At 50.2% G+C, this 71372-nt stretch overlaps 1 protein-coding gene across 1 annotated transcript; it reads right to left on the reverse strand.

The window, feature by feature from the left end:
- Positions 1-9791: 9791 nt before the first annotated feature.
- On the reverse strand, positions 9792-32930 carry LRFN2 (leucine rich repeat and fibronectin type III domain containing 2). The gene is made up of 2 exons (XM_040982967.1): positions 31540-32930; positions 9792-10779 (listed from the first exon to the last, which is right to left on the reverse strand). Exons 1-2 carry the CDS (start codon positions 32928-32930, stop codon positions 9792-9794), a joined length of 2379 nt encoding a protein of 792 aa, XP_040838901.1.
- Positions 32931-71372: the final 38442 nt, after the last annotated feature.

The following is a 71372-nucleotide window of genomic DNA, read 5'->3' on the forward strand; positions in this document are numbered from 1 at the left end:
TGTCATTTGTAACCAGCATAGTACCACCTGGCAGGGATATTGATGAAGAGGCGGGCTTATTTAGAGTCTTCTGATCTTTTCCAGCCCCCAGGCACTGGGCCTAATACGCATGTAATGATCATTAATGTCTTGTAATTTATAACAGTGTTATCATTGATCCATTACATTAATCATCATAAGCTGGTGACTTCTCAAATCCTAGGCTTATTTGTGGAACCATGTAGAGTCCTGTGATTTATAGCACACTAATGTTGAAGGTAGGTGAATAACCATAGTCTTTTTTGCATTTGGAGATCCTGAAGTTGGGACACAGCTTCCTGTCAAGAGAGGGGCATGCATTCACAGAGGGGCATAGGGCTCAGCTGTTCTCTGCATCCGTACCTCCTGCGCCCCTCCTACCCAATCTCCACACCTGAGAAACAGACCAGCAGTACCCTGGAATTATTTAACGCTTTAATCGTCCTGGCAAATGTTAAGGATCTTAAAGGAAGGAAGCAGCCGATGGACACAGAGGAATTGCTAAATATTTGCTCAATGCATTTCTTCATGGCTTGTCTTTTAAAACATTACACTCATTCTTTGGACTTCATTACTTACCTAATTGCTTCAATAAATTTTGCTAAAATTCTTAACGTCCTTTATGTTCCTCAGGTAGCAGAAGCCACTGTAGTTATTGAGTGCATATCCAGCCGTTCTTCTTGGTAACTATATGACCTTTAGCAAAGCTACATAACCGCTGTGCCTCAGCCTTCTTAGCTGCAAAATGGAGGACCGAATCCCTATGTCACAGGTTGAGAGAGGCTTAGAAGGAACAGATCCAGTGTTCAGCAAATCATTGAAATTCCCTCTTTTCTGTTTGGCCAGTTGCCTGCATCGTGTTGAGAACTTTCCTATTCATGCTGTCTCACAAGCAAGAGGTGAGAAGTCGTGAGTCCTGCATTGAGATTTCCCCTTCCCAGGCTGTTTCAAGGCCAGTCCAGATCCCATGGCAAATTCTAATATACTCCCACCTTGTTGCACAACAGTTGGACTGAATATGATGGGATGTAATTGATGAATGTACCCTGGCACAATCTGGAAGGCCTAGGGCTGATCATCCACACCCATACGCCCCCATCCACTCTCAGACCATGAAGGCTTAGACATCTAAGTGGACTGGATGAGGGCTAGGCCCTGGAACCGCCAGCATTTGTGAGAAGCCAGTCCTTTGTGCTGTCACTGAGCCTGGAGGCACAGGTTTAGAGAGACTGGATTCCCCAATGGGCCTGTACTCCTACAGGAATAAACCTGCTGTCTACTTTCTCATGGGGAGAGTTGAGAGCTTTGAAGTACACAGAACAAACACTCAACTCTGAAATGACAACAAGCCCCAAATGGGCCCTACTTGCCTCCTGCCTTCACTACACAGGGAGCCCATAAGAACGCTTCAGCTGCAGCTGCACCCCAGTACTCAGCTCCTTTCCTGCCTCCTCTAATTGCATGTGACAGGTGATTGGAGCCCATTCTCTGCATCTAGACATCTGTGTCCTCCCAGGCAGATTCCCCTGCCCCTTCCTCTTTCACTACTTAACCTCACCTGAAACCCCTCACCTCTTCTTCACTGCTTAATTCACAATGGATGCAATATTGTTTCTAATGCCCTGTCCATGACACAGACAGTGGAGAGAGCCTCAGGTCCATGAAGGATTCTTGCAAGATCTCCCTTCTCAGTCACATCCCAGCTTTCCAAACCCCCATGCCCTTTGTTGACCTCCCATTCCCCTGAGCCCTACTCTTCCCTCCCTCTGAGCAGACATTTTCTTCCTAGGTTTGGGTTGCCTTCTCAACCTTGCCCCTTGCCATCTCTCCTGCAATGAAAGCTTTCCTATCACTGCAAGGTCATAGTGAACGTGCGTCATTCTGGGCACTCCCATTTTGGGATCAGACTCACTGATGCCTTCTAAGCTGCATAAGAACTTGGGAAAAAAGACCCATCGATAACAATGGTTGTCAATTTTAAAAATGCATAAAGTGGAGAAGGCAATAATGTGCAAGCCAGCGACTGAGATCAGGAGTGACAGGAGTGATGAATCGCCTGAAAGGATGCTTTGGAACACTGCACTGCTTGAAATCTCTGCCCCGTTGCAGATTTTGTGTGTGTCTCTGCATAGGAGGCCACGGCTGTTTGCATGATTCTTCGCAAGATGGAATCTCACCAAGGGGGTTTGAACTGTGCAAAGTCTCTGGAGGAACTGAGCTCCTCCACTTTATTGTGCTTGAGGTCTTCCCTACCTCCTCTCAGACCTCTGTGTTGGCCCACAGTCTTCTCCGTTTACATTCAACATGGAAACCAAGCCCTTCGTGTGTATTAATTACCCCATCCCCAGGAACATACCTGGTCATACCCCACCTCTTCTTAACAAGCAAATGGTGAAGTATCAGTTCCACCCATGGGACCTACCCACTCATGCACACTTCAGTCAGCCCAGCCCCCTCTGACCTTGAGGTGGGATGGAATGACTTCTCCAACATTCTTGCTTCATGCTGATTGGGATTAGTGTAATGATCCCAAAGTAAAGAACACATTGGGAACCAATTTTAATTTCCCACATGACGTAGGTGAATAGTGTTTGTGCCAGAGGGACCCTAGGTATCAATGGAGGGTGAGAGGGTTGGTTGGTTGGTTGGTTGGTTGGTCACTGGGTTTCCAGGTGTCAACCTCTCACCTCTTCAGAAGTGCTCAGCTCTTTTCTCAAGTGAGGAGCCTCTGGAGCCACAGTTCTTTAAACAGAACCAGTCCCTGACCGAGAGACTTCCCATCCCAGAAGGGAACAATTGTTAAGTTGAAAGATGGAGGAAAGTCATTGGGAAGTTTTAGATGGCAGTGTTTATCATCCAAAGACCCTGATTGTTACATGTGGCTGTTAGATTTGTTCTTGAACACAGATAAGGGTTGAATAAGTTGGGAGGAGGGAAGGGAGGCAGAATGACCACCCTCATCCCAGGAGTAAGGTATGGAAACCTCTAGGCTTTCTAGATGCTAAGGTGAGTCTCTTTTATAAAAAGTATCAGTGCTATCATCCAGATACATGGTGTCTGAGCTCTCTCTGCTCTTTTTTTTCATTGTCACAGATATTTGCTGATTTGTGAAAGGGATCACAAATCCCTGAAGATTTTCCCAGGTAGGGCCCTGGCCCTGTTCATAGCTTTTTAATACTGTTTTAACCACAGCCATCTTTGGAATTTCCCATGAAGGATGGAACGATGGATAGGCAAGCACCCACTAGGAATATGGAGGCCATAGTCACCAGGCCTTAGTGTGGCTGGAGCATAGGGAGCCACTTCCTGCCTCAGATGAGTTCTGAAATTCTTCTTGACTGATGGTGCTTGTGATAAGATTAATACAAATTTTCGTAGATATTGAACAGAGAGATTCCTATAGCCATCAAGGGATGGCCTGGCCCTGTGTTTGGTGTGAGCCTGATACATTTAATATCATCATCCCTATGCTATATTTTATGATAATGCTTTGATGATGCATATCATTAATAATGACAGTGACCATCCTGCCATCAGTCTGACATGTAATCTATGGAATCACAGATGTATTGATTAGTGTCAACACTTACCACTGAGTCATCACCAAAAAGGAAGCAAGCCAAGAAACAAGCTTTCCATCTAGCAATGCCCACTGCACAGTACCCACCACCACACTGTGCCTGCATGGGTATGAGCACCTTCTGGGTCTCTGCAGTTGCCTCACCACTAGGCTTGCTTTACTCTCCCAACCTCCCTCCCCTTCAAAAACTCCTGGGATAGTCACTTTTTTTAGCTTCTGATTGTCCATGGTAAGAGTCTAGTCCTGACAAGGTCTCTGTATTTCCTTAAGCCAGTCACTTCCCAATGCACATTGAATGTTCCACTTTGTATGATGAATCAAGATTGTAGAACCTCAAAATTGACCAAATTCTTTCAGGTAGGAGCTACTGTCTTTGGGCTCTGTGGCCCTAGCCAATCCATCTGTCCCTCTTGTCTTAGAAAATAGCTTCTAAGTTACCCTGAACTGAGAGATAACAGGCCCTGTGTGCAGTCAGGGATCTAGATATCAACTTGCATCTTCCCCCACAAGAAACCATGTAAGGCCTTCAAGGAATGTCCCTTATCCCCGCCCCCATCCACTTTTATTTTTCTGTCCTAAGCACTAGACCTGACAGATTGAGTGACTGTAGGTAACGTTCTCTACCTCTCTCACGTGTGTGTGTGTGTGTGTGTGTGTGTGTGTGTGTGTGTATGTGTGTGTGCATTCCCATGTACTGAATGCAGTCTTCTGCAAGACTGAGTTCATGTGCTGGAGTTTATATAGAACCCAGACAGCTTTGACTTTTGAAAATCCTCAACAGCTCTGTAGGTAAACTACAGATCAAATTCATTTACAAGTATTCATCCAGCTCTACCATACACTAGTTGGTAACCTTGGGTAAGTTACTTAGCTTTCTTCCTCCTTGGCCTCCCTGATAGCAATGACAATTATTACATTGACTTCATTGTGTTGTTCTGATGATAGATGTGAGAAAATCCATATACAACTCTCAAAAGAGTGAATGGCACATTGAAAACTTGAAATCTATGTCAGCTATGACGATCAATTGCATTTGTAGTTCAACAGTCACCTGAAAAATGCCAGCCTTATAGCATATTAATGAAGGAATGAGAAATTTCCCATTATTTTTTCTGGGTAGGTAAGACAACCAGCCCATCTTTGGCAGACAGGCAGAACCATGTTTCTAAGAAAGCACCACAGTAATAATAGGAAGAGCTTGACAGGGACCCCAGGAGAGACTTCAGGATTGACAGATATAACTGGAGACTAGAGTTCCTTCTTCTTGATCACCTTTTCTTTTCAAATGATGAGCATCACACCTGCTTACTAGCAGCAGCATGAGCTGGATCTGTGATGTAGGGGATAGGTATAGCATTCTGAGGTTTTACCTCATGAGAAAGTGGAAGCAGTGTTGGGCAGGCCAGCCAACAGAGATAACAACTCTGGCTTAAGGGACAGAAGACATCTTGGGCATGGTGTAGGGCAGTCAAACAAAAGAAAACCACCCTTGCAAATTATGTTGATATCAGTGCTCAGTGTGCTAGGGCACACTAAGGAACACTTGTAACACAGGAAGTGCAGAGCTTGGACTCTTCATCACCAGCTCGCCAGATGGGCAGCCTGGACAGAGGGACCCAGGCAGAAGCGGCCGGTCAGTGGGATGCTTGTTGTGGGCCAGACAAGTTTGGGCAGAAGAAAGATGCCAGATGTTACCAAAATGATCCTTGTGAACAAGATAATCATGACCTGTCAGAAGATCCTAAATGGCTTTCTTGGGAAAGACCAGCTCCTTGCTGGTGTGGGGGAAGCATGTGATTTTCCCTGTATTAGAAGCTGTGAAGAAGAGAAACTTAAAAGCCTTCCTTGTAAGTGTTGACTTGTGAGCTATGATGTGGAGAACCTTAACTGAGATGGCAGAAACTGAGAAACCATATTTGTTGATTTAAAGGCTGATAGCATGAATAGGTATTTATAAACTGAAAATGGGGGCAATGTTCTCAGGAGGTGAGTGTGGGGCGATTTCTGTAGATGTTGGTAGAACAACCTGAATCGGTCTGATTATACTGTACCATAATAGAACCTTCCAGTATTTACCTGCGAGAAGCCATCTTGTCACAACCCACTTCTCTCGTGCCAAGTGCGTCAGACATCATGGCAGGGTTTGGGGATTGAGATGTGATATTTACAAGTGCACAGTGAGGTTTTGACTGCTGCCTGCTGGCAGTCTCTTTCTTTGAACAAGTGTGCCTCTTTTTCCCCGCCACAGTTTGCAAAAAAACCCCAAAGGCTACCAGAACAGAGGAAGCCCCACCCAGACTGCTGGGGCCCTCAGACCTTCACTGCAGACACACGGAGATCAGAGCACATGAAAGTGCTCAGGCTGTGCTTATGAAAAATCAATACCAGCAGACTTTGGAAGAAAAGTCACTTTCGGCTTTGGAACAGGCAAATGAGACAGTGACCTTCCTCTTGCTTGCCTGAAAATATAGCCCTTAAAAATGTGTCCAAAGTCTTTTGGATTTTCAACATTGTAATGATGGAAGAATTGAAGCTATTTCCTTAGATGGGAATTCAACAAATGTGTCACTATCAAGACTATGGCAAAGAAGGTCGACATTTGATGAAAAGTTAATAGTGAACTGGGCTCTACAAGGACACTTTTGAAAGTTCATGGAAGATGGAAATGCAAGTTTGCTTTGGTTGAAAACCCACTTTTAAATTTGTGCATAGTTTTTTTCCATAAATTTTGTGAAAACCCCTTGTGTTGCATCAGCCATCACTCCTCTGCCAAGGATCAGAGTTGAGGGGTACCCTCTTTCAGGACCTTGGAGAGTGCCGAATAGGCCAAGGCAAAAAGCTGGGTTGGGTCACCATGCATAGTCAGAAGGAGGCCACTTACAATGGGCTTTACCTGGTGTTAACATGCTGAGGATTCTACCTGACCTTGAGGTCAAATAAAGGGCTTCCAAATTTTAGGTCTTATCAAGTCAGGCAGTGCAAAATACAATCTATCATAAGTTGAAGGAAGGCAGCAAGGAGAAGGGAGGTCTTGTGATGTTGTCAAAAGAGCATCGGTTTTACAGTTATGACCTGGGGCTAGTTACTTAACCCTCTGACCTGCAGTACTCTTTTACCCAGGGGGCAGAACAATAACATGTACCTAGGACGTCTGGAGTGAGATTCAGTGAGGTATGCACCTGAAGATCCAGACACAATACTGGGCAGCTGCAGTGGTATAACAAGCTAATCCTCCACCTATAAGGGTGCTAGTTTGAGGCTTTATTGCTCCACTTCCCATTCAGCTTCCAGCTTATGACCTGGTAAATCAGCAGAGAATGGCCCAAAGCCTTGGGATGCTGCACTCATGTGGGAGACTGGAAAGAAGCTCCTGGATCCTGGATCCTGACTTTGGATAGGCTCAGATTCAGCCATTGAGTGATCTAGCAGATGAAGATCTCCCTCTGTCTCTCCTTCTCTCTCTGTAAAAAAAAAATCTGATTTTCAGGTAAAAATAAATGAAAAATATTTTTAAAAATTAATTTCGCCTGTCTCTTTGTGTTTGCTTTAATGCAGTTACCTGACCATTTAAAATGGTGGTATACTTCCCATCACATTTTGTTTTCTTCTATTGGGAGGTGCTGATGTTGTCATCAGGAAAGATTGGGAACCTGTGAATCAAAAGTTCATTTATTCCCATGCCTTGGTTTTCTATGTATTCCCTTTGTTGCCCAGTAAAAGACACTTTAAAAAATGATACCCAGGGCAAAACCAAAATGGATGGAAGATCTCCAGGCACCCCTCATATCAGGTGCAAAGGCAGCAACAACCCAGCACAAAGCAGGTGATCTGGTATGCCAGAGCACAGAGGTCAGTGAGGGATGCTGGCCTCCCTGCCTTCTTAGACTAGAGTTTCCCTACCATGCCCTGTCCCTCTTTTCACCATGAGAGGACGTCCTCACAATCTCATTTCAGAAGACTTTCCCACCTCATACGTGAACTTGGCAGGGAGCACTGGCTCCCACCAGGCAGTCCTAGACACAGGTGCAGCAGAATATGTCGCTTTGAAGTCATTTTGGAAAACCCCAGGTTCCAGAGAAACAAACAGCAGACATTCATGGGTCTCCCTCCTGAGAAAGAGGGGTTGCTGGTGGATTTTGAAACTGTGTATTTGACCTTTCTTCTTGCACTTTAATGAAGGAGGTCAGAATTGATCAGCTCATCATGGGGATGCTGTTCTCCAAAGCTCCCGAGTCAGAAACATGATCAGATCATGTGACCACCAAGCTCAGAACCACTGGTGAGAACGGCGAGCTGTGTTCCCTACCCTTTCTGCACCTTCTTCTGTGTGCCTGAGTCCAAAGACCAAAGCAACAGCTGCATCCAGAAAGGGCGACAGGAAAGATGAAGAGAAGGACAACAAGATGGTAAGTAAGAAGAGGGACCTTCTGTGTGGCCCTGACTGGGGAAGGGGTATGCTCCAACCCTAGTACCAGCCTGGGAAATCCACTTGTCTCAGGAGAGGCTGACCTGGTCTATTAATGACCTTGCCAGGGCCAGCAACCATCTGGGCTGGATGGGTCATGTTGGGAGGAGCGGAAGGCAGAGAGTAACAGAAAAAGGGTGAGATCAGGAGAGAGGAGGAAAGGAGAGATGAAAACAGGGGTGAAGAGGAGAGGGCAGAGCAGGATGCCAGGGGAAGGCCTGGCAGTCCCCAAACCTGGCTCCCAGTGCTGGAGGGGAGATACAGCTGCCATCCAGGTCTGATCTGAGGGCTTTTAAGCCTCCTGAAAAAATGGCTTCACTAGGATGCTGGTATCTGTGTGGTTGGAAAGTGGGAGAGAGAGAGAGAGAGAAAGAGAAAGACAAAAAATATAGAGGAGGGAGAGGATGAACTGGGGACACAGACGGAGAGGTAGTGTGTTAGAAAGGAGGGGGTCCTGCAAGCAGAGACCAGGAGGAATACAGGTGCAGGACACAGTGGCTGAGATTCATCCAAAGCCGATTCTCCCTGGCTGGCTGTGAGCTTGGAGTTAGCTCCCATGTGTGCCTCCGTTCTCCACCTGTCATTTCAGTGGTTGAACCCTCCCTTCTCAGAGGGCACCACCCTCCCCAAAGGCTCATTTGGAGCTGCTTCCTTCTGGAACAAACATGGGGTATGCTTGGGGCCCACAACAGACCAAGCCATGGGTCCCAAACCTCATCCCTGGGAGGCAGGTGCCAGGACCCTCCCCTGGCTCTATCATAGACTCACATCAGGATCATGAGCAAGTCCTTGTGCTCTGGGGAGACAGCAGCAAAGGCAGGATGACCGCAGACTCCTCGCTGAGGTTGGGAACTACAACTGCAGACTCTCCTTGCAATGCTTCTAGAATTCTCCCTCAGAGATGTGCTTGTGCAATCCCTGCATCTCTAGCCACTTAGAAAACAGAGGTCCAAAGACAGAAAGGGCCTTCCTCAGTTCTCCAGCTGGCTCTTCAGTAGCTCTGCAGCCCCACACAGCTCTCCTTAGGAAAAGCCCCCTGAGCCTTATGAACCTGTTTCCCGAGTAAGAGAAAAAAATTCCCAGAGATCCCTGGATGCCCTTCTCCTCATCATTGACGTTTGGTCTAAGCCACTGTGATGGGTGTGGGGTGTTGTATTTGCAAAGCACAGGAATCGGGGCCACCCAACCCTCCCAGGCCATCACAGGAAGATGGCAGGGGCCTCAAAGTGTTCCTCATGCAAGTGTGGAAACAGGGCCCTTTCCCCTTCTCACGTCAGATGGCAATACCTGCCCCACCCCAGGGTTGCAAGGAACATGTCTTCAAGCGGATAGCATGCTCCCAGGTGTCTGTGCAAATGAAGAAGAGGAGTCTGGGAAATGGAAAACGTAAATTCAGAAATAAAAACCACACTTGGACCCACAGCAATCCAAAGCCGCTTGCCGGCACGCTACATCTGTGATGAAGAAAGGCAGAGTCTCGCCTTTCCAGCCACTCGGGGCTCAGTCCGCACGCGAGTGAGTCCACATTCCCTGAGCACCCCGGCTGGGTCAGGGCCGGGCCTGGGAAAGGGAGACAGGTGAGGGTGGAGGATAATGTGGTGGTTGGGGACAAAAGGCCCTGGATGTAAACATCACCATAGAAACCCCACAAAGACTTGCCAGGAACATTTCTGCCCAGCTTCTTCTCCCACCCTGCAGGGGTCTAAGGGGGAGGGAGCCCCCCTCACCCTACACGGTACTCTCCATCACCCACTCAGAGCTGCCAAATGTGCCGCGGGCCCCCAGCAGGTCACTCTCCTCAAAGGGCAACAACATGCCATTGACAGAGAGGCTGCGCTTGGTCCAGATGTTGGAGACCCTCCGAGGGGGGCTGTACCCACTGGGGGCACCTCCTCCTGCAGCTACTGCAGCAGCTGCAAAGTCCCCCATGTCAAAGGAGTGGCTTCGTTTGGTCTTGCCCTCCAAGGGCAGTGGGAGCAGGCTCCTGGCCCGGGCTGCTGGGGGTCCCAGCAGTGGCTCTCGGTCCGAGTGGTAGCCCCTGGCCGGTGTCCCAGACCCTCTCCCGGCTGGAGTCCTGGAGTCCAGCAGCTCCTCCTTTCTCTGACTTTTGAGGTCCAGGGAGGCAAAAGCCCCCATTAGCCGATCCAGATTGGGCTTGGGGCGGGTGGCAGGGGGCGGGAGCCTCCAGGGACCCCGTCCCAGCCCCGCTGCCTCCCCACTGGCCAGAGAGCTGGAGGAAGACGAGTCACTGCCTCGAACCAGGGTGGCACTGAAGTCCACAAGCTCATTCCGCACCACCACCCTTGGTGGCACTTGTGATGGCTGCCCAGCAGGTGCAACGCCCAGAGGCGGTGGCGGTGGCGGCTGGGCCCCGTTGGTCTGTGCGTACACGTTGCTCACAGCAGCTGTGTTCATCTTGCCAGGTCCTTCCTGGCTGCAGACCTTGTAACGCACCATGAGGATGACAATGAAGACCAGCAGTGTGGCCACAATGATGCCCCCGATTACAAGAATCATGGTACCGCCCAGGATCTGGCTGTGCATGGACTGGCACTGTGTGTAGTCCGCCTTGGTGAAGAACTGGGCGCAGCCCACGATGTTGGTGGCTGTGAGCGTTGTGGCCGTGTCGTCCCACATGGCCAGCACACACAGGTCGTAGCCAGTCCCCGACACCAGGTTGTTGACCACGAAGGCCTTGTTGGAGGCTGGGATCATCCTGGGGTGGGATGGGGGGTTGAGGGAGCATAGATAACAAGAGATGGTGGGGAGGGGACGGGGCCGAAATGGAGTGACAGGGAAGAAGGGGCGGGGAGTGGACGGCAGGTGTGGATAGCACACAGGAAACAGGGGAAAGGAAAGAGGCAGACCACACCCACCCAGGAAAAGGAGCAGGCAGGCAGGTTGGGTGACAAGCAAAGTGGGCAATTGAAGGGAGGAGTGTGAGGAAGTAAGAGAGAATGTCAAGGGGAGTGGTTGGGGGGACATGGGGATGCAAAGGCAGCAGGAGTGAAGAAAGGACAGGGAGGAGAGACCGGGCCGGGAAGGGAGAGGTGGAGGCAGAGGAGGAGGTAGAGAGGCGAAAGGGGAACACTCAAGCGGAGTTGAAAGAGAACGCACAGGGAGGGGAGGGAAGGACAGAGGCAGAGAAATTAAAGAAGTAATGAGGCAGACATTACATACAGGGACCCCTGCTCCTCCCCACAGCGGCTGCAGCTCTTCCCCAGGGCCTCTGGGCAGCAGGGGTGAGGATGAGGCCCACCCCTGTCCTCCAAGATGAATCAGGGTCACCTGTGACATGAAGCCCCCTCTAAGGACCCTGTCCTGAACAGTGAACACCACCTCCACTCCAAAATGGGCTCCCCCATGATTCGGGGTTGGCTCCAAGCAGAAGGAACCTGGAGTCAGGGGAGGGGGTTGCACTCAGCCAAGCTGAAGGCTAGGGTGTACTCTGTACCCCACAGGAAGGGTTGACACAGGGGTAGTGGGCCAGGCTGATGCAGGACACCCAGGGGAGGGGTCTTCCCACCAGGAGGACATAGGCTGGATCTTTTGGCTTAGGAAGGGTCAAGTGGGGCACTGTCTCCCGACTCTGGGGCTCATCCTGGGCATCCTGCTTGGATAGAAGCCTGGACGCAAGCCCTTATCACCACGTTCCTTATCATGCCTGCCAGCTGTCTCAGCACCCTCACAGACACACTCCCAGAAACGCCTGCCTGGGTCTGGAGGTGCCACTAAGCCGCTCTCCTGGAAGCCCCTCCACTCGTTTCTCCAGCTCCATGTCACTTGAGAACATCCTTTCCCATCCACCTCTGCTCTCTCCAAACCTGAGCCAGGCAACTTAATTGAGATCTCAGATTAAAAAATACCAAAGCCTGAAGGCTGAATGATACCTTCTGTCTGAGACACACCCACCCCTGCCGCGTGCAGGATGAGAGCTGACAGGCAGATATTGATGCCCCGTCATGCTCAGCCCCAGGGGGTGCCTGCTGGAGGAAACCCAGCCCCTGCACGCCCCACCCCCTCCCTGGCCCATGCTGGTAGCAGGCAAAGTTACAGGGGAGGCAAAGCCGGCCAGAGAGTGCCATCCAGCAAGGACCCCGTGAGCCAGACCTTTGGGCCGTCCACAACCTCTCTAGTGACCATGTAATGTGGACCTCATGGCAATCCTGGGAAAGCATTGTTCAGTGCTCACATTTCAGAGGAGAAATGGCTACAGCTCAGACACTGACATCACACAGCTGCAACTACTAGTACCAGGCAGCTGGCATTTTAGCTTCTGGGCCCTCAGGCTGGGCCTGATCCCCACGGTGTGACAGGTACAGGGGCAGTTTTCTCTGTCCTAGTAAAAACTCTGCCTTGGCCCATCACTGGTCAATAACTCCATCTTACGCAGCAGCTTCAGGAGCTTGTCACAGCCTTGGGCCACCTGCTGGGCAGAGCCCTGGGAGCCTTGTGTGGCCAGTGTTTCTGGGAAACACTTGTTCCCTAAAGCCTGGCTCCTTCTTCCTCAGGCCAAGAGGACAAGCAGGAGCTAAGCCTACCAAGAGCAGTGACCATCCAAGACCAACCCTCCAGGGGCCATTGTGTGTTAAGCTGCGTCTGTAGCCCCTTGTGTCAGTCAGCTTGGGCCTCAGCAGTTCCCTGAGGCAGCACCTGTAAGGTCACCATTTCACAGGTGACACAGCAGAGGCATTGGGCAAAGGCCAGCCAAGCCAACTAGACTCCTATCTTTTATGAGCATGGTGGCCCCTTCTCCCTCGAGTCATGGGCAGTTGAGAGTACTTGCCTCATCTGAGGTGTGAGCCTGCCTGTGCAATGACACCTGCTCGGTGCCAGGGGTTCTGCCTTTCTTCCTGCAGTTAACCCTCCCAACAGCACCATGGCATGCATAGTGCATCTGAGTCCAGAAGTCATCTTGGTGGTTAGACACCTTCTCCTGGGCAGCAGACCCTGCTGCTAACAAAGAGCAAAGAGGCCAGTAAGGTGGTACTGTGGGTAAAGCTCACGGCCTTTGATACCAGCAACCCATGTGGGCACCGGTTCATGTCTCAACAGGTCCCTCTGAACCAGCCCGCTGATAACACTCCTGGGAAAAGCAAGAAGAGACCCAAGTGCCTGTGCCCCTGTACCCATGGGAGACCCGGAAGAAGCTCCTGGCTTGTCCCAGTTCTAGCTGTGGTAGCCATCAGGTAAGTGAATCAGTGGAGGGAAGATCTTGTTCTTTCTCAGTAACTCTGTTTCAAGTGAATAAATCTTAGGAGGAAAAAAAAAAGAAAGAGCAGTTAACACGAGAATTTCCCCTGTGCTGAACACCACGCTGATGACTTTGAGGAGATGAACACTCATTTAATCATCAATGAGTATTACTACTGCCTTCTCTACATTGTGGCTAGGAAACTAGTGCACAGGAAGTTCAAGCCACCAGCCAAAGGATGCTCAGCCAGTAAGTGATAGAGGTGGGATCCAAGCCTAGTATCTGGCTCAGGGCCACGTTGCCATCTTCCTGCCCTCCTGGGTGACTTCGCACAGGACCCTGCTTTCCTTGCTCTCTGGATCAGGAGATATTGTGATAGAGCTGCTGGTGAGCTGTGCTAACATAGGTGTCCCAGCATCAAGAAGACTGGGATGGCAATTCCTGAGTCCCCTGTCCCAGGACTGTGTGTGTGTGTGTGTGTGTGTGTGTGTGTGTGTGTGTGTGTGTGTTGGGGCAGGGGGTGCACTGAGGAGACATGAGGACAGTCAGTCAATTGTCTCCAAGCTGCCCCTGACATTCACAGCCATTATCTCATTGAGCCTCCTGACAACACTCTCATTTATAGAAGAAGAGAACCCATTTACACTTTCCCTCGGGGTGAGGACAGAACTGAGAGCTGACTGACTCCACTGGGATCCAGAATGCATACTCATCTAAGGCAAGTACACAGGCTGGGCACTGGGCACAGAGGTCAAGGCTCCACTGGAATGTCTAACCTCAAAGCAGAGTGCCTAGGTTCCAGTCCCAGCTGCACGCCGCATCCAAATTCCCTGCCAGTGTGCAACCTGGGAGGCAGCAGGTGAAAGCTCATGTAGTGGGGTCCCTGCTACCCATAGGGGAGGCCCAGATGGAGCTCCTGGCACATGGCTTTGGTCTGGTTTTAACCCTGAATGTTGAGGGCATATGGAGAGTGATCCAGTGGATTGAAAGTTTCCCTCCCACCTTCTCTCTCTCTCTCTCTCTTCATCTCTACTTTTCAAATGAATAAAATGAAAAAAAAAATTTAAATATCTTTTATGTAAAAAAATCAAGACACACCTACCTCCACATAGCCAATAGACAACCTGCATGAAAGTCACATGAAAGGTGTTACTCAGACACTACTGACTGAGATGGCACTCCAGTCACATCAGTGCACCCCTGTACACAGCATCACTCCCCACACACTGACTACTGATGCTCCAGGCTAGCTTCTGGGAGCCTTGGCTCACCCATCATTCCTGCCCACAGCCCATCTCTCTGAATTAGACATTCCAAGCTTCAAACGCAGGTTGTGGCATGTGCCTCCCTATTTCTGACTCTGAGCACTCTGAGCACTGCCCCCACCACTGCTGAACTAATAACACCCAGCTCTGGTCAGGCCCTTTGGCTCACCAAGATGGTCTCCAGGCAGCATGAGTTCCTGAACTGGGCTCCCAAACCGGACTGCCTGTCCCATTCTTCTCCTAGCACCTGCACACCCTCTTAACTTTGCCCATTTTTGAAAACCGTGTTCTAGGTCAGTCCTGAGCTAGATTCCTGGCTCTGGGAATCCAGAGCTCCTTCAGAGTCTCCACATGGGTGCCAATGGCCCAGATACTTGGAGCATCTTTGGCTGCTTTCACAAGGGCAGAGGGATGGACTAGAAGCACAGTGTCTTGGATTCCAATCTTGAGCCATTGTTGTGGTATATGATGCTGGCACTGCAGGCATTGACTTAACCCAATGCGTCACAGCACCAGCTCCTTTTATTATATTCTTACAAAGCATTAGTCTACCAGAGATTAGGGTAAATGTGAAGATGTTAAGAAGCACCTGTGAAGAGAGACATTTCCCAACCCTGGCACGCGATCTTTTGGATTGGACTGAGTCTTGAATGTAAGGGGCTGCCTCCTCACTATAGGGTATTTAGCAGCCTCCTGGCTCTAGCCTTGATGTCAGCATACATCCCAGTCTCCAAACCTTGCTGACTGTCCAGGGGGCTAAAAAATGTGTCCCCTTCTCCCTTGAGAGCCACTGGGTATGAGGATTTAAGAAACTGCCAGGGTTGGGCCCTGCTTGTGGTCTAGCGGCTAAAGTCCTCACCTTGAATGTGCCGAGATCCCGTAGGGGCGCCTGTTCTAATCCCGGCAGCTCCACTTCTCATCCAGCTCCCTGCTTGTGGCCTAGGAAAGCAGTCGAGGATGACCCAAATGCCTTGGTACCCTGTGCCCACAGGGAGACCCAGAAGAGGATCTGGATTCCTGGGTTTGGATCAGTACAGCACTGGCCGTTGCAGTCACTTGGGAGTGAATCATTGGATGGAAGATATTTCTGTCTCTCCTCCTCTCTGTATATCTGACTTTTCAATAAAAATAAATAAATCTTTTTTAAAAAGGAAAGAAACTGCCAGGGTCAACCTCAAAGGGTGGGTGCCAAATACACCTCACAACTTCTTCTCTCCTCTGCCCAATACTTCTGCAGCTACTTATCGTGGTTTAACTCAACCACTGGCAAAGAGGCATGTGGATCCTGGCCAGAGAGCCAGGGGTAACAGGGGGAGAGTACATTGGAAAGGTAGAAAGAAGGTAGCTACCCAACCAGCAGGCACCAGCCCTCCATGAGAAACATACTCCCCAATGCCTGAGCCACTGCTTTCCACAATATAAACCATCAACATCCCTGTTAGCAGAAAACACGAATTGCTATTTTAAGTTAAGTTGCTCCAACGCATTAAATTTAATTAAACTCATATGCTCCAAAACACAATGTGAAATTGCAACCCCAAGTCCTTACCCTAGAAAGAAACAACACAAGCCTCCTTTCTTGTGCTCGCTGCTTCTGAGTTTGCTTCCTTGTTGCCTTCATTAATATTCAGGAGGCATTTTTCTGCTTCATTTCAACAAATCTACAGCTGATGGCAGAGATGGGAAGGAGCGGCCCTGTCATTCTACTGTTGCTTCCAGTCTGGTTCCCACTTGTCACCCACTCTATTCTGTGTGGCTGGAAACGACATTTTTCAGGATCCTTTGTCTGTTGGCAGGTTCCCATACCCTCGGGAGGTGGCTGGTGGGAGCCCTGCAAGATGTCAAGATGGGAAGCTTCTGGGTTTCTAACTTCTACCAGACACACCTGGGCTTGCCCTACTCTGTGTCCCTTCCTACCTTGGTGGAAGGTAGCAGGGGACAGGTAGTGGTTTCCTGCTGCTAACTTCCAAGTCCTCATGAGGTGACCCCGACAGCAGCTCCACCCTCCACCATAACCCAAGCCCTTGGCTAAAATGTTCTCTTTCATTGCCGTTTTAGTGTATGTGTTGCCGATTGAGCGCTGAAGTGTTCTCTTTCACCTTCTGCCTCCACCTTGAGTGACATAGGTGGTAACCTTGGCATTGATAACAATACCCAACCTCTGGACTTGTCACATGTGCTTTACACTTGGGAGAAAGATGGTCCTGCCTTCAGGCAAGCTGTGCTGAGCACGGCTCCAGGTTAAAGATGTGCTCGGCCCCCTCCCTGTCCCAGCCCTGGCTCCCCGCCGAGCCCTTCTGACCCAGTGCATGTAGGGACTCCTCTTCTAGGAGCACTCTTTCCCCTACTCATCCTCAGCACAGCACTTGCATCCCATATGGGCGTGGGGACGTCCTGTGCTGTCCCCACCGCTGCCCTGCACTCACAGTGCCCCACTCTGTTCTCCCTCTCAGGGCTGAGCTGACCTAGGCAGGTTTCATCACCTCCTACAACCTCTGTCTGCCTGTCTGGTTTGCTTCCTTCATGTCTTCCCAAATAAACCCCAATTATGGTTAGCTTTTCCTCAGAGGAAAGGATATGGGCTTTGGGATCGGGCAGGAGTCCCTCTCTGAAGGTCAGTCCTGCCTCCAAGGAGCTAGCTAATGAGTGAGGCTTGGCTGTGTCTCTCCTCTCTTGGAACCTCAGTTTGCCTTCTTGAGAAATGGGACAGCAAGGCCACCCTTCAACAGAGAAGGAGAGGAATTTAGTGCAGTGGCAGGGAGGGGAAAGGGGATAGGCCATTGCTCTCTGTCTCACAGTGGAGATGAGAAGAGCTTGCTCAGCCACAGTTCCCCACTCGTGGAAAACCACAAAGGCCATCTCTTCAAGTCTCCCTTGCCGCGAACATGGGAGTGGGCATGGGGAAGAATCCTGGCTGGCCTTTATCTAAGACACAGCAGAACAACTGGCCACAGCCTCAAAGGCTTCACAGGGCAACTTGCCGCCATTGGCTGGTCCATAGCTCCTGAGGGCACCAGCCAGGGACATAAATAGCACCCACAGCCTCAAGAATGTCAACACTGTGCCAAGAAGACTGGCGTGGGGGCCCTGTCCAAGGATGACACACTGTGTCCTCAGATAGGTGAAGTACCAAAATGAACAGCAACCCAAGTGTGTCTTGAAGCCACAAGGCACGAATGGTTAAATAGCTTGGGTTTGCCCACATGAAGGCCCTAGTGCAGTCAGCATCACAAAGCAAGTGGAGGCACCAGGGTTGGTGCCAGGGCATCTGGTGTTTCAGTTTGGAGATGAAAGGTTGTGATATTTGCATAGGAGTATGAATGTACTTACTATTGCCTTCAGTCATAGGGAATGTTGCAACAGGTGAAGCCACCTGTCACGCTGACATCCCATATGGGCACCAGTTCGAGTCCTGGCTGCAGCACTTCTGATCCAGCTCCCTGCTTATGGCTTGGGAAAGCAGTGGAGGATGGCTCTAGTGCTTGGGCTCCTGTAACCTTGCCTTACCCCCAGCCACAGCCATTGGCTGTGAATCAGCCAATGAATCATTGGGGAGTGAATCAGCAGATAGGAGATCTCTGTGTGTGTTTCTAATTCTGCTTTTCAGAAAGAATAACTTGAGAAGAAACAACGTAAGCATGTCCTAAGTGCTATTGTACTTGCGTTTAATAGCAGTTCTAATGATAATCTAGGGACCTTTCAGCATACTGAAGAAAATGGCAAAAGCAATGTTAGCATGGAATAGCTTCTGCCAGGTGGACAGGAGGAGGACTAGGGGTGGTAGAAGCAGCCAGCACTCCAGCAAGGCTGGCGACCCTGGGGCTTCACGGCCAGGGGCTGCCAGTTGTGTTGCGGGCTTTGCAGCCACTGGCGCTTGGGGCTCTCTAGAAGGGCTCTGTCCACTAGAATGCTCTCCTCATTTTCCTGCAGGGTGAGGAAAGGGGCGGCTCCAGGGCAGTCCCTGGCAGGAATCAAGGACCTGGAAAGGGATCTGAGCGCCAAAAATGGAGGTTTTTCAGCCATTGGCCTAGGTTCTAATGCTGACCAGGCACTGAGCTGCCATGTGGCCCTCCCTCTATGCCTTAGCCAACAGGTGCATCAGGCTTATGCCAAGGTTAAGTAGGGTAGAGGGCCCTGAGACCTCCGCACAGGGCCTGGCAACAAAGGCATGAAACCCTGTGGCTTATTTCAGTGACAGCAGTAACAGTCAGTGGCTTAGCCTCATTGTGCTACTGTAACAGAATACCACAGACTGGACCATTTATCCAGAAATCTCCACACAAGTTTCTTTTCTCACAGAGATCAGGGCATTGAGGCTGAAGGTGCTGGGCTTTGGCCTGGAGTGTGTCGCCTGCTCCCTGGAAGACAGCAATCAGAATGCGAGAGTTCCTTTGTCAACCTGTAATCTTTCTTTCTTCCTTTAATTTTTTATTTCTTTGAGACTCATTTTAGGTATTTGAAAGGCATAGTTACAAAGAGATTTGGGGACAGAGAGATCCCCAAATAGTCACAAAGTCTGCTGGGGCTGTGCCAGGTCAAAGCCAGGAGTCAGGAGCTTCTTCCAGGTCTTCCATGTGGGCCTGAGCCACAGGGGCTGCTTGGTCACCTGTGAGGCCAAGACCCCTCCTTCGCTCTCTTCTTCTCCTGGACCCACTAGGAGGAGGAGGAGTTGCTGCCAGGCTTTGAATCCTGGCTCTCACGTTCAGCAAGGGGAACTCAGGCAGCTGACCGACCTGCTCTGATTCCTGGGATTCCTACATGATGGAGTAGACATGACAGTAACAGCTGCCTCCCTGCGTGGCCGCCCGAGTAGGGAGCACACAGCCAGCATCCAAGCCACAAACCCTGGAGCCAGTGGCCCTGGGGACAAGGCCCAGCTCTGAGACCCTGGGCAAGTTCTGCAAGCCACATGTGCTGCTGTTTTCCCATTCGTAAGGTGTGGACCAGGGCGGTGCCTTCTTTCAAGAGGTGGGAAAAACTAAATAAGTGAATAAGCCCAACGTGCTAATGCCAGTGCCTGGCATGATGGATTTGTGACATAGGGAGGCTGGCTTGGACTGTCCCCACCGCGCCACAAGAGCTACCTGCCCTTTCCTCCCAGGCATCTCTGACCTCACCTCCATCCTTCTTTGTGATTCTAATCCCTGTCTTTCCAACAACTGCCCCATGGAGACACAAAGAAGGTGCTTTGATACTTCAGTACACTGTGGAAACCAGTACAAGGGCTTGAGGCATGCACCTGGTCCCCAAGCTGCCATACAGCCTGGGCCACTTGGTCTGGAGGGGAATGGCCATGCAAGGGCTTCCCTATCTGGGCAGACTGAGGTTGCCCTCAAGTTTGGGGATGTCACTGGATGGGAGAGTTTGCTGCCATCCAGTGTTCTCTGGCCAGGCAGCATCCAGCCTACCCTCCACTGTTAGACCCCACACACATAGAAAGACATCACATACCCAGCTCACACCTGCGATGAGTGACCAGGAGATACTCTAGGCCCCTTTCTGCTCCACAGAGAGACAAATACAGTAGCTTTCATTTGTACTGCTTCCTCCCGGAAGCCCTCCTTGACTTCTCTAGGCTAGATCAGATCCCCATAACCTGATGTCATTCATGCCTCTTAAATGGTTAAAGGTAAAGACCTATTTACAGGGAAGGAAGACAGCATGCATGGAAAATTAACCTTGGGTAAGTCGGGCGGTTCTCTGCAAGAGTTAAGGGGATGCACTACGGAAGAGTTGTGTGCCCCAGTGAAGACTAAGATGGAATCCAAGGTAGGAGGGGGAGGGCAGGAATGAGACTGGGAATGGGGGAGGTGGTGGTGGTGGTGGTGGTAAGGGGCTGAAATGAAGAAGGACCTGGCAAGGGAGGGTGGTCTTGAAAAATGGTCTGGAAACCAGGGGACACTTGTCTCTGTCCTGACTGGGGATGGTCAGCTCTACGCCAGGGTGGTGGGGATAGAAGAGTTGGGTGAAACACGAGGAAAGAAGGCCCCAAGGATTCACAAAGAAAGGTTTGGATGGCCTAGACCTGGGCCTTCTCACCCAGGGTTGCTTCCAGTCTGCAGAGGCAGCAAGAAGGTGGGCCAGCCCTCAGCCCCATTTTAAACACGGAAGAACTGACCCAAGATGGTCGTGATGAATGAGTCAGCACAGGATCTCCAGGAATTTGGCTGTCCCCCTCCCACTCTGCAAGCTCTCTGCAACCTGCCCACGCAGGGCAATGGGGCTCTGAAGTACAACCTGTGGACCCTCCCTCTTTTTGCTGCCAGGTGCCCTCCACCAGATCAGCAATCCTGCTAGTGGGTTTTAGAGGAAAAGTATTTTTGCATCTCCCAGGTTTCAGCTCCTTGTAGAGCCAAAGAAACGCATCTCTCACTGGGAAATTTCAGGCTTTCTGATGGGTGAAGGAAGCATTTAGGGAGAGGGCCACGTCTCTAGGCCCGTTCCAGACAGAGTGGCTGACAGCAGGACTAGGCACATGGAGGCAGCCCACCTCCCAGCCCCCTGCTTGGACTGCAGGATAGCCATTTCAACTCCTGACCTGGAGGGGACAGAACTGCTGAGGACTCATAAGCAGCCCTGGACATTTGCAAAGCCTCCCTGGAGAAAATGAAAGCTTGAAGGAGGAAGCCTTGGGAAGCAGTCCTTGGCACGGGCTCTCTAGGCTGGCATTTTGACGGGTGGTAAAAATATCTCCCTTGTGTTCAGAGCTGGCTGCCACCACTGTCACCAGCCCAACTTCCTAGAGCCTGTCTCCAAGCCTAGTGTGCTGCAGGGGCAGCCCCAGGACAAAGAGCCCCAGGTGGCCAAGCCGATCCCCCCAGCCTCAGCCTCCATCCTCACAGTCGGGCACTAGCAAAAATGCAATCACACACCATGAGAGTGAATGGGCAACCAGGAATCCTGTAGCACATGCATGCCTCAAGCCAACCAACTAGGGCCAGACATGACCACCTCTGTGAGTCAGGGATGGTTGGGAGAACACAGGATCTGGGTCTGGGACAACATGGGGCAGGAGCAGGGTCGGGGGAGAGGTACCCTGCACAGGGAGACCAGAAACTCCTCTATGCCCCAGGGCTAAGAGCCAGGCCCCTTCAGCAACACTCCTGGGCCAAGCAGATGCAGACTGGAGAGTTCTACCAAAATCCTCTCTAGGTACTTCCTGTTCCCTGTGGGAGGAGGATTTTATGCTTAGTCAGGCTCCCATTCCCTGAGCTGCTGTCCTGAGGTGCCCAGGGTCCTTCCTCCCACGTGTGCAGGAACAGCAGGGTCGCAAGATTCAGCTAAGACCCCCTGTAGCTGTCCCTCCCTCTGTCCTCGCCCTGGTCCTGCCCTGCCCTAGCCCGTGGCAACGGAAGTTCCTTCCAGCTCTGCTTCCAACCCTCCGCAGCTCCAGCTCCTTTCATCCTGACACTGACACTGTCCCAGGTGTCAGGGATCCAGCCCAGTTCTGCCTCACTGCCACTCCTCTTTCAGGGTCTTTTCCTGTATGGGAGTGAGAGGTGGGTGGGAAGGGGGTGTTTCAGGGTTTTTTTTTTTATTTTTTATTTTTATTGCAAAAGTCAGATATACAGAAGGAGAGTCAAAGAGAAAGATCTTCCACCCATTGATTCACTCACCAAGTGGCTGCAGTGGCTGGAACTGAGCCCATCTGAAGTCAGGAATCAGGAGCCTCTTCCAGGTCTCCCACATGGGTGTAGGGTCCCAAGGCTTTGGGCCGTCCTTCATTGCTTTCCCAGGCCACAAGTAGGGAGCTGGATGGGAAGCGGGGCCTCAGGGATTAGAACCAGCACCCATATGGGATCCCAGCACACACAAGGCAAGGACTTTAGCCACTAGGCTATCATGCCGGACCCATGTCTCAGGGTTCTTTTCTCACTGATCAGGGCCCTGCACCAAGGTCACTGCTTGAACACTAACTATAGTCTCTGAGCCTGCACCTTGCAAACTTCCCTTTGTAGTAACACATGTGTCTTTTTAAAATTTCCCTCTCTACCCCCAAAGAATAGAAACTGCTTGAAAGACTGGTGTTGCCCAGACACCTGCCTTCATTCCTTTCCTCCGTGGTTTACCTGCAATGGCTACCCTAGCCTTCCCTTTCTGGAAAACACCAGTTTCCCTAAGACACAGCCACAAGCTCCCCCCACCCCCAGGGCACCCCTCCTGTTGAGGCATAGGAACCCACTCCAGCTAGCTCCAAGCCAACATATTCTGCTTAGGAACTCATTTATGTTTTAATCTCATGGGTGGGGGTGGAGGTGGGCTTGCTAGTTACCTAGCTGAAAAGCTCCTGACCTGTGGCTAATTCCCTAGATAGAAGGTGCTGGGTTTGATGGCGCTCTCTGATGCTGCATTTCCTGTCCTGAATCTTCTTTTCTGAGGCAGGCATATTACCCACACCTCGGTCAGCTCTTCCACCCTGGGACATCAGCCCCCGAGTGATGTCCCCCAACACCTCTGGTGTTCCCTGCACGATGCACCCAGCCAAGGACAGCCCTCTCTCCCATGCTATTAACGAGCCCTGCCATCCATTCTGCCTTCACCCAGGGCTGGCACGTCTCCCTCTGCAGTTTTGTGTGATTCTGCCTTCTCTCCCAACCTGCCTCTGAGATGCTCAGGATGATGGGCGTTAATTTGACTTTTTGTCCCAAATCCGCCCGTTGCCCACAGGGTGCCCACTCCCGCCAGGCATGCACATGCCAGACCAGCAGCCTAATTGGCAACCATGAAGACATTCCTCTTTACTTCTCTCTGCAGTGTCTCGAGAGAGGAGAAAAGAGAACTAGCAATGAATAGAACAACAGCCCTAATCCGTTGTCTTCCCTGGCTGCTTCTCTGTGTTGGGGCTGTGTGGGCAGGTGCCAACCCACGTAGCCAAGCGGCCACTTTCACCCAAGCCTCCCCACCAGTCGTGCTTCTCTTTTGACTTCCTGGCAGTTCACTGGGTCTGATGGGGCACAATAGCAGCAGAAGCCAGCAGGCAGGCCTTTGGGGTGGGGAACTCTTCAAGAGAGAAGAAGCATCAGGGAGGTGGGTGCATTTTGTGGTCTGGCTCCCCCAGACACAGCCCTTAGGACAGGAATTCGAGTGGCCAGTGGGGCCAGGAGGTGGGTCCCCACACCAACCCCACTGCCAGACTGCCGCAGGCTGGGCACGGGGCCTGGGAACATATCTGGAGAAGTGTAATGAACAGAGCAGTGTTCACTGGTGCGCGGATCTTCACTCCCACACCAGCAACTGGTCCCCACGTTCCAGGTACCCCTCCCTACCCAATCCCTTCCGCTGGAAACATTCATGGTACTTTTCCTCCTGATATGAAATATATACATATACTATTCAACCCCAGTCTGCAAATGAACCAAATGTACACTGCATGAAAGTCACAGAGGGGTGGGTGCTTGGTGCAGTGGGAACATTCCATATTGGGGTTCTTGGGTTGGAGTCTCACTCAGCTCTCCATGCTGCTTCCTGCTAATTCTCACCCTGGAAGGTAGCGGGTGATGGCTCAAGCCCTTGGGTCTTTGCCACCCACAGGGAAGACATGATTGCATTCCTCACTCCTGACCCGGCCCAGCCACGGCCTTTGAAAGCGTTTGCAGAGTGAACTAGCAGTGAAAGAGCTCTCTCTCTCTCTCTCTCTCTCTCTCTGCCTTTCAGATAAATTAACCATTTTAAAATAACTGCAGAGAGCTGATTCTCTGGTATTTTTACTGGAGGAGGAACCCTCGTTCCAGAAGAAAGTGCAACCCGCTGCTTGCTGCCATTCCTTTACTCCTGATCATTATTTCTCCCTTCAGACATGTTTTTAGCCAGAGCCTGGAGAGAGTACAGAGAAATGACATGTCAAGATTTTAGTCACCTCTGAGCAGATGCCCCAGAAGTTTCTCAGTCTGAGTGGTGTCGCTTTCCTGAGCAGAGTGAGCTGGGCAGCGTGTGAGAGGGACACGATTCCTGAACGTCATCAGGAATATTGATGTCTGCATTCTGTTAGTCTCTGGGCTTTGAAGTTCCACCTTTAAGGGATTTGCTCCTTTGAATCTTCCAGAGTTGCCAAGTTTCCTGAATATCATGATCCCTTCAAAACCCCATCAGACCATGTTCTAGGTTACAGCTTTGTTTGTTTGGTTGGTTGGTTGGTTGTTTGGTTGGTTGGTTGGTTTTTACAAAGGCAGCTTCCTGGGGATCAGGGAGAAGAATAGTACTCCCGGAAAGCAAGGAGGCTGGGTCCTAATAAATACTCTCCACACACCTTTGCCACCTCTGCTCTTCTCTTGTCCAGCTTCTTGGCTCCTTACAAAAGAGATATGATAGCCAGAATGCCAGCAGCTGTTTTGTACTATGAGGTGACCTTGAAGACAGACAATGTGCAGAGGCTAGAACAGAAAGATAGAAGGACCTGGGCTCCTGGTGACCCTGTTGCCCAGGAAACCAGCTTCAAACTCCTCCCTCCCTGGACTTCTTTTACGTAAGAGGTAAATAACCTGTTATGAGTTGAGGTCATGTTCACTTGCATTCTGTGCTCATCTATTTTTGTTTTCTCTTTGATGCCACTAGCAACTTGATCACTTTGCAAGGGTTCCTTAAGTTTGACCGGGGACCCCAAGCTCTCTTGCCAGTGTCCCACTTGCTGTCCCATGTGGCTGTCTATGAGTGCAGCCAAGCTTTTCATGGCACACCTCAAATCACTAGGCTCCAACAGTGCTGGGACTTGGGAATGCAGATGTCAGTAACTGGGAGTGATGGAGAACACGCTGTTCTTTCCAGGAGGAAGCATCACAGGGGGTGTGCCCACGGCAAGCCTCCAGCCCCGGAGAAAAGTTGAGCCCTGGATGAAGATGACTTTGCTCCATTTGTGCTCTGCACAAAGTAGAGAAATCTACTCTGTTCATTTGAGACTTGGTATTCCCATTTATAAAATGGACAGAATATTGCTTATTCCTATTCTCAGGTGATTTAAGAATCAATTGGTATGAAAGTAATGTAGACCCACACAAACTCCAGGGCTGGCTCGCTTTGATTTTGGCTCTAGCCAAGGAGCAGCCTTCTTCCCAGGTCTCTCTTTCTTCCTCTCTTTTTTAAAAACATATTTTATTTTTATTTGATAGAGCTATAGAGAGAGAAGGAAAGACTAAGAGAAAGATGGACTTTGACAGCTGCTTGAGTAGCACCAGGACAGCAAGGCCACATTTGGGCTGGTTCCACAAGATGCTTTGGGAACATGCTGCCTGTCCCCCCTGCGGCCCTTTTTGACAACATGGCCTGTGACAGATGCTCCCAATGACTCTTAAACACAAGTGTTTGTGAATGTCATTTGGGCTGATCATGACATGCAGGGTACCTGACTTTCCATCTCTCACCAGGGATGAGGCCTAGCTGAGATGGGTGGGTTGTTGCTCTCTCCAGGGGGCCAGGCCAGACCACACCCCCACCTTGTTTACTCTTCTCCCTTCTGCTTCTGTCCCCATTAACCTTGTCCCCTTGCTGATAGGGCAGGCCTACACATTGACAGATGCGCCTGGCAGCCTCCCCCAGTCACACAGCAAACACTTGTGGACTGCCCGAGTCCAGCAGGGCTTAGCTGTGTGTATTTGGACAAGGCAGATGTTTGGAGTGACCAGCCAGAACCTTGAGATAATTAGGAAGCTTATTATCTGAGCAAAGAGCAGGACACCAGTGCCTAGCCAAATGCAAACCCTGTGTGAACATCCATGACTTGGGATTGCCCCTGTCTCCACTCTCCCTCTTCCTGATACACAGACAAGTCCTGATGATTTCTAACCCCTGCTCGCAGATCCTCAGGTCTTCTGTAGACCTCAGAGTAGATCCCTGGTGACCTATTGATAATCTGTGTCCCTGGACACAAAGTTTCCACCAAGATCCATGTCTTTGACCTATTAGAACTGTTGAACCCTGGGCACTTGAACCCTGGGAAGTGGATGCTATAGTGGGCCCAACAGGCTCAAGCAAATGAATTCAGCACCAGTGGAAGTCCTACTATCTTGATCATTGGATTATGAGCATCTTGAACAGGTGAGATGACCAAGATGGAGATCACTGAGGTGAAACATTTCCACTTTGACCTGAAAGTCAGACTGTCGGTTCAGTATCCATGGAGCTGGCTTTAAATACATTCTTCAGGTAGAGGTTACTCACACCGGTGATGGCTTTTCCTGTTCTGCTGCTGGGCAGGTTGGGTGCTCATGTCCATTCTGCTTGATCCAACATGTGCTGAATGCACAGATGGTGGGGGCCAGGAGTCACTGGGGGCTAGTGGTGCAGAAGAGTGTGTCACACGAATAGCACATGCTACAGAGCAAGAGGAATCCAAAGCCACATCATTTCCTAGCTGGATGGAGAGAAGGATGTATGTAAGGCTGTTGCTGGAGTCTTGCTCTTGTAGTGGACAAAAGCCTGTGTGTGTGTGTGTGTGTGTGTGTGTGTGTGTGTGTGTGTGTGTGTGTTTCCTTCCCTTCCAACCACAAACTCTTCAAATAAATTAAGAAACTCAAGATCTCCTCTCACCTCCAAGGTCAACTTTGCCCATCTCACATAGGATTCTGCAACCCCCTTGTCATCTCCTGGCCTCTGGACCCCCAGCAGTGTGTGACCACAACTCCTGATATTGATGCCAGCCTGGATGAAACACCTCACAGCTCTGCTCTGATCAATAGTTACGACTCAGCAGAGCCATAACCTCTCAAGATCTGATCATTCTTCTGTCAGCACAGTTAACAACTGTGCGAGTCCTTTCACAGCACCATCACTTGGTGGTCCTGCCTTTGAGTACAACCCAGTCCCCACCAAACTTCAGTCAGTCTTTCCCCAACCTGGATTTGTGCAGTTACAATCGATTCTTTGCGCTAACATGGACAGATAGATCATAGAGAGCTTGTTATAAAGGGAGACAGATTAGACACAACAATTTGCCAAATAGGGTAGCAAAGTTGGATGCTCCTGATCCACAGCTCCCTGAAGACACAGCTCACCAATGTGGCAGGACTAGCCCTCAGTGGGCCCTTTTTCCCAAAGGGCTCTCAGATCTTCATGGAGAAAGTCTCTAGAAAAAAATCATTTTGACCTTGTGGGCCTTGGTAAGAACTAAAGACATACATGTGCCTCAAACCCTTAGGCAAGTGGACAGCACAGCTCAATCCTTAAGCAGATGCGTCTGGCCTTGCTGCTGCTGCTGCCACAGATCTTCTCTTCACTGGGCTGGTGGGAGGCCAGGTGGAAGCTGCCAGACCTAGCTCCTTGTCTGCTCTCAGCTCAGCTCCTTTCCCAAGCAGAGCTTTTTCTTCCAGCTCAGCACAGGTCTCCAAAACTCTTTGTGGTTTCTTCCATGGTCCCGTGGTCTCTGGGTAGTTTGGACTCCCCATCGCATTTCTCTTGGAATTCTAGCCTCTCCTCCTAGTTTGTACAAGTTCTGGTCAAAATCTGAGTACAGCTGAGAATCACAATGCAGTCTGCTAGTGTCTTCTTTGTCTGGGAACAATCCATTTTCTTAAAATTCCAGTTCCTTCCTTAGAGTCTCTCAATTGTTTTTCTCCCCAAGACACATGGTTTTGCAGCACAGTACAAATACAGTGGTTTAGTCGTGACCCTGCAGCCAGATGTCTGGGGTTCAGATCACAGTCCGGTCTCTTTCTGGCTAAGTGATCCCAGGATTCTCTTGACCTTAGATGCTTCCCAGTATATCCAGGAGGGTTTGATGGGCACTTTCTTCAAGTCTCAGCACCCAGCACACAGGAAGCTGGCAAAGATGCGAACCAGAGTGTGCAGCTACCGCGACCTGGAATTCCAAATGCCAGGAAAGCTTTGAAAGAAAACACTGTGTCGTGTGTCTGGTCTTTCCTCCTCTAGCTCCTTCCCTGTGGCAGATGAGAGAGTGGCCTTACTTTTCACAGTGGCCTTCTCCCTGTGACCACTACTCCTGCTAATCAGAACCTGCGTGCCTTTAGTGTGTCTACATGACCAAATCACTTTCACTCTTCATGACCACTCCGAGAAGTTGTCTTTCTTACCTGCACTTTTATATTAAGATTTTCCAATGCTTCCCTTTTATTCCTACTAGAGAAATCTTTAAAAATCTATGGTTCTCAATCCTGAAATGAAAGCAAGTTGACTTCCTTCCCAGGTGACCACAGGAGCACAGCCCAAGCCCTCTCCTGCCCCTCCCAGTGCTTTTTTTAAAGTGCACACAGGCACCATAGCATTTTTAGGAAGCTCCCATTTAAAGATATTCCCATTTATTCATTTTATCTCTTTTCAGAGAGAAACACAATAAAACAGAGACTTCCAATCCTCTAATTCACTTTCCAAATACCTGCGACAGCTGGGACTTTGTCAGGTCAAGGCCAGCAGCCCAGAACTCAATCCAGATGGATGTCAGGAGTCCAAAGACTTAAGCCATCACCTGCTGCCTCCGAGGACGCAGCCTAAGGAGGAAGCTGTAGAACTGGAAACAGAGGCAGGACTTGAATACAGTCCTCGTCGTTGTGCCAAACGCTTGCCCCCTTCCAGGATTTTTGAAACCCCACAGAGCAATGCCATTCTAGAAACCTCTGCCTGTGGCCCATCTCTTCCTCCCCCCTCTTGGAAACTACATTTGCCCCCTCCCTTGTGTCCACACAAACCTCAGAACTGGTAGTCTTTCACCTTTACGCTTCTTATCAAAGTCGGGGCCCAATCACACATTCAAAAGTGCAGAAATAGACTTATTTTCTAAAGGTCAACCTTGCAGGTTATCAAGGAAATGCAAATGAAAACAAGTTTCTATTTTTCACTCCTAGAAACAGTCAAGAAAAAAGTTATTATATTTTCAATGTTGGGGAGGTTGTGGTCAAAATGGGTACTTTCACCTTCCACTGGCGGGAGGGTAGATAAGTATTTCTAGGGAATATGCAAAGAGTATAATGTATTTGTTAAACTAGTAATCCATGTCCTAGGAAAATATATTTAGGAAACCACTGGAGTTGCACAAATGCATTGCTACATGAAAATATCTATCACTGCTTTACTTCTGATATTGAAAAATGTGAAACAATCTGAACATCCAACAATAGAAGACTGGTGAAATCAGTTACAGAACCATCTAATACAATGCACTCCAACACCACAGAAATGCAAGCCATAAAGCTGAGTGTCAGGGATTAAGACACAATAGTGTGCATGGGACTGATCATAAATATCATGTGGAGTTGACATAAAACTTAGAGCACAGGGCCCGGCGCGGTGGCGCAAGTGGTTAAAGGTCCTCACCTTGCCGCCCGGGATCCCATATGGGCGCCGGTTCTAATCCCGGCAGCCCCGCTTCCCTTCCAGCTCCCTGCCTGTGGCCTGGGAAAGCAGCAGAGGACGGCCCAAAGCTTTGGGAACCTGCACCCGCGTGGGAGACCCGGAAGAGGCTCCTGGCTTCGGATCGGCATAGTATCGGCCCGTTGCGCTCACTTGGGGAGTGAATCATCGGACGGAAGATCTTCCTCTCTGTCTCTCCTCTCTGTATATCTGCCTTTCCAATGAAAAAATAATAAAAATAAATCTTTAAAAAAAAAAAAAAACTTAGAGCACACACCAAATTATCTGGTTAGTTTTGGAAGGTGGGAATGTGGGTCATTTTTAATTTCCCCTTTCATCATTAGAAAGACACACATGGTTTTGAGTTGAACTAAACACTTCAGTGTCTCTCTGTGTACTGCATATGCATTATGGACTGGTGTGGAAGATCAGCTCTCACGCTGCATTCTCTCCACCCTGAGATTTGAAGCTGCTGCCTGAACCAGCCTGGCAGGTGTCCTTACAATCATATCCATGCTGCCCCAGCCTCATCCCATGGTCTCTGTCTCTCTGCACACACTCCCTGCCCAGAAACCCCTCCACCCAGACAAGCAGAGCTGGATGAAATCTTGACAGTGAATCAGGGGCTTGCAGCCTTTTGACTGCCTGGTGAATCTCATGGCACCCCTCCTCTTCACTGTCCTCGCAAGTGCATCAAAGCCAAGCACTGCGGCTTCAAAGGACACTGCGCAGTCATGGAGCAGGAAGCTTGCAGGCCAGGTCCCCCATGTTTCCTAGGCACTGGGGCAGGTGCACCTGCAAGGAGCAGTCCTGACGGGCAGTGGGATCCCTGTCTCTCAGCCTCTGACCTCTTCCCTTCCTCTGCAGAACTTAAGCAATTCTGTAGCTTCCTCGCGGCCCCTCTCCTTATCTGGCTTAGAACATGCCCTCTTAACCTTCACGAGGGCATGACAAGGTAGGCATCACTGTCACCACTTGTAGGCAAGGCCCGGGTGAGCAGGACTACCTAACCTCCATTAGAGCACATATGAAAAGGGATGTTCCTCTCTTCAGGGCTGCTAGGACAGACAGCGGGTGAATCCAACTTGGAAGGAAGCAGAACTTGGGTATTTAGGAAACCGGAAATGAGTGTGTTCATGGGGACCAGTATTTTAGCCGAGTCTCACGCCTGAAGCAAGCTGCTCACCTTGCAGTTACCCAAGCTGACCCACTACTCCTTTTTATTTTCCTTTCTACTTTTATTTCTTTTAAAAAAAAATCCAGTTTGTCATAAATGTAAAGCAAGTCCAATGTGGATTGTTCCCACTTGGCAGATGTGGCAACTGAGGAAGGAGAATTAAATGACAAGGAAATGGCACAGCCATGATTGCAAGCCACTCTGACCTCAAGGCCATAGGTCAAATGCCTCTTCCCTTGGAGGAATCAGATCCCATGACCAAAACATTGTCCTTGCACAACCCCCTTACTGCCACCCCTGGCTAGGCTCTAGACAGAAGGTTCTAAGGCTCACAGCCATGCAACCACCTAGCACAGCCACCCACAGGAAGGATGGCTTTTCTACCCACAGCAGATTCTTTTCTTCTTGAACTAGCAGCTGGTATTTTTCCCATGCCCCCCTACCTGCACTAAAGGTCCGATGTACCCCTTTGGGAAGAGGGAACCAGATGGGCATAGCAGGAGCAGCCCCATCACCCCTCCCCTCCCTGACAGCAGCCTCCGGCCTCACCTGTAGATCAGTACCTCGTCGTCGGAGCAGTTATATTGAAGCTGGTACATCTTCACTCGTGGCGCAGACTTGCTGACCGACCACTTGACTAACGCCGAGGTGGTGGTCACGTCGGACACCAGCACGGCTCGTTCCGGGGGGCTTTTGGGAGGCTCCCCACCCCCACCGCCCCTGCTGGTCTTACTGGAGCCGGTGATGTCCGAGAGGCGGGACTTGGGGGGCGCCAAGCGGCTGGTGCTGTTGCTGAGGTGCGGCAGCTGGACGATGGAGACCTCTACTGTGGCGGTGGCCTCGCCTGCAGCGTTGGCCGCGATGCAGGTGAAGGCGCCGCTGTCCTGAGACGTGGTGATGAGGATGTCCAATGTGCCGTTGTCATACACAGCGGTCCTCGAGGAGTTCCCCACTAGGCGGTCATCAGGGGCTATCCAGTGGATCAAGGGGCTGGGGTCTCCAATGGCCTTGCACTTAAGCGTGGCCGCCTGACCCTCCAGAACTAGCAGCTTGTGCGTGTGCTGGGTGACAAGAGGTGGCTCGCACACAAACTCCTCCTCCCGCACGTGCCAGAAGTAGCGTCCCTTGAGACCTCCTGGGGAGCCGCAGGTCTCCAGGTCATCCTCCCGCTCTAGTCTCCGCAGCCAGAGGAGCTCACAGTTGCAGTGCAGAGGATTCCCTCCGAAACTAAAAGACAAGGCTGGGGCAAAGGGCGTGGCGGTCAGGGCAGAGGCCTGGGAGCGAGCGAAGATGGGGTCCGGCGGTAGCTTCTGCAGCCGGTTGGAGGTGAGGTCTAGACGGGCGAGCTTCTGCAGGTCGGCAAAAGTGCCTTCCGCGATGTGGTCCAACAAATTGTGGTCCAGGCTCAGCTGGTGGAGGTTGACCATGCGGCGCACAGAGCCCCAGGGCAGGCCGTGCAGGTTGTTGTATGACAGGTCTAGGTCCTCCAGCGTCAGCAGGAAGTCCTCAAAGGCGTCTTCAGCGATGCCGCCCAGCTGGTTGTTGTTCACGATGAGGTGTTGCAGGTTGACCAAGCCACGCAGCGTGTCCTCGCCCAGGCTGGGCAGCCGGTTGCTGTCGAGGTGCAAGGAACGAAGGCTTTCGAGGTCCAGGAAGGAGAAGGGTTGGATATGGCTGATGGTGTTCCTGGACAGGGTCAGGTCCACCAGCCCTGTCATGTTGGCGAAGTCCTGGCGGCCGATGTGGATGATAAAGTTGCCGCCCAGGCGCAGCTCCACTGTCCGCCGGTCAATGTCGGGGGGCACAAAGAGAAGCCCCTTGGAGGGGCACAGGGTTCCCAGTGACTCAGACAAGTTCTGGCAGACACAATACTTGGGGCAGGCGTCGACTGCAGCAAACGCCATGCCAAATGCCAGCAGGCCACCAAGCAGGGTCTCCATGGTCTGGTCACTCAGGCTACAGTGCCTGGAAGGGAGGGACACAAGATCAGGGTCAGAAGCAACATTCCACTGCCCTCCCACTCGCCCCTGCCTGAGGCAGCAGCAGGTGCAAGGCTTCCTCTCCCCCACCAGTCCTTCCGATGCAGCCCAATGTTTTCCCTGAACTCTTACTGGCTAATGTACAATTTCATTTACTCACTTATTACCCGTATTGATCCTTCCCTATCTCTTCTGCTAGAACACGAGCTTTCAGAGGGCGGTTACTTCTGTCTGCTCCATGAATCACTGTGTTCCAAGGAGATAGCATAGTGCCAAGAACACAGTAGGTTCTCAATATATGTTTTTGTGAGTTGGAAGGGTAGGGCAGGAATGTGCAGCTGGAGATTCCATCAGTAGTGCACTTGATAATCATTGAGTTTGGAAGATATGTAACAGCTGTCTCCGAAAGGCCTGTTCCCTTCTTATGTAGTGTAGACTCAGCAGCGAATGAAACTGAACCAGCACCCCTTAAGGACAAGGAAGTGAGTGAAGGTAGACATTGTGGTGATGTGCCTTAAGCCATCTCCTGGCCCATCCACATTACCTATAGGAGTCCAGGTGCAAGTCCCGGCTATGCCTGGCTCTCATCCAGCTCCCTGCCAATGCACTAGGAAGCAGTAAATGATGACCTGAGTACTTGGGCTGCTGGCAAACCTGTGCAGACATGTGCAGCTCCCAGACAGAGTTCCTGGCTCCTGGCTTCGGCCTGGCCCAGCTCCGGGGCCGAGGTCTCCATTTGGGAAGTGAACCAGTAGATAGAAGATCTCTATCTCTCTTTAAGTCAGACTTTCAAATAAAAAAAATAAATAAACCCTTTTTAAAAAGAAAAACAAGTTACCTTCTCGTCAATGACTTCCCTGAACCCTTGCCGTCACCCTCACCCCACCCCCATACACTTGGCATTTTCTGCTTGAAGCTCCTCCTTTTCCACCTTACCCCACACTTAAGCTCCTCATCTCTCCATTTGTCTTCAGCCCTGACAGCACAGCCCAGAAGAAGGACTTACTTTACTGTATGTTCATTGCCAATGACCCTAGGGCAGGGAGGAGCAGGAAACTGGCAGCCTCGGTGCCTCCAACTCCGAGTTCACTCGCTCACCATGCTGTGCGACTGCTGCTTGTTTCGGGTAGTGCTGCAAGCAGCCTGTGCAGCTGGACTTCAGGAGACGTGTGCCCACTGGCTGTGGAGCATCAGGCAGCCCGCTGCCTCACAAAGTACCTTGTAGGAGTGCTAACTAGGGTCCTGTGGAGACAGTCAGGGAAGTGCTGCACACTTCTGCTTGCTGCTGTAAAAGCTCGCTGTCTCTACACAGTGCTCCGAGAAGTCGAGAAAAGCTGCCGTAGCAGAGACACCACACTCGTGCTTGGCATCACTGCTATTTCTTCCTCACCACAAAGATACTCCTTTTTGTAAGGAGGTAGAATTTCACGGGTCCCAGTCTGAAGGACACAGATGCACACAAAATGATTCTTAGACTTTAAAGGAGAAACACATAGTGCGGTGCATTTAAAAACCAGCTCCAACCACATTTTCCACTATGCAGATTTAAATTCCATTGTTGTGTCTTCTTAAGGATAAATCTCATATCTGAGACCCTTCAAGAGCCAGGGACTTCTGCATTTCACCTGGAGTGTTATCTCAGAGGAGCACTGTTCAATGGCAAAATCGTGTGAGCTGGAACTTGTCACTAATTTCAAATGTTCAAGTGGTCCATTGAAAAGGAATAATGGAAAGGCACAGGTGAAGTCATTCCGGTGATACATTTTTTTAACCATGATATTCAAGATATGATTTCAATAAATCATGAAGTCAATGATTAATGAGATGGTTAGCATTTGTTTGTTCTCAGAACACAGTTCAAATGCTCACCAGTTGCAGCTGCTGTTGGCTGCCGTACTGGACAGCACTGCAAACTATAGATCACAGCCCAGCTCTAATCCACTGCCTGTTTTTGTCAAGAAAGCTTTTTTAAAACACAGGTTTATTTACCTGTTATCTGTAGCTTCTTTTTTTTTTGCTACAATGGCAGAGGTAAGTAGCTGCAGCAGGCAACATGTGGCCCGAAAAGCACCAAACAATTACCATCCAGTTGTTTCTAGAATACTCTAGAGGGTTTGTTTTCTTCTCTTCTTGCAGCAAGCACACAGTGGAAGCCTCTGCCAAATGCCCAGGTCCGCACAATTCTTGCTCAGTTTCCCCGCAGCCATTTGCCCACAATGCCCTGTGCCTGTTCTCACCAAGCTCTTGCCAGAACCATGCCAGCTCCCATCAGATGTGTCCAGCCCCCATGTGTCACTATATAGAAGTGTTTCACATTCTCTGTGCTCCAAGGACTGGACTCCTGGACCCAGAGCCTTCTTGAGCTTTCCAGCTCTTCCTCCCAGTGACTCATGGTGACTGCACAGCTGAGGCCACTTCCCTGGCCACCATTTATATTTCCATGGAGTTGAATGGCAGCCTCTGTACCCACTGGGAGTACAGGACAGTTACACTCAGTGATATCTCCTGAGGCTGCATGTGGGACTGGTGCAGTGGCACAGCAAATTAAGCTGCTGCCTATAATGCTGGCATCATGTATCAGCCTGGCAGTTAGAGTCTTGGCTGCTTCACTTCCGATCCAGCTCCCTGCTAACACTCCTAGGGAGGCAATAGATGAAGGCCCAGGTGCTTGGGCCACTGCCATTCAGACAAGAGGCCTAGATTGGAGTTCCAGGTGCCTGGCTTCAGTCTGGTCTGGTCCTGATGAATGCAGCCACTTGGAAAGTGAACCAGCAGGTGCAAGATATCTCTTCATTGCTCTGCCTTTCAACAAATACATTTAAATCAATAAATGGTGCTTGATTTATAATATTTATTTATGAAAAATTATCAAAGATATGTGAATATGCTTTTCAAAGGGCTGTATAGGGCTCAGGATGATTAGTATCCTTCAGCCCTACAACAAAGCTCTTCTTCCTTACGTGCTCTGGACAGTTGCAGCACTGTAGAGTTCCAGGGCCAAGAAACATTTTCTAACATTTTCATGCCATGGCAATGTGCAAGAGATGACGGTATCTGTCAGGTGCACCTGGGGTTAAGGCCAAGGCTATTCATGGCCTGAGCCTTTCCATTTGCCCTTCTAGGCCTGTTTACCACTCTCCCCTGTGTTCTGAGGGTGTTGGCCAAGTGGCTTACATTAGCATAACACAGAGGGAGACCTCTGGCAACCTTAACTCAGTCACCTGCCCCACAGAGGGAGCAACCTGAATGTTGGAGGCACACCTACCACAGCTACCAGGGGCATGAGTTTCCTTGTTTCCCTTGGCCTTGCCCTTAGAGAATAAGCTAAGCAAATCACATCAGAGAAAAGAAGTTTGTTGAGGATTAACAAATGTCTAATGAATTCAAAGCTGTGACATAATAGTGCTGGGTAAATACATTTTAAATAATCAGCATGGAAGATAGCTGACAGAGCAGTGACTATTGAATCTTAATTAAAATTATATTCTGAGAACTGTCACTTAATGTGTTACTATAACAGCCAAAAAGAAGAAAGCTTAACCTCCAAGTTGGGAGGCAATAGGGCATGGAACCAAGTAGGGTATTTAGTGCACACCCAGATCCTTGGGGCCTCACAGTATATCCAAGTGATACAGGTGATGGGGGGAGTGATGAGGAGGACAGGGCTGGGGCCAGGAGCAGGGGGACAAGTGAGGGCAGGCAGGACGGACTGCAGAATCCTTTGTGGGCTAAGCTCAGGGGTGCATGGGTATCAAAGAAAGGCTGTGAAATGGATGCTGGTATCAAATGTCAGAATCAGCCTGCAAAACAGGGATCCTCTGCAGAGCCAGGCTGCTCTTCCCTGCCTAGAATGTCTATGAGGCAATGCTGGGATGAGGGCTTTCAGGAGAGTTGGCAGAAACCCGAGCGGGGGATGGACAGGAATCACTCTCCCACCAGCCCTGCACCAGACAATCAGCCCTGTTCTGGGTGTTGAACCAGGGTAGGAACTGAGTCTCCTCTACCCCTCGGTGAAATTTCATCATTCAGATGCTGCAACTCTGCAAAGTAAGTATGCTGCTAATGCATAAGGGGTCCTTGTGCAGTAAGAAGGAGGTGTCTGCTGGAGCTGGTATTGAGGCTTGGGATGCCAGCATCCCATATGAGCACGGTTCAAGTCCTGGCTGACCTACTTCAGATCCAGAAGCAAGTACACACTGCTAATGTACTTAGGAAGCAATAGGTGATGAACCCCAGTGCTTTGGGTCCATGCCACCCATGTGGGAGACCCAGATGGAGGTCCAGGCTCCTAGCTTTGGCCTGGCCCAGCCTTAGCTGTTGTGGCCATTTGGGAAATGAACCGGCAGGTAGAAGATCCTCTCTCTTCTCTACCTCTCTCTGTGTCATTTTACCTTTCAAACAAATAAGATAAATCTTTAGAGGAAAGAAAAACACGTCCTTTGGGTCTTCTTAGCAGACTTTAACCGAGCAACCTCAGGCAGTGAACGTCCTGCCTCACCATTCCTTGTATCCATGGCCATTGCCGTCTCCATTTGAACCACTAGGAATTGGTGTTTAAAGATGGTTTGGGTCTAAAGGCTCCTAATGTCCCAAGATGCTTCACAACTAAAATTGAGGGAGTACTGGACTGCTCGGAGAGGAGGAGAGCCCTTTTATACGCCTGGCATACACAGTGAATCCGGGCTGCTTGCACTACCAAGATGCCTAGTGCCTGGGGATGGCCCAGCAGCTCTGCCTCCTTGAAGCATCTTGTGTTTCCAGCTTAGGGCTGATTCCGGATGGAACACTGATGCTGATGTCCACAGAAGCAGAGGCTCCGGAAGACTGCCAGTCAGGCCGGGGTGGTGGTGAGCCACACATGCACACACACGCGTGCTCAGGCACGCGCACACACACACACACACACACACACACACACACACACACACACACACACACAGCAACAGAAGTCTACTGGCAACAAACACAGAGTTGTGGAGCTGGGCTGACGGCTTGTAATCTCAGCCTCCAGATGGGATTTTATATTTAACGCTGAAGAAAAAGAGAGAGCAGTGAGAACAGAAAGTGGGAAAGGAATGGTTGCAGAGGCAGGCAAGGAAAGGACCTGGAGCACCCCCCGCCCCCCGCCCAGTTCTGCATGCCAGCCCCAAGCCTTCCTCCCCTCCTCAGCTGCCCCCTCCTTGCCCCATCAGAAGCACCTGCAGAGGCAACAGGGCAGATGGGTTGGTATGCATTCTGTGAGATCTCTCTACCTTGGTTTTCATTGAAAAGATATCCTGGCAAGTAGCAGAGGAACATCCGGCCCTGGAGCCTGTATGTCAAGCCAGATGCCTGTCTACAGCATCAGGCAGAGAGCAGAGGCCCCTCCAGTGTGTGAATTAACAAGAGTGGGAGGAGCTCCATTCTGCCACAGGCCAAGCTGCCACCCAGCGCCCTACCTTCGCGACTTCCTCCCTCTGAGCTTCTGCTCCCTGCAAATGACACCCTGCAAGACAGATCCTGCAGGAACTCACTCAGACAGGGTATAGAGAAAGGAAACAGTTTCCAGTTGAGGGGAGGACATTCATGCTCCCTGGGTGGTCTGGGAATTATCCAGAGAGGGAGGAAAAATGAGGAAGCCATACATACAGGGATCCTTCTAGAACCTTGAGAAGAGGGCAGGGCAAGTTCAATGAGTGTGGGCTCAGGTGAAGCAAAGAGGCCAAGCTCCCAGAATGCTTCCAGTCTGACAGAGGAGTTGCATCCTTGGACCTCGGGTGTGGGAGGGGAAGGGCTCTGGTTCGGTAAGAATAGAGAAAGGGGGAGAGGGAGAGATGGAGAGTGGAGAGAGAGAGAGAGAGAGACCACCTGGAAGAGAGTCCCCGCCCATCAACATCCCCAGCCTGATGGATGCAGGACACTTAAACAAAAAGGGCAAGACTCCAGGCCAAGAGCCACATCTGGAAGGTGCAAATTCCTTCACAGACCAGGACGAAAAACCAAGGTTTGATATCACTGACAACGATGGCCGGAAACAATGTCAGCAATATCCCAACAGCAGATGAGCCCATTTAGGCTCTGTGTAAATTTTGTGGGTCCAAGACAAGCAGTTGTTACCCTAAGGAAGCCATTAATCTCAGAACTGCTCCCTCTGTGCCCTCAATGCCAGCAGCAATCCTCCAGGTACACAGTTTACGATGTGTTTGCCTGCCTTCACTGCCCCCTCCCCATCCACCTGGGAACCCCTTCTTGGCAGGAACTGTGCGTGCTTCAGCTCTGAAACCCCAGCACCTGGCACTTGAAATGTCACTGGGGATGCGTTGGATAAGCGAAAGAATGAATGAGTGAGTTGGGTTAAGTGTAACATCAGGCTGTCCTGTCCCCTGGCACTCCTAATATTCTGACTCACTGATGAAAGCCTGCTCTGAGGCAGCGTTCTTCAACCAATGCTAGTGAGAGAGAGACAGAGCAGGGTCGATGCCGCCACGCTTTCCCCACCCCTATGGCTCAGCTCATAAGTGCTCTGCACCATCTCCAGGAGGCCCTGGTGAGGCTGAGCCTCAGTCCTCCACTCCTGACCCTGCTCTACACCGGCCTCCTCCTGCTCCCTGCCTCAGTTCGGTTCCCCACTTCTCTTCACATTTCCTGCCATCGTAATCCAAATAAACCACTTACCATGAAACCTTTGTTCACAATGACTAAGCCATTTCTGATGACTCCAGCCCCAGGTAAACTTCTTAATTATAACTGTCCTTCTATAAGCGACCTGCTGAGGCCAAGCTATTGGGGAAATGGGAGATGCAAGGAAATTTTAAAAATGATATGAAAAACCATGCATATTCTCATCAATGGTCACCAAAAACTGGCAGCCTCCACTGGCACGTGAGTGGTGGGTAGGTACTAGTTTAATGGGAAATGTCTCTGCTAGGTGTGGCTCTGGCCTGGGCTGAGGGTTGTAGGGATGCTGTCTGTTGCCTGGAGACACATACACACAAGCCTACACGTGAAGGAGTGTGTGTATATGTGTATGGACAGTGCCCTCAGACAGGGTGGCCACAGGCTGTGAAGTGGGAATGTGAATGGGGAGATATGACAGCTCCTGCATGACTGAGGGGGTGTTCTGTGAATGGAGATGACTGAAGTATGGACCCTCCCAAAATGAATGAAGAACCCAGGCATGGAGGCTCAGCAGGGCTCAGCTTCAGTGGAAACCAACGAGGTTTTGGTGCCATGTGGGTAAAGCTTTCATTGTATCTGTCTCCATGGCTGCCTGTGATCTGTCCCCAGGTTGGGGACACACAGCCCCAGACCTGTGAGCTCCAGGCTCTAGTCTAGCCTAGAATCTCCCCTGTTTGCACTTCTCAGCCTGGTTCAGTCATTGTGTGTGCATTGGCAGGCAGGGGGTGGCAGGGAGGGTGGGAACAGGGTGCAGCAAGTCTGGAACCGTGGAAACATACTACAAGATCATTTTGTGCATAGGCTCAGGGCTTTGAACAGTGACTTAAGGTCCATGGCTGCTCTTTTAAGCATCTTTGTGTCATAGGAGGATCTAGCTGTGGGCCCTGGATGAACCATTCCCTCCCCTCCTGGGAGGGCCAGAGTAGCCTGTGGATCAACGGGGGATGCACATCTAGGCACCAAGTCTTTCTAGGCCTTTCCTCCTCGCCAAGCCCATCCAAGTCCACCCACCCCTAAAGTTGCCCAGTCTCCCTGACACCCCAATACCCTCTAGCTATGCCCAGGACCTAGTGACTGGTTCTCTCCAGGGAGCAGGGAGCAGTGGAATGGATAATTTAACAATAAAGAAAATCCAAAACTCATTTCCATTTGGCCACAGAATGTTCACTGTGATTTACTCTCTTCATTATGCTTGGTTCAGGCTAACGTTAAAATTAGTTTGACTTTTTTCAAGCCACCTAGGCTAGAGGCTACTCATCGGCTAATGGCATCCAAGTTCACTTTGGCTGCAGGATAGGATCGTGGGAGATGGCATTGAATCAGACAGCAGATGGGAGCCATAGTGGGTAGAAACTATCTCCCCCTCCTTGGATGGGGCTCCTTGAGGACAGGGCTGTGTCTCCTCCCTCATATGCGGCTCCCTGAGGGCGGGGCTGTGTCTCCCTCTCAGACTGGGCTCACTGGGGAAGGGGCTGTGTCTCTCCCTCAGACTAGAGCTCCCCGGGGACGGGGCTGTGTCTCCTCCCTCATGTGGGGCTCCCTGAGGACAGGGCTGTGTCTCCCCCTCAGACTGGGCTCCCTGGGGAAAGGGCTGTGTCTCCTCCCTCATGTGGGGCTCCCTGAGGACAGGGCTGTGTCTCCCCCTCTCCCCAAAGAGCACAAGCAGCTTAGTCATTTACTCTTGTGCCCTTGGTGTCAATGGTGAACAGAACAGAAGACCTCAGCCTACTCCCTTATCTGCTGCTCTCACACAGGTCCTGAGTGGTACTGTCCCAGTCAGTGTCATGGGAGAAATCAGAAGGCAACTTCAAAGGGGAGCCTGCAGGCCCAGCGCGGTGGTGCAAGTGGTTAAGGTCCTCGCCTTGCACGTGGCCCGGGAAAGCAGTCGAGGACAGCCCAAAGCTTTGGGACCCTGCACCCACGTGGGAGACCCGGAAGAGTCTCCTGGCTTCGGGGAGTGAATCATCGGACGGAAGATCTTCCTCTCTGTCTCTCCTCTCTGTATATCCGCCTTTCTAATAAAAAAAAATAAAAATAATAAATCTTTTTTAAAAAAAGGGGGGAGCCTGCAGGAAGCTTCATGAAGAGGTGACTCAGGGCAGTGTTGGCAAGGGAGGATGGAACAGCCCCAGCAGCTGGCAACAGCCAGGAGCCTGTCATGCTCTCACCCCAGGCCTGAGCAGCCCCGTTGGCTTGTAGTAAGGGATCATCCAAAGGTACAGAGGTCTTATGTGGACAAATCGGGGCCTGCTGGGACCCTGTAGCCCTGAAATAGCTCTCTGTCCACTCACCTCCTGGGCTGCCTCCTGTGTCCACCAAACCCAGCAGAGGCTGGGGTGGGAGGGGCCTGTGGATGGCCTTGCTTGGTAGCTCATCCCCATGCAGAAGAGAGTCCATGTGGCAGAGGCTTCAGAATTAACCAGACCAGAATGCCAGAGTGAGAGCAAGAGAGAGAGAGCCCTGTTCTAGGGCCAACTTTCACAGCCACCTGTTGGATAAGAAAGCCACTGGGAAGTATAAGGAAGAGGGGGAGAAGGCAAAGGAAGAAGAGGAGAAGCAAGAGACAAATGCATGGGAAACAATCAGCCACAAAGACTCCAGGGCAGTAACTATGCATTCAATTTGATTTTTCCATTTATGTAGCCAGCCCTCTTAAGCGTTGATGTGCTGATCAGACAAAAGCCTCCATCACCACAAGGATGGCACATTTAAATTTTTATTGCAAACACCAGGCTCCATTACCTTGGGATGTGCTGTGTCCCTATCACTATCCGCAGGTGGCCATGGGGGGGCGTGTCTCTCCCCCTACCCTCCACCACTGCAGTAAAGCTGGAGGAGTATGGGCAGCTCTGTGAGCTGCGTCCCCGTGTTGGCTCTGCCTTGGCTCTCCACAGACCTCTGGGGCCTCAGTTCTCTCCGTGCAATGTAGCTGATCATGTGTCAGTCCATTTCCAGCCTTGGTTGTATGAGATGGGCAGAGTCTCAGACCATCTCAGCATCAGCATACACCCCCATCTGCCTCCCCATCCTCAAGCCTGAAACTGACGTTCCTTCCCTTCTTGTCACTTGGCTGCCTTTTGGTGTCCCTCTGCCTCTATCTCCTCTATCATTGTCACGCTCCTGCCCGCATCCCATCTGGAGCCAAATCTTGAAGCCTGTAGTTAATCCCTCCTCCTTCACCCCTCCACCCCCTCTACCCTCACCCTGTAGATGCAGGACCCACTTCAGTGGGAGCCATGATGCAGCCCTCCTATCAGGTTTCTACCACAGGCTTGCGGGATACAGGATGCGAACAGCTGGGGAAACACCTTCCCTCTTCCCAGGAGTCTGGTGCTTGGTTAACTGCTACCCAGGGAAAAGAGGAAGGATGTATGGTCTGTCTGATGCTTTACCTCTGTTATTGCATTTAAAGAATTCAATGACACTCTCCCCTGCTTAAGGATGGAGCAGTTGAGGCCCAGGGAAGTTTACATAACTAATTCAATGACCTATGCCCTGCTCTATCAAGATTGAAAGAAGGTGATGGAATATTATAGAAATTCTGCAGTATGTTCCCCACCAATGGCAAGGCAATGTTTCTTAAGTGACACTCTTGGTGACTGACCTTGCATGGTTGGCAGTAAAGAAGGCTCAGCTCAGCCTTCCTAGCTGTGTGGTCGTGAGCAGGCTGCTGGAGCTTTCAGAAGCTCAACTTCCTTGTCTGTGAAGCCAGAGAATCTCAGGGAGTTGCGAGCCCTGATGGAGCCAGTCCCATGCAATGCACAAGCAGGGCAGGCAGGGAAACTCTAAGACGGCGTTGGGCACCACGGCTCCTGGCTCCCGATCTGCGCATGTTCTCTAGGTTGCCAGGGGCTACTCTCAAAGAGCAGCTTCGGTAGTGAGTGGATTTGGGCTCATCACTCCAAAGGAAGCTGACATAGTCACAGAATTCAGCACCCCAGGGATATTGGCCGCCAGTTTAGGGAACTCAATGGCTGCGGGCAGTGAGGGAAAGAGCTAATACAAATAAAGCTGAGACTGGAGAGCAATAACCAAGTCCAGTCTGACCACTCTGGATGCCAGCGCCAGATAGAGTGAGAACTGTGTGTAAGCTACCTCTGTGCCCACAAGAAAAGTGGCCATGGGTTAACTTGAATTATTATTATTGTTTTTTTTTTTTAATGAAAGAGGCTTCCAAGACTAAAGTGCCTCAGGCCCTTGAAAGTCCTAATGTAGTCAGCTCAGAAGTGTTCTGGAATCAGCTGCTGTGGAAGGCACAGAGGAGCCAGGTTCCCTACCCCCTCCCCTCCATCTCAGCAGGTCTCCTGGTAACTCCTTCCCTAGCCAATGCCTTACACCAGAGCCCCCACCCATACAGCAGGCTGTGTAAGTGAGCCTGCTGTCACCCAGGTTACCCACATTTGTTCTGCTAAATCCTGAGCACGCGCTATGCTGGGCTCCATAAAGAGGCTAAGGGCTTCCTGTCTGTCCTCTGGGGGACTGCCGTCTACTAACGGTGACTTTGAAAAGGCAAGGAAGAGGTGAAGACGTGCAGTTCTCCCAGAGGGAGCAAGAGGTGGGCAGGGAAGGGGGTAGACGACTGATTCTGCCCTACGTCTCCTTTAAACCAGAACTCCTAACATGCCCCCTACTCCCTTACCAAGAGTTCTCAAAGATAGCGTATTTCTATATCTTCTGGCAATGCAAAAATCCCACCAACCTTCTCATCAACCCCAGCTCCTATCTCAGTTTCTCCAGTGCAAATGTAGACAACTTTTTAAAAATGATTTATTTATTTACTTGAAACTCAGAGTTACAGAGAGAGGAGTGTACTTCTCAGATGACTGGAATAGCCCAGGATGGGGCCAGTCCAAGGCCAGGGACCAGAGCTTCATCTGGGTCTCTCTTGTGGGTGCAGTTCAGCACTTGGGTCATTCTCTGCTCCTTTTCCAGATCCTTAATAGGGAGCTGGATCAGAAGCGGAGCACTGAGGACTCCTCTCAGCATCCATGTGGATGCTGGTGTCCTAGGCAGCAGTCTAATGTGCTGTGTAACAATGTTGACCTCTATCCCTGGTCTCTGAAGTTGCTGAGACATTCTTCCCTTAACTCTGGCCTGGGTCTCTCTCAGTTTCAACTTGGCTGCCTTTAGTGCCATCCCCTCTGGACAGAGCTGTCTCCACCTGGTAGTGCCTTCTGCTTCAACTGCTTGGAAACCTGAGATCAGGATCTTTAAAGTTCATCTCCAAACCTTTATATTTGATTTTGTTTTGTTTTTCCATGAACATCCTTGCAGGTCCAACAAGTCAAACTCCTCCTCACTTCACATATGGCTAACATGAGCAGCAGCAATGTCCTTGTCCTCTCCTGGGCATTACATGCTAAACATCTGTGCAACTAGGAAGTGTGCATGGTCACTAGCCCTATTTGATGGAAGTGTTTGGGTGACTTGCTCAGAGAGGCCGTCCTGAGCCATTTAGGACTTCCATCCTCCCCCACTGGAAACAACCCTCAGGGAGCTCAGTGTTCTCACAGGCCAACAGTGACTGGGAACTGCCTGAGAGAGTGGGGTGTGGGCCCCAGAGTTTCTGGTGGGTGGTGACAAATGTCCCTCCTTGCCTGCCTCAGAGGTCAAGCCCAGTACACCTGAGCAGTGTATAGTGTGGTCCTTCCCAGGGATCCTGTGTGTCCAGTCGACACTGACCCCAGATTTAGGCCTGAGGAGTGGGGTTGAAGTGGGGAGTGCTTGGTGATTTAGGAAACAGCTGATCCCGTCCCACTTCCTACCATCAGCAGAGGCAGTGTCCTGCTCAGGCGAAGCAGTGAACTTGTACTTCCTCTGCCTGCTCCGGAGTTTAGGCCTCTCAGCTAGCACAGCCCACCTCATAGGATGAAGATTCAGGGCTCTAAGAATCAGGAGATAGGAGGTTGCCCAAGGCCCTAAGAGGCCCACCTCTTCCAGATATGACCAAATCCTAGTACCCTGGATATCTTCAAGTGCACAGCTGGAGACCACAGGATCCAGCCCTAACCTTTCAGGATCCTTATCACACTTATTTCAAAGGTCACATAGACAGATGGGTAAAGCATCAACAGCCGGTTATGCTCAGTGAGGACAGGAGTTGCTAATGAACTTTGAGACACTGTTTCTTGATGAGGAAATACTGCAAGGATGGAGACAGTCTTATTGTTCCCCCCACCTCTTTCTCCCTGTGACATAACAGCAGAGCTATAGAAGTGTCCCTAACTTCAACTCGCTGCAGAGCCAAGGAGATTGGCTGGAGGCTTAGACCCAGGAAAGAGGAGGGGACCCTTTGGTGGAATAAGGAAGCAAAAGCCACTTCCTACTGGATCTGGACAGGGCAGAGGGGAAAGCAGGATGGAGACCTGGAAGGGGAAAACAGCCAACTCTTCCTTCCCACCCAGGGCTGTGTGCTTCCCCCAAACGGTAACTGCACAGAGCCCCTGATTATCCTCCAATATCTATTCTCTCCTTCTTCTGCAGTAACAGTTCCCCAGTTGTACTTGGCCTGAAGTCCACCCCGAATATGAACAACATGGCCCAGTCTCTCCTGCACCTAACTGTGGCCATGGGCTAAGTTCTACCCAAGGCTCCTAAGTAGTTATTCAGGAGGATGCCCTCATTACAGTTGTCCTTAAATAAAAGACATTGTCTTCCTGGACCTTCCCTTTTGCTTACTGACTGAACTGTGGATGGATGGGTAGAACACGAGTATGGTCTTGGACAATAATGTACTAGCCATGAATTGAGGATGCATAATAATGAAAGAGAAGGAACCTGGGCACCTGGTGATCATGGCACCACCGTAGGATAGCCTGGACGCAGTGAAGTTTTTAATCACTACGATGTTTTATTTTGAAGTCATGTAAGACTCATCAGAAGTGGGAGATGGTATGCAGTTCCTATATGGTATTTAACCTACTTTCCTACCGTGACATCTTATATAACTCAAGCACAATTGACATTGGCACAATGTCCTTTCCTAAAATATAGACCTCACTCCCTGTACATGTTACATGAAAGAGAAATAAAGCCTTATCTCGTTAGGCTACTTTTGGTTTGTCTGGCTTTTCATCACTCACAATGAAACCTATTTCTAACTGACATTAATTTCCAAAACAACCAAGGGTCATCAGGCCCCATCCCTGAGAGAGGTACACAGCAGATAGAGCTCAACTAGACCTTTGGGGCAAGTGTTTACAAGTCCTTCAACACAGGGGGAGGTTGTTGGACTCCCTTACCATCTTTCCCTCTGACAGTGCTGCTGGGAGAACCATCCGCTCCTGCATCCCTAGCCTCCTTCTGATCCCTGCAGCCTTGCCACACCCTATAACTTAGTACTCACCCTTCTCTCCCTGGAGCCAGGTGCTGCCCACCTCCTGCACACCGAGAGCTCTGGAGACCTGAGCTGCTCATTAGTGCTGCAGGCTCTTGGCCTGTCGGAGTCTCACGTCAGGACGGAGGAGTGAAAGCAGGTGACATTTGTTGGTATTTTCAATGCGGGTGAAAACAAACAAATTGCACTGGAGTGAAATGCCAAAGGACCCTGAGCATATTACAAGGGAGGGAGAGAAAAGCATCCCTGCTTGGGGACAGCCATCTCTGAGTGTGCACAGGAAGGAGGGACGCAGCCAGGCCGCAAGCCAGCAAGGAATGTCAAGTGTGCAGTATTCACTATGTCCAGCTTAATCTCATTGTGGAAAGACTGTGTGTGTGTGTGTGTGTGTGTGTGTGTGTGTGTGTGTGTGTGTGTGTGTAGGGTGGAAGGAGGGTGGGGGGGCTCAGCAAGTTCATAGAAAAATGCAATTAAATGATGCCATTATTTTGGCCCCAAAATGCTTGAAATTCATGCATAAATTTTAAACAATAAATATTTATCATGAATTTTTAAGCCCAGTTTATATATATAATATATATCTCTCCATATATATGGATTTCAAAAATATAAACACACACATATATATATATCATATTTATTTGAAAGTCAGAGTTATGAGAGGGAAGGAAGGACACAGAGAGAGAAATCTTTCACCTACTGGCTCACTCCCCAAATGATCACAATCGCTGGGGCTAGTCCAGACTGAAGGTAGGAACCTGGAGCTTCATCTGGGTCTCCCATGTGGGGGCTGAGGCCCAAGTGCTTGGACCATCTTGTAATACCTTCCCAGGTACAGGGAGCTGGAATGGAAATGGAGCATCTAAGGACTCAAACATGCACAATACAGGGTGGCAGTCCTGCAGATCGCAGCCCAACCCTCTGGGCCAGCCTGTTAGCATAGCACCAGCCTCTTAAACATCCTGTAATATCATTTTCCTTGAACTTTTAGAAACATTGTCATATATAAGCGGCTCAAGTGAAAGCACTCCTTTATTACCCACCCCTTGATCCAGAGAACATTTGCTGATCGTGTGTTATGGGGAAAGTAACAGGTGTTAAGGGGAAACCTACAAGGAAGCAATCATGGCACCTCCAGGAGATGGTGCTCTTTTAGAGAAAGTGCAAAGGGGATAAAGACAGAATGTAAGAAGGAAGTGATCCTCACCATTTGGAACACACAGTTCTCGGAATGCTCAAAGGAGGAGAGAAAGGAGCAGGCAAGAACTGCAGAGGCTTTGTCCCGAGGCCTGAGCTGTGGGTTCCCTTCATCTCAGGGCAGTGTGAAAGCTGTCATACACATTATTGCTGGCTTTCTTCTCATTGCTCCCTCACACCCCTGAGCTGTGGCCTAAAGGAGTGAGATAGATGTTTGTTTGTGTTCCTCTTCAGTTCCATGGGACAGTTACTGGAGTCTGTGAACTAACTGGCCTTTGGTACTAAGTATTATAGGGTCAGGTATTGTTCCAGGAAGAGTATCCAGAACCTTTGGTGGAAGTGACTTCTCCCAAAGTTCAACTACTATCCTAGAAGTTGGGCAGTGTGCAGCCTCATTCAATTCACTTTATGAATAGAGAGGTTGGAGAATTCTAGATGGGGTTCATCCTAGGCAGGCTCTAATTCTCAAAATCTTGATTGCTCTAATACTAGGAGGAGACGCTAAAGCAGCTCCAGCTCAAAGGGCTGGGGCAAGAGGTGAAGAGACAAAAGGAAGAAGGGAAGTTCTTTCCCTGGGGGAAGCACCTGGTTGTGTCTGGACCTGCAGTGATTCAATTAGCATCCCTGGCACTTAATGAGCATCTCTGTGGACAGACCATGGCACCTGTGTTGGGGCAAGCAGCCATTTCATTACCAGGATTCAGTGGTACCTTGTTGATCCTGATCTCCTGAAAATTAGGAGACAGAACTGGATGGCCACACTGCTGCTGCGTGAGCCTTACCTTGTTAGAAACAGAGCACTTTCTCTTATGTTCCCTAGTCACACACGCAGCTCTCTGTGGTCAGGGATGGCAAGGAACCCCTTGTCAAAGGTCCCAAAGGGATCCAAGAGGGATCTTAAAGGAGATGTTCCCCTGGACCTGCCCTAGTCTGTGAGGTGATGGGAGGACGCAACAAGGTTCCCATCTAGGAACAAGAAACAACTCTACATGCTTCTGGGGGTTAGCGTGGCAGAACCATCTCTCCATCTCATCACTTCCAAGGGAAACTCTCCCAGCAATACCCATGGTCATTATAGAGACTGCACTAGCTTCCTTCTGTACAGAAAAAAAAAAGGCAGTGAACAAAGTCTGGGAGTCTCAGCAATAGACTCTCAGAGGAGCTGAGTTCAATCTTACCTCCCCAGTGAAGGTATTTCAAGAATGGAAGATAAGGCCCAATCAGAATTGCTGTGTGATATGACAATGCACATCTTGGTTTCTCTAGGCCATCTGGGCTAGCATCTATGGCATCAACTGGTCTCAGTGCCAGTCACAACTGGTCAACCATCCAAACTCAACCACACCTTAGGTCTGTTCTTTTGATGCTGCTGACATTCCAAGCTGATGACGACGCAGAACTGACCACTATCAGCTGGCAAAGTGACCATGGCCAGTGGTGTCACCAGTCAGGGTTACAATCTTGCTATCTGCATTGGTGAGTTCTAAGCTCCTCAGTAGGGGAAGAGGGAGGAAAAATAGAACTGGAACTGAATATGTGGCGATAGAGCTGAAGGGGGAGGGGGAACTGATTGAGGCATTACTAGAGGAGGATCTCCCAGAACTCCCTGATGTCAAGGCCCTGAGAATACCATTAGAACCTAGCATCACCTGCCATACTCAGCCATGAACTCCCACAGCGGTCCAAGAGTGTCAGCCCCATTTCTATCTCCCCCTCAACTCTCACACTCACATTGCGTGTACACACACACACACACACACACACACACACACACACACACACACACACATACACACACAGCAGTCTGAGTTGAGTTGTATTTAATTACCCAGCCACCTCTTTCTCTCTGAATTATAAATTCCTGTTTCCTTTGCCAAAGGCATTTTCCAGGACAGAAGGCTTGATTCCAGGCCGGACGAGTCATGAAAACCAACCCATCCTATCCCCGCCCCCAGAAAACTCATTTCAAAGTTCTTTCGATGTGATGAAACCCAGAGTACAATATTCCCATATGTCCAGCTCCTGTCCATCTTGCCATCAAACTCAAAACACCTGCCAGCCTCTCCCCGGCTGGCTCTCTGTGCTGCTGGTTAACCCTCCAGTCCCTGTGTGGTGGTGTCCTGCCCCCTTCCCCATTCCTGCTAGGAGCTTCCCTTAAGTAGGGGCCCCTGTCACACTGGGACACACCAGACAAAGAGACAGACCCACATACTCACAAATGCTTTAAAAAACTCTTATGCCTTAGGTGCACAAAATTATGCCCACTGACAGATTCACATGAAAGTTTTTAGCTTATTTTTTAAATAAGGAATTTAGTAAAGGCTCAGTTGCTTGATAATAGTCAGTACTGATGAGACTGTAGGTAAACAAACACAACCAGACACTGTAAGACTTGGGAAGAGAGAACAGATTAGGAACAGAACTGCTAGAAGGCAATTCAGTGATGGGTATCCATAGAAACATCAAAGCCATCTACAGCAATGCCAAGGCTGCCCTCTCTGTAAGTCAGCAACTCCACATCAGGAATCGACTCTACACAGATATTGAACTCAGGTGCAAAGATGTAGAGACAAGGATTTCATTACAGCATGGTTCATAATCGCTAGGGACTGTCAGAGGGCTCCCACAAGTTCATGGGGAAATAAAAATAAAAGATAATTTATTTTGGTACTAAAACTTATGAATCTATTCAATACAAGAGGTCTTCAAAAGTTCATAGAAAATGTACATTTTGAGATTCTTCAGCACCAAAATGTGATTTTCTTTTAATTCCATGAACTTTTTGAAGTCCTTTCATAGAATGAAATACCATTTATATACTTGAAAAGGACACACACACACACTCTATATCTATTTATCCATTTACCATGTGACTCGCTGTATAAATCAGAACAATTTCAGGTTTCTCTGGAAACCATAACTTGGGATCTAGAATATGAAAAGGACTTTATTTTCATTATTTGAATTTTGTACTATTTCCATTTTATTTAAGTCCATGACCTTTAGAATTTAAAATGAATGGCTGAAATACATCTAATCTCTGTTTCCCTCCCCTGCTTATGGCTCTCCCTGGCTCCTCCTGTCATGCCTCAGTGTACAGCTCCCAGGGCATCTCTCTGCCAAGCACATCCTTAGCGCTGGATTTCCCCTGTCTGCCAGACCTCACCTGGGTTGCCACCAGAACAGAACATTTCATATATAGAAGGGGTTTCCTATAGAGTAGGGAATGGGTCCTCACACCCGAGGCAGAGGCTCCCACTTCTAGACTATCTCCCTGGGAGGCCAGCCACACAGCCAGCAAGTGCAGTAACTCCCTGTGTCTCAAAGGTCAATGAAAACAGGAGAGCCAAGGAGGAACTCAGTCAGACAGCTTCGGCCTGCTCCCTCCCTGCACGGCCAGGACAATGTGGCCAGCCTGTCCAGAAAAGTTTATCTGGTGGAACAGATGTACCTGATAAGAGATCAGCCCTGTCTCCTTAAGGCTGGTTTAGAAGAAACCAGCACAGCATCCCCTTTGTTCTTCTCTTCCACCTTTTCCCCCTCTGGCTTGGGTTGCATTTCCCAAGTAAGTGACAGCACTGAATCCCACCCCCATGCTCTGATGTAAGGACTTCAGGTTGAGGTTACCACCCTGGCAATTGCTTCTGCATCTCTGGGATGGCTAATGCTCCAACTCAGTTTGTCTAGCCACAGGTGCCCCACACCTCAAACGTATTTCTGGGTGTGTCTGTGAGAGTGTGTTCTGATGAAGACCCTCCCCAATGTCAGTGGGCACTATTCAACCCTTTAAGGAACTGAAGAGTAGAGAAGGCAACGGCAGAGGAAGAAGCAGCTTGCTCTTTGTTTTTCCTTTCCTGCCTGCCTACTTGAGCAGGGTCTTTTCATCTCCTCTTCTCCCACTCTTGGGTGGGGATTAGATATCACTGACTTTCCTGGGTCTCCAGCTGGCAAGTGGCAGGCTGAGAGATTGCTCATCAGCCACCATAGCTATATAAGCCAATTCTGCATATAGAATCAATCCCATTTCATGTGTGTTTGTGTATGTGAGAGAGACAATGAGAAAAAGAGAGATCTTTATCTCTACATGTCTCCTAAATTTAGGGTACTAGAGGATCAGAGTTCACTGTGATCTGAGAAAAGAGTTAAGAGTTGGAAATAAGGGGCTCTTGAAGACAGATCTCTCAGATGCAATACCAGACTTGTTTCTAAGGCGTCCACACTGGATATCATCCCCTCTCCTTGCATGTAATTGGACATGGACTTGCAGATAGAATCGGAGTCACTACTTGGATTATGAAGCATGACAGAGCAGAAGGGAACTGGCAGATGTTGTTAATGAGGCTTCCCAGTCAAGTGACCTGGAGTTCATCAGGAGGCAGAGAGTTTCCATGGGCTTGTCCCAATCACGTGAACAATTAAGCAGGATTCAGCTCTTTCTAAAGTCACAGAAACTCCAAGGATGAGAGAGGTTTCACCTGCCGGTCTTGAAAGTACAAACACATCCCCATGTTACAGAGAGTGTTGAGCCCCTGGTGACAACCAGCAAGAGAGAGGTTGACCTCAGTCCTACAGCCCCAAGGAACTAAATCTCAGTGACAGCCTAAGAGACCTAAGATGTTTTTTCCTTAACTGGGCCTTGGCTTCAGCCAAAGGAGCTAGAGAGCATTCAGATTGAGGTAATAAATCTGCACTGCTGTAAGTGACTAAGCTTTGTGACAAACAACAAAACACAGACACAGATAGCCAGAAGCACGAATTCATTCTAGATGAAAAGGGGGGACAGCTGACAACTTAGAAAGCTATTGAACTCCAAGGCAGTGGATCCAGGGAGGAGAGGCTGGGAGGATGTAGACCTGGGTTTGTCCAAGATTCACTTCCTAAGCCTGGTCCTCTGGGAACTCAGCACTGATGACATCTTGGTGTCCTGACTACCATGTGTGGTCAAGGCCACAAAAAAGCGATGATGACAGTGGTGATGTGAGTCCAGTGGGATGTGAGAACAACAGGATGCACTCTATCGAGTCCTTTGGAGTAAACAAAACTGGCCTGTTCATTGACTTTTTGGATTCTACCAAGAAAGTCTGGAGGAAACCCTTAATATTTTCATGTCTATTTTGCAAATAAGGACAAGGAAAACAGGTCATTGAGAACTCTGCATAATCTCAGGCTTATTATTGACTGTGTAGGACCCAGACCCAAGGCTCATAATCCCCTCTAAGGGCACACAGCAAGGAGAAGGAACTGTGATTCTCCAGTCAAGGTCACAACACAGGCTTCAAAGACAACAAACTCACAATTATAATTGTGGCATCAGGGGAAATTGACTTTCTCATCATCATCACCCCAGTCCCTACAGACTTTTCTCTAAGCAGCCATGAGCCACCCACACAGACATTCAGATTCCTATTCAGTGAATAATTAGCTCGGTCACCATTCAGCTCATTTCAGTTATCCCAACCATTTCCATTGCTCTGCCTCCTACCATCTTTCTCTCTTCTTTGCCTGCTTCCCCTATCAGAACATGCCTGTTCTTTTCCCACCTTGCTCACCAGGAGTGTCACCACCAAATAGAGTTACAGATGAGGACAGTGCTTGTGCATTTCCAAACCAAGAGAGTTGTGTGTATTTTAAGAGAATTTTCTCAGTCTCAATCCAAAGGAAGGATCCTAATGATGTGGATCTAGGGCCTTCAAAGACAATATGCTGACTATTCTGGGAAAACATCCACTATCCCACACGGAGGGTTTGAGTATGGAATTAGGCATTTGGTCCCTCCAAATTTTTACTCACAATCCTGTGGGTAAAAATATTTGCTGTGTTCCTAAGCGAAGGGTAGATAGCTTGCTTTATTGTTGCTAGTGTCATGGAAGAAATGAGTAAACTCTGAAAAGCCAGAGGCACTGTGGCATGCCACGTTTAACAGGTTTGCAGGGGATCTGCCAATATCTGCCAACATTTAGCTCTCCCTGCCCAGGTAACATTGCACAGCACCTGTGTAGGTCTCTGAGTCCTGTCACTGCACTGAATCAATAAAAGATAAGTATGATTAGTGGGCACCATGGCCAGATTTGATGGTCCATCTTTCTCTTGCCCTGCTACGAAGGCCAAGGAGACTATGTGTTCCAAACTGTAAACCCTGGAAAAGGGAGCCTTTGGAGATCTTTTGGGGCCCCGCAGAGCATGACTGTCCCTAAGAGTCACCTAGGCTCACAGTAAGAACTTAACCTTAGTTCTGTTAAGGTAGTAGTATCAGGGACTGCTTGTTACTCAAACAGAACTTGGTGGATGTTAACTCAGGAGTCCCCTGACTTCACTGAACCTGGTGACTCTCCTTTCAGTGTCAGGAAGATGCATTCAATCATCATGAGGAAGAGCCATTCATGCTTTATTGCCATGAGGGTATCAACTCATGGCAATAAGCAGATCAGGAAGGGTAATTCACTAAGATAGATACTTCATTGACAATCAGTCTCTCATGCTGGGTAGCAATGACCCTTAGAGCTGAGGATATGGGGAGACCTAGCTCATGGGCACTCTCCTGAAAAAAGGTACCACAGAGGAGCAATAAAAAACCTAAGGTCTCGAGAACACCGCATCCCGTGTGCCTTCAGCACTTAGCCCACAGCTATTCACTGCAGTCTGGCACGTTGGGAGTCAAAGTCCCACCCACATCCAAAGTTAACTATTCAGAGCAACACCAAGTATCTTAGCTCCCTCAATTGCCTCAACAATGGGGATTAGGCACAATGTCTAATTGCCATCCCTCTTTTTGCTAACAGGCCTACACCTGCCCCCGCCCTGCCTCTACCCACTGGGTTTGGATGGACATATAGTCACTGGTAGAGATTCTCTACCCCAGCCACTTCTGGGGTTAGGTATGACCAAGTGACTTCATGTTTTCCAAAGTAAACCATCCAACAACTCTTCCATTCCTTATATTACAGGAAAGCCCACATACTCAGCTTTTATTTCCAGTTGCTGTAAACTGGACAGCTCATGTGCCAGTAAGAAAGCTCCAGCCATATAGGTAAATATAGATTCCCACTGGCACGGCCAGGTCACAAGTGGAAAGGAACTCGGAGCTAAATGGCTTTGGTAAGTACAACTCCCTGACTAGACTGAACCATCTCAGTTGCTCTGTGAGAGTAAAACACACCCTCATCTTACCAAAACACCCTCTTCGGGGACCCCCTTTACCAGCAGCTTCACCTTGATACTCATTAATGCACAGGATAAAGAGATGCTACAGCAAATGTTTTTGTTCATTGCACGCATGTTCTCCCAGAATCTGTGGGACCATCAGAAACCAAAAGCTGAGACAAAGCCTAGCACTCTGATAGAGGATGTAGAGGCCCAAGCTGCATCTTAACCACTGCATCAAACATTCCTGCATTGTCTCATTGGATCCCATGTTAACTCCAGGAGTCACTATCACGATCTCCTCTCTTAGGAGAGGTTACGTCACTTTATCATGGCCACCCAGCTAACAACTGTCAGAGAAGGGCTTCAATCCTGGAAACCACAGTCAAGAGCATGCATTGGCAGCCACTGGGAACTCTGATCTCACTTATGAGAGGGACATATGGGTGCCATGAGACTGAGTCCAAGGGAAATATGCTTGCCTGAAAAGGAGGGGTGGTCCTAAGTTCTACAGTCCCTGCAAATGTTGAAGCTCTTGTGTCAAGTCTCTTCCAGGGATTCCTTGCCCATACCAACAGCAGGTATGAACTTAGAGCTGCTCAGCTGAGACACTGAGACAATTCTGTCAATTAACTCAAACATCTGGTCAACACAGCAAAAAATCAGTCACCAGAGGTCTGGCCACAGACTCAGGATTCTTTATTGACAGTGCCTGGTGAGGAAGGGGAAGCTTCTGGAGTTTCCAGGCCTTCATTTACATGCTCCCCTCTGATTGGCTGGTGAGACTCACACCTGAGCCTATCCTAAGGCCAACCTGGGAGCAAAGAAAGGCAAGTCCTGCGGATGCTTCAGGGTACAGTAGAGCCAGGTTCAGCCCAAATCCAAAAAGCGTATTTCCCAAGCTGGGTAAGTGAATTCTGTGCTGCTTGCTGTACAAATGCAAATTGCCATAATAAATGCCGATTATCCCAATTACCTCTAATTGTCTGGCTTCTGTAGCAAGAGCATCACCACAGGAGAAGCCTATAAGGGAGAGGTGTATTCAGCAGTGTCTTCTACCCAGGGGGCTGGGTACAAGAAATGAGGTAGGTGAGCCAGCCTAGGATGCCCCTCTGCGGCCCTGGGGATGGATCACTGTGGAAAGATGAGAAGGACCTCATACCCTCCAGTTGCTTGGGGACAGCGCTGACACAGTGACATCTTCATACCACGGTCATTAAATGCTATTTTAAACATTGGCCATGTGCTGAAGAGATAAGGGTAAAGAAGAACCGTTGTTCTTGGTGCCTCTTTCCTCTGTCCAGCTGGATTTGAGGGGAAGCCAGGGAGTGGGGGGCAGGAAAAGGGGAGACGGCTGGATGAAACACTTTCTTATCATTGGAATGTAACGTTGAATTTGTCTCCTTATTTAATTAACCAGCCAAGCATTGAGGAGGCAAACACTATAGACCATGCCCCTGGAAACACAGAAATTTGAGCTAAACAGTGATGCTGGGAAGGACATGCATTGCATGTCCAGCAGCTGTGGCAGGCAACTGCATTCTTTCCTGTAGCAAATAGTCTACCGAACTTCTAACATGTGTCAGGCACTGTGGGTACATGATAGAGTGAAAAGAAAGTAAAGCTATTAAAAAAATCCCCACCTATAGCAGAGCCTATACCCCAGCCCAGTCTGAGTACACTGAGAAAGAGAGAGAGAGAGAGAGAGAGAGAGAGAGAGAGAGAGAGAGAGAGAGAGAGAGAAAGTCTTTCATCCATTGCTTCCTGGTTTGCTCCCCTAAATGGCCACAATGGACAGGGCTGGGTTAGGAAACCAGAATGCTGGGACTGCATGCAGGTGTCCCCCATGGATGACAGTATCCCAAGCATTTGGGCCATCTTCTGTTGCTTTCCCAGGTGTTTCACCAGGTAAATGGAAACAGAAGCAGAGCAGCAACTGATTGCAACTGACACAGCTGTGATTCTGGTGTCACAGGTATTGGCTCAACCTACTGCACCACAGCACCGGCCTCTCCCACAGCAACTTTACCTTTCAAATAAATAAATCAATTTTTAAATTTTCACCTATAATAGCAGTGAGATTATGCCTCCCTCATCAACTCCCCACTCTCTCAGTTACTAACTTGAAGGAACTTGAGAAACGAGATCCAAGACAGAAAAATGTGGTCATCTGCTATCTGCAAATGCATTAGTGAAAGTCCTGTTTGTAGTTATGCAGGCTCACTTTTTGTTAGCTTAGGTAAGATCACAAGTCTTACTGGGACCTCTTAATTCTGTTACAGTATTGATTAAAGCTGAGGAAATGCAAAATATGCAATTTGCACATACCCTGGTGAAATTAAAAACTCCATTTGCTGAGAGCAGTAATTACTCTCAAGAACTGAGGGCACCTCAGTGAAATCCAAGAAATGATTTTGTTGGCCAAGAATGAGAAAAACAGTTTCCCAAACAATGAACCTGGGAGTGGCTGTGCCGTGTTCTTAGTCTGAAGGCGGAAGCACTGGCAATGTCAGGAGAATGGAGGGGGTGGAGGGGAACCCCAGGAGGGGAATGAGTATGTTCCAAGGAAGTGACGACTTTCCTTGCACACACCCCTGCAGGATTCCAGGTGCCTGCTCCTGGCTCTGGCTAGGAAGCTCCCTCAGAGGCACAGGCACGCTCCTGTGGGAAGCTCCCAAGTCCCCGGAGTGGCTATTGTACAGACTCCCTCCCCCAAGCCCTCTCCATTGGGGGGATGCCCTGCCCTTTCCTTCCCATTTTCAACCAGATTCCCAGCATTCTGACCTCTGCGATTTCTAGATGTGCACCTCTCAAATCTGCCCCGAGAAAGTAATCCTGGCTCCTCAGCAGGGCCACAAATGAACACAACCACTAGCTTACAGAAGATAGGGCTCTACCACTTACAGAGCACACCCATGTCCGCTGTCACAATCATATTGCATCTCCATTTGCAGGTGAGGGACCCAGAGCTCAGCGGAGGTGCGAGGTCAGGTCTGGCAGCAATGTACCTGTCCACCACTGCATCGTCGTGACCAGTTGTCCACCCTGACCATGCATGTGATTAAGTTCTGGCCAACAAAGTATGGCAGAGGTGTGAAAAACTTCCAGGAAGTGTTTTTAAAAAGAAGGGATGTGCCCCTTTGCTCTTATCCTTCTACATGGCTGCAAGGAGTATGTGATGAATGGAGCTGCAGTGGCCATCCTGGACTGTGAGTTGAGTTTGGGAGTGGAGGCCACACTTATAGGGCAACAAATAGAAGGATCACCTGCACCACTCACTAACTCTTGATACTCCTCCCAGATTCCAGTCATGAGATTTTACATCCATCTTCCACATTGTGGACAGAAGGACCTACCAACCAAATTAATTCTACCGTGTTCCTTCTTAGCTGAAAACTCTTGGTTCCCTACTGACTGTAGAACAGTATTTGACCTTCTTCCCACGAGTGCCATACCCTACTATCACACCTTTGCAGCTTTCCAGAAGAAACTCCAGCCTTCTTCTGCCCCTGTTTGAAGTACAGCTCCTCACCCCAGGCTGTGTCTTCTGCATGTATCACCTCATTCCTAATCTCCATTCCTGCCATGCTGCCGCCTGGAGATTTGTGTCTTGTCGACTCAGGCTTGCCACTGCAGAATGCCTCCTCTGCCATCCACACCCCCCACTCTGGACTGGAGGCCTCCAGCTCCCTGCTTGGTGTGGATTACACACTTGTCACACTGCATGATAATTCTCTTGGATGTGGCTGACCCTCCCAGAAATCTGGGAAATCCACAGAGCAAAGATGGGTCAGTGCTTTTCTCATCATTCTTTTGCCAGGAGCTGATCAAACCCAGCCACATCACTCATTCAACAAAAGGGATAAATTAGTTGCAGCAAATTCTGTGGGGGCAATCCCCATCCTCCCTCAGCCTCCACTGTTCCTGTGGGGGCTTCCTACTTCAAGTACCTGACATTCTGCCTAGAGGTTTCCTCCGGTTTTAGCTCAGTGGGCAGGAGCAGGTAGACTGGCCATGTGAAGTCTACCCCAATTCAATCCTGGATGATAGTTGGTGGATAAACACCCCAGCTTTCACACTCTTTGGTGGAACAACCCTCGGATATGATCTATACAGCTTCCTGGGAGGGCAGAATAATGGCAGCTCCAAGATCACTCCTAATGCCTAGCGCCTGCCAAGGTGTTAGATTACAGTACAAGGTTACAGGTTAAGAAGCAGGTGTGATGAAAGTGCCAGTGAACTGAAAGAAGAGAGTGAAGACACACGGAGAACCATCTCTCCTCCCCGCTTTCTGTCACTCTTTTAAATAAACATATAAATATAAAAAGAGAAAAATCCACTGGGGGCTTCAGGGAGACCCCATAGGGAGCCCAAGAGCTGAGGTGGGCAAAATCATGCAAGTTATTCTACAGCCCAGCCCTGAGTGTCCTGTGGAGTTTTCCTGGGTTGCCAGGTACCTCTAAACTCAGGCATTTATCTTCCAGAGCTCCAGAGGCCATGAACATGAATTCCACACATCTGCAAGGCTGTGTGCCCTCTGAAGGCTGTGGGGAGAAATTCTCCAGCCCTCACCCAGTGCCAGTGGCTCAGCAGTCTCCTAGTGGTCCTGGGCTTCCTCCAGCCTCATGTGCTGCCTGTTCTAGGCCTCAATGTCTTCTCCCTTTTCATCTCTTCTGAGCACACTGTCACAGGGGCTTGGGATTCATCCTGATTCAGGATGACTTCAGGTCAAGTTCCTTGCTCCCAAGAAGACATACACTCCAAGGTTCCAGGAGGATCCATCATTTGGGAATCACCATTCAGGCAGTACACACCCTCAGCCCCATCTTCCATTTATCTGAAAGAGAGAAGGGTACTCCTCCAAGATGTTTTTCCTAACTGGGTCTTCAGGTCGATGATCATTGTACAGCCTCTGCAATCGGGGAGCTGTCCCGGTTCTGCAGACATGACCTAGTCACATCCACTCTCAGGGACGTCATGAGTGTGTAGCTGCCTTTGCACCCCAGGCATGGTCAAGGAGCCACCTGATGGCAGCCTAGCCCCTGGAGGGACCCATCTTCACCCATCAGATGCTGTAGGCCAGGTGTCAGCACCAAGATTCTGCCTCTCAATAAGATTCTGCCTCAAGATTCTGCCTTTGCACTGTGGGGTCATAAAGTTATGTTACCAGAAGTAGATGGCAGTCAGAGGCTGGAGCACTTGGGGAGGACAGAGATGTGAGTCCAGGGGTCCTGGAGTGGCAGTGGAACAGAATGAACTTGGAGTCACCATCTGGGCCCACAGCATGTGCTGGCTCCTGGGTGAGGCAGAGCTGTGTGCACAGCAAGGAGCAAGGATAAGGACTCTGGGGACTGCCAAGTGCTGCACAGAGTGCTACAGGTTGTCAGCAGCCCTGGAAGCCAAGGGACTGGGTCTCTGCTCAAGAGAAGATGTAATAGGGGATTGGGCTCCACAGCTGAACAACACCTTCCTAACTGCCTCCCGGGTATGATGATGACCTTTCTTCTCACCCTCCCTCTTAGAGCAGCCTAGTGTGAGGCTGGTGGGCCCATCCATCCCATTGCACAACTCTAGGGTAGCCACACTCTTAATGTACCCCAGGAGCACCTTAGTTGGGTCTGAGACTCCAGGTTACAGAATCGCAAACCCTGGCTTCCTGGAGAAGTGGTAACCTGGGCTCCTTCCTCTAGCACAGGATATTAGAAATCAATGTTCTATAATAGCATTTATATGAGGATGAATGGAACCTAGGTTAGAGTAGAAATTAAATGTTTTCTTCAATCCCCAAAGTTCAGGCTGTGTTGAACAAGTGCAATGTGGGTTTCAGGTGGATCCTGATTACATGGCCCAGCCACCTTGGTGCTGCTCTGGCCACACCAGGTCCTCTCTTCCCCAGTGACACCTAGATCATGCGTGTGGTTGGATCAGTGACCCAGCCCTTCCCCAATCCACTGCATTTCCTAGGACGTCATCTGCCTCCTGCCTGCTTTGCCATGTCTCCAGACACCTCTTCCAAAAAGCCTCCTTGAGGGGCATGGGTTTCTTGGGAGCTCCCACCAGGAACCCCCTTTGTTACAGAACTGCCTTGAAGTTTCCTCCGGTCCTGTGCCCTGAACCACAATCACTTAAAGTCAGGCATATGTCTGCCTGTTTGTGTGCACTGCCTCCCCCGACACCACCAGCAATGCCTGGCATCGAGCAGGACACAGCAGGGAACGCTGTGCATGCTTGGTGTGCCGGGGCAACCCTAAGGCCAGAGCATGGGGCTGCTTCCCCAGCCCCACTTTCCATGCAGCCACCTTGAACATGCCAACCACAGACCTTTCCCAAGCCCCTGGCCTCCAGAAGCCCTCTTGTACCTTTCCAGAGCCCCCCACCTCCTCTTGCCCACTTTACTCATGTCCCAGTGAGTGCCCTCTATAAGAGGATCTTCTGAGCCCCTTGTCACCTGTGTCCATACCATATTGGGGCACTCCCAGCAGCAGGACCCATGATGGGGAGAGGGTGGGAGCCTGGTTCCAGCAGGTTATCCAGGAGGTAGAGTCAGCAACAGCAGCAGCATTGGAGAGATGCATCAAGCCAGACACAAAATGGCCCAGGTGTCTGGTTTCCCTGGTCTCTTCCTGCATTCTGCATGAATTAACACCACCTTCCTCTTTCAGGGTGTGGATTATCCGGGTCAGTAGACCTCAACCCCCAACTGCACAGCTGACAGACAGGGATGTTTTACAAAATCCCCACCAATCATTTCAGCAGGATTTCAGGGATGTTCTGGGTGAGGCTGAGAATTGCTGGCAGATTCTTGAGTCTCCATCCAATGATTCACTTCCCCAAATGACCACAATGGCCAGGGCAAGGTCAGACTGAAATCAGGAGCCCAGAGCTTCTTTTGGGTCTCCCACAGGAGTGCAAGGGCCCGAGCACTTGGACCATCTTCTAATGCGTTTCCCAGGCCATAAACAAGGATCAGAAGTGGAGCAGCAGCCAGGACATGAACCATATGGGATACCAGCATGACAGGTGGCAGCTTTACCCGCTATGCCACAGAGATGTACTGAGTTCTGGGTCAGTTACCATCAATGAAGATTTGCTGGTAGGCCGGGACAGAGGGATTCAATAAGGTTCACTGTTGGATGAAGGTTCACTGTTGGATTCAATAAGGGATTCAATAAGGTTCACTGTGCAGTGCATGCATTCCCAACCCTGCTGGCCTTGCCAGAGGTGCTGGACATATGGGCCATAGAAAGCATCACCTCCCTTAATTACAAGTGTGTGACCTCCCCAGTCCGTGGATGCTGGACCTGCACTATGCTCCTCTCCCTGCAGAGACCCCAGCTGGAACCACCCATGCAGCACCCCTATTCCTCCCAAAAGACTAGCTTTGAGAGCTCCCCTTGCAGTGGTCCTTCTTGCAGTGGTCCTTCTTGTAGAGACCAGGCGCACCTCTGCCAGCCTCAGGCATTATCAGACAATGCCACCAAGATGTTGCAAGCATGTGGGTTGCCACGCAGATAAAACAGACCATCAATGGGGTAAACCTGCTGGTGGCACCTCCTCCTTCTCTGTGGGATCATTACAAAAGCAGTTTGGCTCCCTCATGCCAAATGTCATCACTGGAGTTGGAAGCCAAAGAACAGGTTGGCAGGAGGGGACATCGTGTCTACCTACTGCTCTATCAGCACCCACCCTGCCACTATCTTTGCTCTCCTGGAGGGAATGGCAGGGTATCCCTTGAGCATACCCCCTTCTCCCATCCCAGATCCCTAAGCTGGGATCCAAGTCCATACTCCATACTATCATCCGGCCTTCAGAAGAACCCTAGGAGGGGGATATTATTAGCCCATTTTACAAACTAAAGCAATAATGTTATCACTGTCATTGTATTTAACATTCACACTGGAGCTGGCACTGGGGTTGAAAGGGTAAAGTCAGCATCTCATATGGGCACTGGTTTGAGTCCTAGCTACTCCACCTCTCGTCCAGCTCCCTGCTAATGTGCCTGTGAAATTATCAGAGGATGGTCCACATACTCTAGCCCCTGTACTCACTTGGGAAATCTGAAGGAAGCTCCTGGCTTTTGGCTTCGGATTGGTCTAGCTCTGACCATTGGGGCAATTTGGAGAACAAATTAGTGAATGGAAGATTTACTTCTGTCTCTCCTTATCTCCTTAACTCTGCCTTTCAAATAATTAATTAAAATATTCATTCATCAGCAAGTTCTACGTGTTTGGCATACATAAATTCATCTAATCATTGCAACAATAAAATCAGTGGGAATAGTTACTGTTTATTTTGCATTTGGGTGAACTGAGGAACAGAGAGGGTGATTAAGCTGTTCCTGGTCTCACAGCTACAAAGCAGCAGTGAGGACAGCATCCATTTATTTGAGAAGCGACAACAACTGGAGATTCACAGTGACTAGGGCAGACACAGCTTCATTCCTCACAGGGCAGGTGCATCGGGCAGCTGGGACTGTGTTGTCAGCGGCTGAGCCAAGTCTTGTGCTAAGTGCCCTAGCAGTTTCAACCCAGTTCACTTCCTAATAGACCATTTACTTCCCGATGCACTTGACCCTCTATAACACGTGTGTGTGTGTGTGTGTGTGTACATGCATACACAACTGCATGTACACATATAGGTGAGGTGTGAGGCCACATTCTGGGCTTTGGCATTGAGGTATCAGTTCTGGAAGAAGCCACTGTTTTGGCTGTCCAACTGATCACACAGAAGGCCCTCACAAATACCCCAGAAGTGTTAGACTGAAACTTGGGCAGTGCCAGTCACTAGTCTGGGCTTTGAGACAGAAACAATAGAACCCAAGGGGTCAGCTGAGGGGAAGGCTCTGAAATTTTGTCTGATTCAAAAATCAAGTCCTTGTGAGCTGGGAGGTCTCTGTGCCTCAGTTTTCCCAGAACAGAAGGTGGTGATGGTGGTGCTCTTCTTGCAGGATTAAATAACAGAAAGCATTCAGAACCACCCCATGCAGTCCTCCCTACAGACAGCCTTTACGCTGTCATCAGCACCACGGACAGCAGCATGGCTTCCGCCTCTGTGCCAATGTGGGAGGATCCTGTTTCTCCTGACAACGTAGTCACCTCCTACAGCAGGGCATCCCAGCCTTGAGCTGAATGCCAAGACCCCTGTCAGGCAGGACACAGGGGTTCTAGTCCCGCTTTGAACGCTGGACACGTTGCTTCTTCCCACAAGGATGTCAGTATTCTCATCTGTAAAAAGGGGAGTGTCCAGAGTAGTTTACTGAGATGCCCTTCCAGCCATCACTTTCTAGAATGCCTTAGGGTCTCTGTCTGCTTCCTGCTGTGAGTGCCCTGTATTGTTAGGCAGAATCCTGGAGGAGAGCCTGGTTTGGGGGCACCTGGGTCCTGAGTCAATGTTGCCAGAGCCATCTGGAGCCAGAGTTTTGATTTCCAGGAGAGGAACTGAGCTGAGGCCCAGAGCACGAAGCCAGCGGGATTTCAGTGACTGGCCTGGCTGGGCAGGGGGCTGCTGGCTCTGTCCTCAGCCCAGCGCCCACCCCAATGGTTCTGGCCTCCAGGGTGGTTGGAATGAAGTGTCAGTGTATGCTTTTGCAAAAAGCAAAACCTGTCCCACCCGTTTCTTCTCTCCATCACACAAGGCCCTGCCAATCCTAAGAAATCTGTGCTGCAGTGAAATAAGTTTTTTTTTTTTTAATCAGCATTGGCTTAAAAAATGTTTTTTGCTTTTTTATAAAGACCTACTTCTAGGAAAATTTCAAAAACTCCTGAGTGTGAATATTTCAGCACAGGCTAAGGCTTCACTTTCTAGGCCTTTGCATGGTAGCCTCACAGATTGGTAGAAAGGACAACGATATACACAGGTTTAATGCCTGCTGTATGTGAGGCTCTGCTCTATGTTTTGGATATGTTGAAGAGAATTTGTTTACTTATTTTGAAAGGCAGTTCAACAGATAGATAGAGAGAGAGAGAAGAGAGAAGAGAATCTTACATCTGTTCATTCAGACATGACACACAACAGCCAAAGTTAGGCTAGGCTGAAGCCGGGAACCAGAAACTCCATCCACTGCTCACTGCTATGTGGGTGACAGGGGCCCAAGTACTTGGGTCATCTTCTGCTGCCTTCCCAGGTGCATTAGCAGGAAGCTGGATCAGAGGAAGGGCAGCTGGGACTCACAATGCTTTCCTATGGGCTGCCAATATCATGGACAGCAATGTAACTCATTGAGCCACTGAGCAGCCCCACTTTCTATGTTTTAGCTTATTAGTCTTCAACAGCCCTGAGTTAGGAGTATCTTCATTATTAGGATAAGGAAGTGGAAACTAAAAATAGTAATCTCACCAGCCAGATCCTGGTCCTGCTGGTCTGGAGCTCTTAATCACCTCTTCCTATTTCTGGCAGAGCACCCCTGAGTCTGAATCTTGATTCCTTAACCCGCTTGCTGTGTGGCTTTGAAGCAGCTCCTTGCTTTCTCTGAGCCTCATATCCCTGGAAGTGGCTTGCCACCATGCACCTGCAGGGGTCCCACCAAAAACTGTCAGTGACATACAGTCTGGTGTCTTGCGCCAGGAGCAGAAGCACTGTTTAGTTGTTCTCCGTGACTTAAAGGAGTATTAGTCTGCTGACTGCACGCTTGACTGAAAAATGTGATTGCTCTGAACCTCACAGGAACTAAGATGAGGCTGAAAATCATGTCACCTGCACATCTGGAGGAAAAGTAAGGCTGCTGCCAGGGACCTGAGTTCACGGCAATGCCATGCCAATCTGGGGAGCCACTAGCCCCCGATGGCTTCTACTGCTCAGGGAAGCAGGTCTTCTGACAGCTTGGGTTCAGAAGGAAAAAAACAAAAACCACGGATCAAGAGGCAGCCACAGCTTCAGCCTCTTATGGATGCAGACAGATCCTCCCCAGAGGGCTGGAACCAGTTAGCTTTGCATTATTTGCTTATTATTGTGCCGTGGATGGAAATCGCATTTTGGAAACAGATCCAGAAAGTCTGGGCCACTTCCTGGCTTGGGCAGAGTCCTCTAAAGCAGATTCTCCACCCAGCCCTCCTCCAGTGAGTGTGCCAAAGGCTCCCTGCATGAGAGTGTGGTAGCAGTAGGGCAGGGCCCAAGGCCAGGAGGTGGCTAGACCTGTGGGCAGCAGGCAATCCCACCTTTCCTAGCCTCTAGTCCACAGCCCTGGGGCTGAGGATAGCATAAATCCGGCCACAGCAGCCAGGCTGAGCAACACCACTGCTATACATGCTGCACAGACATGAGCCTACCTGTTCTCACCTGTTGCCCACTGCCCCCCACCTCCAAATCACACTGGGGAAACTGAGGCATGGACAGCTCTTTAGCTGTGAAGGATCATGCTATGGTTGTGAAGTCAGGCAGGTGACTGAAGCTCTCTACTTTACACTCCTCCACATGCTTGGCAGGAACATCAAGTACCCTGCAGAAAAAAATGGATGTGTTTAAGTGGAATAGGGTTGGGGAAGATTGGGATGGAACCTCCTCCTGGCCTCGGACACAACTCCTCTTTAGGCGGCCATGCGTACGGAGTTTCATGGCAGGTCATGTGATGGGGCCTGTATAGCCCCTGTATATGGTAAGGCCTTGGCAGGGGCAGGTTTCTGATGCAGAGCTGGGTGTGCATGGGTCGAGTAGGATCATGAGGAGATGCTCAGGCCCACAGGCCAGACAGCTCACTGCACCTCTAAGCAAAGGTACAATGACAGCAAATCAAAATCCCCAAACCGTCCCTCCTTTTCCTCCAAAATGCCGCCATCAGTGGTTGTCATGACGACTCCTTCTGGCTCCTCTGGAGTGGTTTCCAGCAGCCTCTGCTCTGGAGCCTCCTCCTACCAAACCCCTGTCCCCACCCTGCCTTCCCAGCTGCACCCTGGGCTCAGCCCTCCAGTTCTTCCTGCCCAGGCCAGCTCAGATGCCACCCTGCAGAAGGGGGAGGGGAGAATGGTTCAGGCTGGCATGGACAAGGACCTCAGAGGGCCCCAGAGTGCAGGCAGCAGGTGACTAGCAGTAATGAACTCCCGAGTGGCACAGGACTGCCAGGAATGCCGAGACATGACTAGGCCACCTCAGAGGCTGTGCCCACCCCACCGCCAACTCCCTGCTGCAGCCGTTGTCCCTGTTGTCCTCTAGCTGCTCTCCTGTCCTTTGGCGTTCTTTCATCTTCCACCAGGGTGGTTGAGAAGAAAGAGCCTGGTGGAGGTCATCAGCTGCCTGACCCTGGGCCAGTATGGCCCCTCACCTGCCCACCCACGAAACGAGGGGACACGATTTACCTTAGAGTTTGCTGTAGGGTCATAAACAAGAAATAGTATAAATAGCAGGTGCAGCATGGTCGCCACAGCCATGCCCCTCTCCTTCTCTCTGCCTCCCAGTTCTAGCCCTTTCCCCTGCCATCCTCTCTTGAGATCTGCTGGGTTCCCATCTATTCTCTACAGCACTTTCCCTGTCTCTTGGCTGCCCCTCGCTGCGTGGACTTTACTGCTCATGCAGCCAATAGCACTGGGCTCCCACAGCAGGGCTCAGCCATTCCCCACTGCCTTCTGAAGGAGGGGCCAGGTGACAAGAGAGGGGGAAGTTGTCTCCAGAAGACACTGTCTTGATCTGCGATGGAAAGTTCTAATGACCACGGAGAGGAACACTGTTTATGGAATTCTTTCTGTGTGCCAGGCTCCACAGGAGGAGTTTGTCACAAACGTGCTCATTCAGCGGCATCCTCCCCCTTCCGTGCAGTCCCCATCTTGCCACCTCCATGTTATCCCAGTGAGGTGCAGCACCTCCCAGCCATGGCACATGAGAGAGAAAGAGAACTCCTGGCAGCTCAGAGGCAGGAGTAGGAGCAAGGAGGCGGGGTGCCTCTCTCCCCTGCATCCTCAGGCCTCTGGGAGGCTCTGCTATTGAATCTCTGACAGCATCCTTGGCTCCAAGTTCAAGGTCACCTACAGTCTCCCTCCCCTGTCCAGCCTCTCTGGCAGAGGAGCGGCAGCCTTGGAATTCTCCATCACCTACTGCCGCCACACACACCCCACCCCCTGACCCTGACTGGGCCTAGCATAAACCCCTCCCAACAGGGTGCTGAGCAGAGGCTCCCTGCCAGGGCCAGCTTCTTCACCACCCCTCTCCATCTCTGCCTCCACTCTGCAAAGGAAACGGATCCTTTCCAGGGGCAGGGACTGGTGCAAGGGTAGGCAGCAGCCCTGACAGGGACAGAGTGTGTTGCAGGTCTTGCGCTGGCCCAGAAGCATTCATTCCCAGAGCCTTCTGCCCAGTGACTACTGCTCTGGATATATCCTCCTGTGCCTGCTCATTGGCTACTCTCTGAGGCTCTGCTGCGGCTCCCAGTGACGTGGATGGCTGCTCCCTTGGGCTCTCGTCCCCACCTCCGGCAGCTGTTCTCTGACGCTGGGCTGGTGCCGGACACAAGCTACCATGCACATGGATCACCTAGGGTGAAACCGGGTAAAAGAGCAGATTTTGGCTGAGAAGGTGCAGATGGGTGGGCCTGTGCTACGGCACTCTGTCCATACCTAGAGTAGTGAGGGCTTGGCAGGCTCGGGACCACCTTCTAAGTGTATACGTGGAGGTGTGAGGATCTCAGAGAGGCACTCAAGCACCCACACATGCACGCACGCGCGTGCACACACACACACACACACACACACACACACACACACACACACACACACACATTCCTTGGGTGCCTCCGGGGTTGAACATATCCATGCCTAGAGCCAAGGAATGCAATAGGGAGCCCCTCCCTTGGAAGAATGCAGCTGACCAGACCTGTCTGAACAGATCTCACAGGCTGACAGGTGATGCCCAGGTGAGAGTTGCCAAGATGGGTTCTGCCACCCATACTCACTCCTCAGCCCAAGCAGTAGAAGCCGACACAGTTCCAACAGCAGTGAGAGGGCTCAGTGAAGACAACGGGCAGTCCAGATGCAGCCCTGGCTCCTGTGGAAGCCTCTCACCCCCAAGAAAGGATCTGAGGGTGGCAGGGGGGTCCCACGCATTCTCTGTCTTGCATCAAACTCCACTTTGATTGATAAAACCTCTTCTAGGTTTACACTTGTGTGTGACCACAGAGAGAGACACTCCTCAGCCAGATCACCTGCACCACAGGGCCAAGAGAATCTGAGTGCACCCAGATACAGTGATATGGACAAGACATCCTGGCAAGGTTGCTCCCCACTCAGAAAAACCCATGAACTCCCCGCTCTCTCCCAGGCATCAGAGAGGAAAAAGCCCCTTCCCTCCCAGGGTATGCCAGGGTATGTTGGTTTGACTTTGATTAAATCTCACTGTGATTTTTTTTTTTGGCCCGGGGACAGCGGCCGGCCCGGAAGCCATAATCCTTTCAGTAGTTGCACAGTGTTTATGAGGGTGAGAGGACGCTTAATGCCGCAGTTAAAACGCTAAGCTGAGTAATCAGTTCATTAGGAATTGACTCAATATGTTTGCTGTCTACAGCTGGGCTCGCTCCCCTGGATGGAGATAAATCAGCAGACAATGCACCCAGTGACAAGATAAACTCCTCTGACATCGACAGGAGGCTCAGAAAGGCCCTGACCCTCACCCTCAAGGTCTCGGACAGGGGCAGGCTGTTGACCAGAGTTAGACAGGGATTCTGTGCAGAGTACATCTAAGGTATGGACCTTAAGACCTAGAAATAACTCAATGCTGAATCAGATGGGGTGAGGGGGCATCATGCAAGGTCATGTAGTTACCATAGGCCAAGCCAAGGCTCTGAGAAAGGCTGTGCCTGGTGTATCACTTATTTAGGAGATGGCTCCCAGAAACGGTAGGAGGAGAAGGGGCAGAAGTGAGAAGGTAAAGAGAATAGAGCCAGCCAAGAATGTGTTAGCTAGCAGGGCCCTCAAGGGTGGGCAGTGGGTGCTGCGTCCCACCAGGAACCAGTGGGAGACAATGTAGGTACCCATCTTGCAGTGAACCCTGCTTCCTGCAGCCACAGCCCTGGACGGGGCATGCTCAGCAGTCAACATTGGAGGGCTGTCACTGAAGGATGGAGCCACAATGCTGGGGGTGGAGGCTAAGGGAGCTCTGCCCTTGTCTGGAAAAGGGGTCATCAAAATGGTGGCCGAAGGGAGTCAGTGTTTATGCCACACAAGGTCAGTAGGACTCAGGAGAAGCTCCCCTGTCTCTCCAGGGTCATCTTAGCACAGTTGCAAAACCCAGGGAGTACGCTCAGATAACAAGCCAGGTCAATACATCTCCAACAAGAGACTGTGTGGGGACTCAAGCTAGGTCTTGAGGCAGCAGATGACCTCTAGGAAGAGGAGGAGGGCAACCCAGTGGGAGGGTCCTCACACTGGGAACAGGCAGCGGGCTGGAGGAACCACTGGGTGGAAGACAGTCCACAGAAGAGCCCAGTGCGGAGGACACAGCTAGCTGCTATGTCTCGAATGCTTCGTGCATCATCTGGAAGATGAGAGGTTCCCAAGGGACAGCTGGAGCTGGGCAAACGGCACCGAGTTTTCTGGGGGAAACAAAATGTCAAGGCAATGGGCTCCGTTACCAATTGCCACCAGGGCTTGTGCGAGTGGGCAGGAAAGTGGCAGATGCGATGGGGTGTGGGCAAGTGTAAGATCGTGTATTTAAAGACACACTGCGAGCGCCACAGGACTTCCTTCTGAGATGAGGCATGCCACGGCGGTTTTATTTTAGGCAGAGCTGGGAGAGAGGAGGAACTGACATTTATGGGGTGGTTGCTGGCGCCAGGTGTTCTACAGTGAGCCTTCCGGGTACAAGGGGATGCAGAGTAGCTCGCAAGGGGGCACAGCTGGGAAGGCCAGGGGGCCGGGGCACTAATTCTATCTGTGCTCATTCTGGTCTGTGCCCTGGGGACAGGAACCTACCAGATAAAGGGACTAGAAGGGCACCAGGGACTGGGGGGAAGCAGCACCCAAGGGCGCCAACAAGAAAAAACTGCCATCGTCTCCAATGCTTTCCCACTCAGCTCCATTCCAACTGAAGTGCCCTTGTGGATGTCTCTGGCCCCTGGCTGGCCTGTCCAGCTTGGACCCTTTGGCTGGTTCCTCTAG

Source organism: Ochotona curzoniae, unplaced genomic scaffold (genome assembly GCF_017591425.1).
Source record: "Ochotona curzoniae isolate NIBS_2020 unplaced genomic scaffold, NIBS_Ocur_1.0 contig_3819, whole genome shotgun sequence".
Lineage (NCBI taxonomy): Eukaryota > Metazoa > Chordata > Mammalia > Lagomorpha > Ochotonidae > Ochotona > Ochotona curzoniae.

What these genes read in the sequence shown, in the direction of transcription:
- LRFN2 (XM_040982967.1), bottom strand. Translation starts at nt 32,930, where the DNA reads ATGGAGACCCTGCTTGGTGGCCTGCTGGCATTTGGCATGGCGTTTGCT. An exon ending in GACGAGGTACTGATCTACAG is followed by an intron (nt 10,780 to 31,539) that starts GTGAGGCCGGAG and finishes ATCCCACCCCAG; the next exon opens with GATGATCCCAGCCTCCAACA.